Source organism: Perna viridis, chromosome 9, assembly GCF_037379345.1.
Source record: "Perna viridis isolate PV_CMFRI_1.1 ecotype Kerala chromosome 9, ASM3737934v1, whole genome shotgun sequence".
In the NCBI taxonomy this organism is placed as follows: domain Eukaryota; kingdom Metazoa; phylum Mollusca; class Bivalvia; order Mytilida; family Mytilidae; genus Perna; species Perna viridis.
This window is the reverse complement of record NC_142453.1, coordinates 29,600,542-29,672,630: the sequence shown is the minus strand read 5'-3', so window position 1 is coordinate 29,672,630 and position 72,089 is coordinate 29,600,542. Positions and strand designations below refer to the sequence as shown.

Sequence of the window (72,089 nt, the reverse complement as noted above, 5' to 3'; positions counted from 1 at the left end):
AAAATAGTCTCAATGTTATATGGTGTGAAGGCAAATTTATAAAATTATACTTGAAAATATATGTCAAAGCGAACACGAAAATTCAGGCAAACAAACAAACAAAACACAACAGGCAAAAAATGCATATAAAAATAAAACCAAAAGAAAAGCACAAATAAAATAAATTGAAATAAAAACTATTACATCACGATTGTCAAAATGTGTTTAAATTGTTAATGCAAGTTTAGTGTAGATATGGCTAGTACATACGAAAATTCGTGGTGCGCAACGTCTGCATTCTTTAGATTATTACCTTTTCCAAAAACTCGCCGACGTTTGCCTGAATAAAAAAAATGTAGTTACTTCTTCCACATTCTCTATTTATCAGCAATAGCATCCCTTTGTCAGGACGATGGTCGAATGTTAACTTAATTTTCAGTTTGAGTTCATCAAATGAAGTGTCATCAGTATTGACAACCAAAATGTTCGTCCCTTTTTCGAATGCTTCACTTAGAATATTTGGTAAGTAACTATCTCCCTAGAAATAAAAGAAATATAAAATCGAAGTTACATTTATATATTGGTGAAAACGTCCTTTACCTAAGTGTTCAAAGGCAAACATTGACATAATGGTCAACCTATTAGTAAATCAATGATGAAATGAATCTTTGTTTGACGGATGCATAACAGAAGTGCATGCACATAATTTTTGAAGGTTTTTTTAACGGAAGGAGTGAACTTTCTTTTTTAACTTCTTAGTCAAATAATGTATTTTAATATATAAGTATTCTACGGCTGTCTTGTTAAGTATATTAATGCCAATCCTTAGAAAAACAATAAAAGGAAATCATTTTTTGTTAATATAAATAACACCACTTACAGATAAGGATGTACCAAGCAACAAAATACCATCACTTGGCTTCACGCTGTCATTAATCTTCTGTCTTACACCATTAATCATCCAAATAAAGTAGAAATTCGGCTCCAGTTCATGGTTGCATTTTTTACAAGTAGGAAGAAGAAAACAAAGATTCCAAGATATGCAATATGTGATGCAGAATTACATAATATACATTTAAAACATTATCACAGATTCGATATCATCACATTATAAAGTGGAAAAATACACTTTCTGAATCATGCAATGCTCAAAATCACACGGAACACGATATACAGTACAAGATAGATGTACAATGGGATACCGTACACAATGCACGGAAGATCATGGTATAATAAATAGACATGGAACACGGAAGGTACACGGTACACGGAATAGGGAAAATTGAATTAGTTTAAACTGTAGAATAAGGTTGATTTCTGTAGTTTATGTAACATTTTACTTAGAAATGCTGTGCGCAAACATTACAGAAATCTCTAAATTTATCCTCGTAAAAACCATATACAGCACGCAAAAAAGCGCTATGACATCGAAAAAAAAACTAAAAGATCACCTTCAAGGTGAGAAAAAGGTTTCAAGCTCAGACAGAATCTGAAGGTACTGAGTTTAAAACAACCAAAGTCAACAGAATATGGAAACAGATAATATATAAAACTGGAAATCTGGAAAGTTAAAGAAGAAACACGATTTATAAATAAGAAAATAATAAGCACTATCTGAAAGATAACAAGAAGGCCAGCTTCAGAAATCTTGATAAAAAGATAAAAGAGATGACACGAAAAGATAAGAATGAACTCTTAGAGGATATTGCCAAATAAGCACTGGAAGCAGGGTAAAATTTATAAGGTTACCAAACAAACAATTGTGCTAAATCAGACAATATAATATGTCCAAATCAAAAATAAAAAAGGCAGGAGAATGGACAAAACGTCAGATGGACAGGATATTTTAAAGAAGTATTGAATAGACCACCCGCAAAAGAAGAGGCAAATGTATATGGAGCAGCCATAGATTTAGAAATTGACACATCTATTCCATGCACGCTAGTTAGTGTAACTGCTATTACATGTGAGTCACTAAAAAGGGAAAATCTCAAGACGAAGATAATTCAAATGCTGAACAAAATCTTCAAACCACTATTTACAATGATATGGAAAGAACAAATCATAATCAGTGGTTAACTAATGTAATCATAAAATCAGCAAAGAAGTGTGCACTGAGTGACATGACAATTTGCGCGGTATCACAATCCTTTCAGTACAAAGTATCATGGGGAAAATTTTAATTAATATTACAATTCGATTGACATCCAGCAAAAAGAAATGAGCCAACATGCCTTTGTGAAGGAAGAGTATGCATAGATCGAAAACTGTCACTAAGTAAGATCATAGAGCAATGTACAGAATACCAAAACATGCTTTGTATCCACTGTGTAGATCTTCAGAAAGATTTGACAGTCTTAATAAAAACAATATGGAAAATACTGAGATATTACAGAATATCACCCGAACTAGTGGAAAAAAGTTTATGGAAAATACTGAGATATTACCGAATACCACCTGAACCAGTGGAACCTGTCATAAATTTCCAAAACAAGTTCACTTGCAGTGTAGGCATTTTAACGTCTGGTTTGCTACTGACACTGGTGTAAGACAGGGCGGTGTGTTGTCTGCCGTTTTCTTCAACTTAACAGTTGCCTAGGGAATAAAGGAAACTACAGAAGATTCATCTAGAGAAATATGACCGCTGGAACTTGACGATTTAGACCTGACTACAAGACAAAAACAGGAAGTTTCTGAGTAATGGCTGGCCACTTTTAATTACAATGTATGGAAAATAAACAAAGTCAACGGTAAACGTGAAGTTGTTCTCGCTTTTCCTGAAAATGATTTCCGTCATATGACACATCTACAAGAAGAATGAGTTCAATCAAAACCGCTGTGTTGTGGAGATGCTGAGAAAACTGCGGTGAAGAAAGAAGTTATAGACGGAAACAAGGACGCACAGACAAGGGTAAAACAGTATCCCTCCTCTTCTTCGGAGCGGGATTATCGTAACTAATGAAACCGTGGTTCTATTCCATGGATCATACAAACAAATTTAATATTATCATTGTTCTTTGCCCTTTAAAAATTCTACGAAGAACTGTGTGTATCCTTAAGCCAATGTACTTCTATATATCACTCAAGTTTCACATTGTAATAATCAGTTGCAGAACAAAGGATTAAAAAGAACGAGCGAATGTTAACCGTACTCAATAAACTTTTTCGCGCGCTTAGTCAGTTCAAGTGTCCTAATCACCAGTCGGATCCGCAGACCTTGACCTGATTTCATGTCTATAAAACCACGAGGTAATGTTTTTTTTTACCGCCCGTTCGTTTGTAAACTTTACACTGTATCATCTTATTTTGATACATGCTTGGTATAGTTTTGTGCAGTAAATATGGAAGAGTTATATTTGTCAACGATATAACATGTATATGTTGTAAACGAAGCGAGTGCATGTCTTGTTGTCGTACTATTTAGAGATTTATTACATGTAATAAGCCCTGTTTACTTTCATCACCATTATGTAAACTTTATATTTTGATACCTGTAATAATATGCATGTCTCATATCTATTTTAGTTAGTTATATAAATAAATAAAATAAATATTATTCCGTTTTCAAATATTGAAATCTACTATCATACTACAATTCTCAATTTGAAATACATGTAACATAATCCTGATAGAGCATTAATTGCAAAAGCTCTGGCATATTCCAGATACAACATGATTTAATGAATGCTTCCCAAGGGCATTGTTTCATATTAGTAAATCTATCTGATAGAACTCAATCATGCCTACCTACTTTGCAAAGGACAAATATCGAAACTTTTTTGTTCGAAGTTAGTGTCTAACAAGTAGAAAGTTTGTCAACATTTTGTGCTATACCTGAACGATTTACAGGCCTATCCGGCATAAAAGATGTATCTTATCTGAATACGATAACCAACACTGTAATGTTATCGGAATTGGCTGGCGAGCTCCAGATATGGTTATATGAATTAACAAATTATTGTAAAACATGGCATGAATATACTTTTCCTTTAAATCCGCTACTATTTTTTCTTTCTTTTTTCTTTTACTTATTTTCTTTAAACACACCAGAAACTAATTTTATTTTGGCGCAAATTTTCAATCAGGTCTTAAAAATGTTTGCTTATTTAATTGATGAAATGTTCCGAGATCTATTTACAGGCTAGTTGGACAACATACCCATTCAAAGGATCCCTTAATCTCCACTACTTAAGTATATGCTTATTATTCAAGTAGACGTCCGAAGGAACACACTATTTTTTAGATCTAAACGGATAAATATGCTTATCTTAATTGCTATTTAAGCAGTGTCGACAAAGCTCATATCGATTATAAAACAAGTATCGAATATGGTCAATATTATTCCATGGGGAATTGAATTCCTTTACACTTTGCAACAGCTGCTGCACGTACGGTTGATTTCCCCTTAAAATAATTATGATATTTTTAAATATTAGTATTAACTGTTAACTACCAAAATTACCAAAATAGTTTTTAATTTTTTAAAGTGATTACTCTAGACTTTAATCAGTTTCAGCTAAAACCACAAAATCGCTGGCAAGACTCAATTGATTATTTGTTTTATTTGTCCAGCCATATTTGATCACAATGTATATTTGATATAGATCATTAATAACAACTAAACGGGACAAGTCTTCAAATATCCCTTGTTTAACCGCCCCTTTAACCTTAAAAGTTTGAGTAGCTATTATCAATTTTCACGTATGATTTACAGATCGTCTACGTATCCTCAAGAATATAAGATAATATTGGACCGACTTAATATTCTTCTTAATCTATATAGGAGTTTGTCCAGTCAGACAGTTTCCAACCAAATGTGTGTGTAATATTATTTATTTTAAACCTAAATCTGATCAGTACATTTACAGAAGACAGATAGGAAAGAACCTCATCCTAACTTAATATTTCTTCTTCTTGTCGTTCGCCATTAAACCTCTCAGGGCGAGCAGCAATTTGTTTATTCACGTTTCAAGTGTCATTTTGGCTGTTTGTATGTGGTGTTGTGGTCTGTTCGAGTGCGCTGTATCGCCCAACACCTCCGTCTTCACCATTCTAGGTTTTCTGTCGGGGTTATCTTATCCTTAGCTTCTGAACAAAAGAAGTTACAGATTCCTGGTTTTGGATTTTCCCCGAGGTTGTCTCCTGAAGCATTTCCCTTTCAAAGGGTGTAGCCGCAAGCCAGCGGAGGTTTTAGATCAGAGTTTTCCTTCTCCTAGATGAGCTACCCTCCAAGGTTAAGGAGTCCCATCTACCCAAGGCTACTTTTAAGGCGCCAGCGACTCGCATTGCCCCCTTTTCCAGTCAGTCAAAACGGCCGGACCAGGTTCATCAGTTGGTATATCGTCGTGAAGGTTGGAGTTGGATTTAAGTTGTCAGAGACTGTTCTGTTTGAGACGCACGCCGAAATGAGCATTTCAAATGATAGTGAAAGCCCATTCCCAACACCACCCCTTGGCTTCGACAGTTATGATTATTCATTGAAAAACAGCTGAGACACGATATTGATACAGTCATTTTTAATAGACTTTAAGTCATTTTGGAGGTTATTCTTAGAGGTGTTTGTAAGATTCTTGAAATTCTGCAAATTGCTATGACGTTGCGTATGTTGTTGGTGTCACATTCGACTGAACCGGGGCTGGTTACGAAAACTTATATTGCTTAATATTGCTATTAGAATGTGAAGTTATCAAAAGCAATATAGATATTAAAATGTTTGAAAATGGTTGATGTTTTAGGATTATAATAATAAATATTTGAAATATGCCATTAATTGCGGTTAATCGCGGAGGGAAAGCACTATTCGATCAACAGAACGTCCATTTTCATATGTGGACGGGTAACATTAAGAAATGCTTGCTTCCCCTTTCACCAATATATCTACGCTGTTTCTTGGCGTATTTTGATAAAACGAATTTTTTGGGAAGAGCAGTTTGTGCTGCAGATGATGTCATATTTTTCATGACGTAATGATAAGGTCAAAGAGTATAACAATATCACGAATATCTCCCCTTTGATGTGGACATTGTAAAAATGGAAAGAAATCGATTTGAAGACAAAAAGTTTTTTAATCGAGACTTTTATGAACTCTATTGACCAATTATTACATAACCCTAATGAAAATAAATATAAAATGTTCAATCAATCTTTTTGTTAAAAGCTTTTTTGTCCGTATTTCAATTGTGCCACATATCGTAATTTCTTCAACGTTGGTCATTGGCTACTTTCTTGCTTACCGTTGTAAAATATAACAACGAATAGTATTTTTACCAAAGTATATTCACGCTTAAAGGACTGTATAAAAATTGAGAATATCATGTTTGTTCTAAACAATAATGAGTTTTATTGTTTAATAGTAGAGAAATGCGCAGGTATGTTGTGACGTCACGTTGTCTTTTTCCCGCCGTTTTCTACATGTTGCGTGCTATCCGGTCTTTATCAAAAGCTTTTTTCTTTAGCTTTGAGTGAACTAATAAAAATGAAAATTTGAGTTTTACATGTATATATGCTGCAGATAGTATATTCTAAAAATAATGGTACTTTGTTGAACATTTATCTTAGCGCAGCATTTTGTCTGTGTCTAACCAAAATTTCACAACATCTAAAATTTATTCACGCGAACACCATGCTGAATTCGAACGAATTGTTCAAAAAGGCAAATGGTTTTGAGTCGATTAATTCATATACTTAAAAATGTATTCATCCTCTATGGTTTTATCATTTCATTTTTTTTCATTGGCTTAACAAATGGGTTATATATATGAAGTAAAACCGTGTTTAACAAAAATGTCACAAAGCGCATTTTTGACATTTCCAAAGTAACGTTCTGTTTTGCGACGTAAAAACTCTTTTAACGTCAATTTTGAAAACAATAAAAAATATTAAGAGTTACGATACAAGATTAAATTATTACGACTGTGGACGTAAAAATGAAAGAAATTTTGAAAAGAAAACATTGCGCGCACTCCTGTCTGTTCATATGCAATGATGTCCTGGTGAAATCGGGATCAGCGTGCCTGCATCAAAGTATTTTGAAATGTGTAGACACGCGCTTGCACATTCGCTAGTGAAATATTGTAAAAAAAAAAAGAGTTATGAAATGTTTTTAGGCGTTGCTCAACTTTGAACCCTATAACTTGAAAACGGTCCAAAACACATAAAATCTGCTTTACATTTGTTTAGCCAAATTAAATAAAGAATACATCAAGAAAAGGATATTTAAAAGCGAAAAAAATCAACCAGTCTTCATGGGTTTTAATAAAATACGTCTCTTTACACTTTTTGGCCTCTTTTTCAAAAGCGGCATGCAGGGGCAACAAAGTCCAAATTTAAATAAGAATCTTCTTAGTTTGTAAAATCATATCAACATTTCAGAACAATTCGTCAACCACAACTAAAGTTATCGCACGGAAACGAAGTGTCTCTAGACCACGACAACGAAGACGACTGCTCCATATCATTATACGACAGCACGTGGTTTTTTTTTCGTTGTATAATAAAAAGCGGGAGCTTTCGCTCTCAAATTTTATCAAAGAGCGAGATTTGCCAAGGTTTTGTTTCCTCGAAATGTTTATCAATGTTTTATGTTTAGCAACAGAGCTTATAAAATTCCGAAACGGAGTTAAATTAATGTCAACACATTAAGCCTTGGAAAATTCCTGTACTGGTAGGTTTGAATTACAACATAAACCCACCATACTTTATATGATATATACTTCATTGTAACAACTTCATGTTTTTCTTATTTTTAAAAGAACATTGTCATCAATCGTATATATATTTAATTCAGTCAAGTAAACTAAATACGTATACCTTTTGATACAGTCATTGGTCGAGTATCTCACTTAGCAGTTACTATTATGTCATCTGTTAAGGTTAAACGGTTGAAAAATTAACAGGTAATAGGCAGCTGCACGCGTACATAAAAAAAACCCCACTTAACTTGAATTAAAATACGAAATGCGTGTTATGTCATCTTATTTTTTCAGCTTTACATTGAAGAACTATATTTCCCCGTCTCTCAGTCTAGATGGAAACTGATCGTGAAAAGGTCGAAATCGAATATCGAATAATGCAGCCAAATTTGGAAAGAGTAATCAAGGGAATCAAAATTCTAGCAGAAGTCAAAAGAAATGTAATTAAGGTACAATGACCAGACGCGAAAAACAGACAAACATAACAAAGAACAAAAAGCAACTAAGCTAGTAAAAAAAGTAAATGAGCGACTGGACTCCTCTTAAAACCGGGAGCATTGACCAGGTGAACTGGTAGGGAAGCGCCCTCTGCTTTTCTAGAAACATCCGCCGAGTTGCTTATAAAAACGTTGGAACTTTAAGAGTTAACATAAATTTTGATACCTGTATAAGATGGACGCCAACTTTAAAGAGAGTTTTATCTTTCAATATGGGTACCAGTAGCGAATGATACGTGGATGGGGTAATGCGTCATTTTGATGAGCAATTTTACATAAATTAAAAAAAAAACATGTCACCGAAAGGTATACATATTTAAGCAGGATAATACATACATTTGATTAAAAATGAAACATTTTAAACTTATCTATCAACATTAAATAGAATGCAAGTATTCAACTTTCTTACAAACTGATATAAATCGAAACAAGTTATAAAATGGACATGATAATAGTTTCATCTTTGAAGGCTTTCAATTTTCATTTTTTTTTTTATTTAAAATGAATCTTGAAAGTAAATGGTTTGGTCAATCATAAAACCTAGATTGTTGTTATTTTTGTTAATAAATATATAAACATAAAAATAATATAATTCATGAAGGCCTGTTCAAATACACTGTTTGGTCGAATTGTATATGCTAATTTTAATTCAAATTCTGTAGTCTGATGTCGTGTAAGACATTAAGGTTTTGTGTCAGTTCTTAAAAAATACAAGACCCAAGACAACGAGGTTAACGTTAAGCATACCTTAAAGGTATGACAAGAAAACAAAAACAAAAACAAAAACAAAAACAAAAAAGCAAAACCAAAACAAAACATACAAAAAAAATTAAAATGCTTTTCTATTAACATTTTTAAATAAAGTTTTACATGTTCATTTTGTGTTATTTAAAATAACAATGTAGTATTTGTGTTAAATTCAATACCGCCTTGATTGGCATATGGCAGCATGCCTACCTCCGGTTGGGTTGGTCGTGGATCGATCCCCTTTCTCTTCCGACCAACTAACTTAAAATTGGTCGTCACGCCATCAAGTTTTCGGTAGGATCATTTGTGTTTAAAGAAAAAAGTGTGTTAGGCGTCATACATGTATTTCTATAATGCAATATATTTCTATTATAATTTCTATTATCTTCAAATATTTCATAGTACACAAACACATGACATATTTTTAAATAGAAAACCTATTTTGCGAAAATTTTCCATATCACTGTCGTTACAACAATCTTAATCACATTTATTGTACTTTTCAGTACATCTCAAGATTGTGGAAGAAGACAAAACCTCATCATTTAATTTTGTATTTGTAAAGAGTTCGTGTAGTTTTTATAGATTATGCCTACATAGTTGCTTAAATAGAAGCTTTTTGTAATGATTTTAATTTAATATGACTGAATTCATTGTATTGTACTTTATGCATGATGTATTGAAATGAATTGAAAGTCAAAAACCTTTTTCTTGCTTTAGCCAATAACAGTTTCAATTGCAGACCTATTACCACTCCCCGATTCTCTCTATATATCACTTTACTAGCTTATAGGCTCTGCTATATCGAATGTGCAAAATAACACAGCACGGATATAGATGGGTTTTCGATCGCAATAGTCAGTATTGACAATGCCCAGTAACAACAGCAACAAAAAAGTGTTACATGTAATTGTGTTTATTTGCTACTTTTGTGGATTACTTTACTGTTAAAGGTATATCCAAATCTCGATGTGGTGCAAGCTAACCTGAGCCCGTGGGAGTATATCATATTTATTTCTCATTGGTTTCTGGGTTACCCTAGTCACATGTTTTACCTTTATTATAACCCTCTTACACGGTCAAGAATCACATGCCTATTTCATGAAAGTCAATTCATCAAGCTACGTACAACACTAAAATATTATCATCCGAAATCTTGTAGCCCTAGTTTTCTTGTCAACTCCGAACACAGGGGCGTCCTCCGTTGAAGGCGACGAACGTTGACGAAATATCTTGAGAGCGAAATATAATGGTTAAAATTTTGTCACTGATAATTTGCACTGTATTGACTCTGTTGTCATGATTGAAGGTGCTGTCTACCAACAAATAATACCATTTTACAAAGCGGTTGTATGTCGTATGTTTTGTTATTCAAATAACATCACAAATACAGCTACGTTTACAAGGCCAAAATTCGGTACGTCAATAATCCTTTTCACACTGCGTCTACTTTAATAAAACTGATGTAACACATGTTAAAACTAAAAAGAAGCATGTAAAATAATGATATCAAAACGCAAGTTTTTTTTGTATTTTAGGCGATTGCGAAGTCCAAGGTACATGCAAATCAAACTATGTAATGTATGGAAATGTTATCATGTTTTCAGTAGTAAAAGTAGTGTCATTTATTTGTTAAATAGAGAACATCGGATAACTAACTTACGTATCTAACGTTCCTATACAACGAAATAATCTCAAAAGAGTCTGTATTTTAAATTATGGTTATATCCCTTATCTCAAGTTTTGTGATACACTGTTACAGTAAAGATTCAAATGATTAATACTTTTAGTTTGAAAAAGAAATTAAACAAATGACGCGGGGGGGCTCCTGTGACAAGTAGGGCTTCTAGTTTTGTACTAAACTCTCCCCACCCTCCCCGATTCACGTTCTTTTAAAATCAACCCCAAACCTAACTACTGCAAATCATGCGTGAGGTTTGTGGGAATGTAATTAGACATTAAGTAGTTAGTGTTTCTGAATAACCCCCCCCTTCTGAAAAAGTTCTTCCCCGTAAACAGAGTTCTGAGAAAATTCAAACTCCTTCAAGATTTCATCCCTTCCATTGCATGCACATCACATATCATTCGTGTGTTTTGCATTGCACTCGAAATTTACGCAATCTGCAAACTAACTTATTTGAAGAAACTAACGAAAGGGGAATAAATCAAATGTATTTTGTTTTATATTTACATAAACCCAGTGCCTGTTACATTTTACATATCAATGGACAAGAACAATGCATCAAGATATATGCTTTACAACGTATGCTGCTTCATCGAGGAGGATATTACACAATTGTAAAGGATTCTACAAGGTAGAACGCAATTATAATTCTAAAAAATAGGGACCAAAAATTCCTGTGCATTCAATGTATTGAACATAAGTTCATGAACAATGACAACAGATATAAATTCAGTACTGTACAGTATATAAGAGAGTCTATAGATATTACGTAGGGTAATAAGATTGAAGATTGCAATTTATGCCCCTTTATAAAAATATTTACAAATCAGTTTATAGAACTGCCTGTTTGTTAAAGGTCTTTGCCTATCTACTTTTGACAGTGATGCAACTATAAATTTATTTTTATCTTACACTTTTTTTTTAAATAAAGAAAACGATTTTAGCAATAAAACAATCTTTTTCATTTCTTTGGTGTGCCACATTTTTTTCATTTCTTTGGTGTGCCACATTTTAAGATTTTTTAGTTCAGAAAGGGGACAGCTATTTCTTTATATGACACAAGTGCCTGTGACATGGAGGTCGCGGTATTGCAAATTGTCTAATAGTTTGCTAAACGTTCGAATGTCGATCCCTTTTAATCCGAGAGTAAACCACGCCTTTTTCTGTGGTGTATGGAACCTTTTCCGTTATGTTTGTTTAGTCATCCGTGGTCCGCATCTCTAACGTCTCTGTTTAGAAGATGAAAAGATTTTTTTAATTTTGCATGCAGACAGTTGACAAAGTGACAAAGTTTTCGTACGGCCACGTTTTGGTCTATGCTTGACACGGTTCGATTGTTGACAACATAACCATAGTCTTCCAATAACAGAATGGCGAATATAAAGTGAGCACCAACTAGAAGCTGTGACAATTAGAAAAGAATATCACTTCGGCTTTCGATGATTTTTTCAATGCGCAAGTATTGGCAATATTTGTTATTTGAAGAACTTATGTTTGTTAGCCGAGGGATAATTTACCTTAGAATCCTTGAGTCACATTCAGAATGCAAAAATGGAAAAATTTAAATCATCTAAATATGCAGTACTTATGCATTTCGATATATTTATAGAGATGTGTGGAGGGACATTTCAGCGTTAGAACATTCAACAGATTTATTTCATAATTTTAAATACCAAAATAGTGGCCATATACTTTTTTTTAGTTTATTTAATGTATGCAGTGAACGACAACGCATAATGATGTTTAAACTTGAAGATGTCGACAGATAAAACTAGTCCTTATTGTTGTTTTTTTAAGTATTTTGAAGAAAAAGAATATCGAAATAGAAATATCAGGATAACAATCATCATCTTAAAAGTTACAAGATCTTTCGACTTTTCGTCAGGATTCACATAAAAAAGTATGCAACTAAACGAATAACAAGTGTCGTGGTAGGACTAGAGACCCTCTGTGACGGCTGTAAGTACATAAGTGTCAGTACATAAGTTTAAAGTTTTTAAAGAGGTCGTTTGGTACATCGTTGTATGAAGCCATGTATTGATGTATGGATTGTTATTGAGTTTATAAATCTAGTACATCAACAGTAGATCACAATCATCATTTTAATAGAGAGACCAAAAGAGGATAGCACATATTTATGGTTTTCCGTTATCTTTTCTTTGGAGAGTGTGGTAGCAAAATAGGTTTTATTACCGCTATTATTTTCTATGTCCACCTCTGATAATAAACATTGAATGTAATGCTTAATGACGTGAATATAGTTATATAGTGATATTCATCGCCAATATCTTCTGGCTGGTATAGAATACATTTCCTATTTTCCAAGGGACTGTTCTGCTATATACTAGTTTTGAAAGGCAACGTCTGATTAAGGGTGTCAAAAGTGTCTGGTTAAGACAGGTTCTTATATCAGTAATGATAAAAATCCTGATCGATATTATTACATATTAAAAGGATATTTGTATGATAATTTTTAAAAATAAAATTGGATCAAAGAACACTCAGAACTGTACGCGTGAAGAAGTTACGTTCTTTCAATATGACTGATAGTGATCAGAATGATTATAAACAAAGCAGTCTTTTAAAAAGGAAATAAATATATATATATCTATGCAATTGATGAGCTATAATACACAGCCGACAAGATTGTGCCAAATACAGAAAGAACAATGACCGCTAATACGATGATACCAAAATAGTGTTTTGATATAGTTTCCCATAAAGATTTTGGTGATGTAGGCCTGGATGTCGACGGTGCTGGTGGTCTAAGTTTTCCCTGTTGGAAAGCCAGCATTTCCAATCCACAAATCAAAAATAGTAATATCATTCTCCAAGCAACATCTCTGTTGTTTTGGTCTAACCTGACTTTAAATAAATAACACATGTTATATCAACGTACTGATATATTTGTTTTTCTCATTTATGATTAAAAGCAAATAAAAACTTTGAATTAGTATGTGTTATGTAAAAGAATTTTATTTGGTATGCAACTAGATGCATGATACGAAATTTTGATGATAAGCATAAAGTTTTCCTGAAAACGATAAAAAATTATGAGTTATGAAACTCAATTTACCAAAAATTTTACGTAGAGCATAATTGATTTCGCATCGAATAGTTAAGTTCTTTTTATCGCTAATAATGATAATATAACGAACGTAGAGTTCATGCTGTTGGAAAATGTTAAAGGTAGTTTACTCATATAAGTGATATATGAGTTATGGAAACATTTATGTTCAAACTATTCTACTAAGGTTAAACAAACTATGAATTCGATTTTCAATTTCGACATGTGTTTTGGTTTTGATTAATTGTATACCGAATATCAATTAAAATCTGCTGTCATATATAAATCTTTTTTTACAAATATAGCATACATACTTGTCCGTATATATTTCGTCGAGTCGTCAAATTCTACCAAAGGAATATTTGAAACAGTTGCTACTCTACGGTTTGCTTTATTCAACACCTTCAATACAGAAATGAAAGAAACGTATTTCTAATTATTTGAAAAAAAGTTAATACACATGTTAAATAAATATCACATCATTTTTTTTTCAATTTCTGTCGAGACAGAAAAAAAAATGCCACGAAGTGTGGGTGAATAAAATGAAAATTATACCTTAAAGCTATATTTCGTTAAAAGTTTATTGTATGCTGGTTTATTTGTTTAAGCATTTGGGGTTTCACATTGCTTTAAGGTACAGTAAAAACAAACACATTTCAAATTGACTTTCATATTCTATATTTTTGTATACTGATGAAGGAGTTGTTTGCGACGCCGCAAGTAATTCTCACCAAACGAATATTCTGTCTTCTCCTGTGAAACAAGCTTTTGCCCACAGTGTAAGAAACAAAATTGAACAGGTTGCTGAATTATGATCTCAAAAAGAGCTATGACACAATAATATACTATGAGAAATTTTATTGAGCATACCTTCGAGACTTGTTTCTGTATTAAAAACGGCGAGACCTATGCTTTAACCTGTATAGTTTTGGCAAATGTGCAATGCAACTAACAAAACGTATAATTTACTCTATACATACGATATATTCCTGATGGAGCCCAAAGCGTTCGAAATATTTTCCGGGAACTTTTAAATTGAAATTCCCATTATTATCAGTAATTGTATATCTTCTTTTCAGGATACTAGAATAAATATAAACTTCATTGATTTCAATCAGTATTGCTCTTAATGTGTCGTTAAGGAGTTTCCCTGAATGGTAGTTCATGGGTCATACGCAACAGAGGTACCCCTCTTTTGCGGCATTTTCGAACAATATTTCATTAAACTTTTCTAATCATCTATAGAATATTACCTGATCGCCAAATTGTATTTGTGCAAGGTATGAACACATTCAATTTAAATTTCATCGTAAATTCTATGTTAATTTCGCACTTTAAACACCAGTGTGAACCTTTTATCTTACCTTAATTTCATTTTTTTTTCATACCGAACAGACCAATGATTATATTTATTGATGTCTCGTGACAGTAGAAGTTAAAAACCTACACCAACCCCGAAAACCTGTAATTGTATTCAGGAATTACCCATTGTAACTTTACCACTTGACAGAAGCAAATAATCGGTGTGGAATTATTTTTCCCTCTTCAAATGATGCGATTCCAGTTACACATTTTAACTCATAAAAAATATTGAATAACAACTTGCTATAGCATTCAATCCTTACACATTATATTGAATTGATAAAGGGGAAAGTACAAATTCCATGTTTGAATATCATTGGAACATTTAAACTACAGCAAGCCCCAGATAACATTGACACGTAAATAGGTGAAAATCCCAAGTTATGTCAGACTTCTTATATTATTTTACAACTATACAATCTATGCAATTTAACTTTGACTTAAAGTATGAATTCATGTACCTTACAAAAATGAATTTTGTGGGTACTGTAATCATTTATTTTCTTTGTGGTCAAAAATCGTGCTTTGGTTTAGACACATTTATTCTTGATTCATGATTCATAGATTATTGCATACTTTTTATGTACGCTCTTTGACTTGTATTAGTCTTTAATGTAAACTGCTCCCACCAAGTTCTGGAAAGGGAGGTCCAAATTTTATTTTTAGGAAGCATGTTTTCTGTTACATCGTTTTGATAGCCAATCATTTATTAATTTAGTATGAAAAGGTTCTGTTCGACAAGTTAGCTGCATTATTTACGTCTCCTGTTTCTGTCACAATTAATATAAAGATTTCTTACACAAACAAAGCTCATTCACTAATATTTTGAAATCTTGAAACAGTTCATCACGGGATTATAGGATTAGTGACAAATATTTACACCTTTAATTTGTTATTGATCTGTATTAAACTGCATATAAATTCAAAATTATTCTTATTTGTGTAGAACGATTTCCATGCGGCTTTGTTATTTGTTTATTGGTCTAACCATAAAATACACGACGTTAAATCCCCAACGAAAAATTGTGGTTTAGCAGCTACTTTAACAAAATACATTACGTTCAAATGTCAAGACGATATTTTAGATATCAAGTAAGACATACATTGTACCTATCTCAAAACAGAATTAAGTACATACATTTTAATATCAAAATGTAAGAGGTTTAAGAAATATGTTTTTTTTTACTTATGCTTACCTAAAAGCCACAAAAGACAATTATAACAAATGTTGGCGTATATAGCACGATTAAACAAGCATGTATTGAAAAAAGTCGATCCTCAATCACAGGAAAAAAAGAATATCTGAATCTTCAATTTTTGTATCATTTTGTCTTCCTGCATGCGAACATGAGTATAACGTTTTTAGTTAGTTAGTAACGTTAACATAACTAGATTATTATCTATATTTTTAAATAGTAGTCATAAATTATAATTCAAAACATTGTACAAAGTGGATTCGTGTTTTTTGTGTTGGTCTTTAGTCTGACTTGTTTAATAATGAGTCTATTTTGGGGTTTTGGTATTTTTTATGGATTCCACGGACCACTGGCGTTATTTTATTTTACAGCCAGTACCAATACAAAAGATTTACTGGTATCAATAACATTCAATTGAGACTATGAAACCCGTAATTTATGAAACGGACCAAAAAAGATAAACAAGAAAAAAAAACATAAAATCAAAATGTCATTATTATATCGCGGCTCTGCATTGTGAAAGGATTGGCGATGACAACTTTTACTTTGTTGCGTTAAATGAAAATACGTTGAAGCATGATCACGCTAACGTATTTTAACCCCGCCGCACTCTTTTGCGTGTTCCAAGTCAGGAATGTCTGGGCTCTGTGTTTATTATTTCGTTTTCACATGCAGTTAATTTTGTGTTGTTGTAGTATTTAGGAGCAACTATTCCGTTGTTTAAGTGTACAATTTTCTTTTTAGGCCAGATGAAACCTGTCCAGTGGTGTGAATTTTACATTGTTCATTGAAGACCCGTGGGTGGCCTTTAGGTGATATTTTATATTCATTCCGGTGGGGTTGTCTCTTTGACAAATTTACCATTTCCAGTTTCGTTAAAATTAGATAAAAATATATATATTCATCAAATACATGAAGAAACACATTGGTGTTACCTAAAAGTCAAGATTTAGGGCTACTTCAGTTTTGCAAAATATATTGATAACTGCAAATACAATAATAAAGAAGAACTGAGACTTTGAATAATTTCTCAATAGAATCAGTGATATTTTGGTTTTATTTGCTTAATTGTCCCAAATTTTTGTATTACAACAAATCCATTCGTAAATTATATTAATTGTACAAAAGTACAGTTATTTGACTATTGAACTATTATCCAACGAATAGCTGATATAGATAATGACATTATACCTTTTCGACAACAAGGCGAACTCTATTCCGTAGTGGTTGTAACCTCGAATACTCAAAGAGAGCAATCCTGTGTGAATCTTTAAAGAAGCAATATTTTTTCCGCTACTGCTAGCTTCCTTGATTTCAATAACATTAGGTTCATCTAAAATTTCATTTATAGTATAATTTATTATTCTTACATACACTACGATCATTTTAACTATACAGATGAATGGTGACACTGAGGTGAAAAATTTACATGAAATTAAATTTTTTTTTTTTTTTTTTTTTTTTTTTTTTTTTTTTTTTTTTTTTTTTTTTTTTATATATAAGACATTAAGAGTACTGCGTATGCATAAAGCTGTAAATGAATATTTAACCACGATAATATTATGACTGATTTATTTTTTTATATAATAACTTATTGGTTGTGTTAAACTGTTGGCTTGTTCTCAATTTAACAGTATACTTTTTACGAACCGCTTGATATTCTGAAGACTATTTCTTCTCTTTCTGTATCGTATCCGAAATATATTGTACCTAGAAAGTATTATGTTGTATATTATCGTTCATGAAAGTTATTGAAAGCTAGAGAGTAAAATTCAGAAGTTTATATAGTTATACTTGAAGGAGCCATTTGATCTTGTTATGAGTTTTGCACTCAAACATTTAAGAGGCACCTATCCTAATTTGTCGTTCAATTTCCTTAATCTAGAATAAAAATAAACCTTTGATGTTCCGAACACGGTTGTAAATATTCAAGGGTTTTAATTCATCTAGAGTAGAAATGAACTGTAAAAAACTATATTTAACAAATACAATACATTTATATACATGGAAAATATCAAATTTATGTGACGAGCTTTAGGAACAGCCAGATTGCGAGGGTTTCCGAGCTTATCTGTCTGTTTTGAAATGATAACAAATAAATATATCGATATTTTTGACAATGCTCATGTATTGGTTTTATCCTGCAACCACATCTTTAAACAAAACATGCAAACATTGTCCAAAGTAATCTCATTTTTTTAGCAATCTTTTGAGCGCAGCGGTCGACGAGGGCACCTGTTTTTGACTTTGACTTTGCTCATAAATGAAAGGTAACCATGAGACGATATCATTCAGTGCAGGAATACCGTTTTGCATTATTTGCCACCCTTTCCTTGTGTTATAGAAAGCTTAATTACATGATAAAGATCTATGCTCGATCTTACAACATTAGGATGTCCTCTCTGTCCTCTCTCTTATTTATACATGGACACATATTTCATATCTAAACGATAAATCAACAACTTACTTACCTACAACTGAAATGCCTGAAATAAATAATTAATTGTTGATACTTGAAGTTCATGCACAATTCCATGTATTACATGATCTACTGCAGTCTCACTAGATGTACACTTGTGTGCAGATGTACTATAAGGTATACACAATTACATTTAAATCATTTGATAATTTTCTGCTTGAACTCAATTGTATATTAATACTTGTTTGTCAACTAAAGGGACTTTTGTCGTCTTTAATTGTAACCATATGGCATATACATACAGCACAGTTGTATCACATCGTTTAACACCTTGACAAGGTGAAAAAAAATCGTGTGTTTTAATTTAGAACATGAAGCTAAACACAGTCTGTGATAGTTATTTTCTTTTACAAAATCATTGCATTTTGGTTGATCATCTAGAGCGGTGGCTTTATAAAAATAAAACAAACGTTACCCAACGGATGACGTTGTTAATGAAGTATGCTATTAAAAAATTTAAAAAATTAAAAAAAACACGAGTTTCAGACCGAAACAATTAATCACATGCTACTACATGTGAAGAACAAACAAGTCCGTAAAATGCAATTAGACGTAAATAAAAAAAAGAACTAGGTAGGTTTAAAAAAAACCAGAAACATGGACACCATTCTATCACCATTTATAGTGTACTAGAATGCTCACAATTTTGTATTTGCATATAGAACAAAGTACTAAGATTGTGCTACAACAATTGTAGTAAAATCATAAGTACATGAATTGGGATGATATTTTGCGATGTTCACGAGTTATAAAAGCTTTTTCTCTTATTCTCTTGCACTGACATTCGACATTTTCATTAGAAAATTTTACCAATTCTCTGTCTAAACGGCACCATTTATCTTTGGGAAGAACAAGACAAGGATAGAAGTAGGGACTTGCACTAAATAACAAGTAGTCATTGTATCCCATTCCACCACCTGGGGCACACATCCCAGTTGCTCTGAGGGCAAAGCGCCCTAACCCCCGGCTAAGGTTCTGAGAAAGTTCTGCTAAAAGTCGCCTTTTACGACAAGCTTAGCGCTGATGCAGGCCTATTCTTTTAACACCCGGACCTGCACGGGGATGCCCCAGTTGGTGGAATAGGTTACCTACCTCTCGCAAAACCCAAACGATCAATCAATCAGTCAGTAATCAAATAAGTTATAGAAATACTAGACAGAGTGAAAAAAATATGTTAATAAGTGCCAAAAGCCTGAACAGAATAGTTTAAATCATTCATGGTATGGAGGTAGTTTATTATAGAACAGTATGCAAACAAATATTAGAAATTGTACAACTGAGAGTTTTCAAAAAGCATATCTATAAAATTATTTTAGATATGTTACTGCTAATATGTAATACATTATTATGTGTAGAAAATGTTTTCTTTTTTTTTGTCATTAACTATGTTACTTTTAATAACATTTTATTCGTTATGTTGTATATTATGTACATATATATGGGACCATATTGTTAACTAGTCCACGGACTAAATGTGATATTTGGTTGAAATAAAACATATTTTTATTATTATTATTATTAAAATCAATGCATCTTCGAGTTTGTAATGATGTCAAAATTAAATAAAATGAGATGATGTACTGCCATATTAAAGTTTTACAAATTTCAACAGTTTTTTTTTCTTTTTTTTTTTTCTGAGTATTATAGTTTTCCTCTCCTCTTTCATCTATCCCGGACTAGACCTTTTTATGAGCAACTCGATGGGTGTTTCTAGAAAAGCAGAGCACGTTCACCCTACTGGTGCACCTGGGGAATGCTCCCAGTTTTTAGTGGAGTCCGAGTTGCTTATTTGCTTTTGTTGCTTTGTATGTATGATTTTAGTTACTTTATGTTCTTTGTTGTGTATGTCTGTTTTCCCTGTCTGGTCTTTGTCCCTGGATCGTATTCTTTTGATTGGCGCTATAAACTTGGTTACCTTGATTACTCTTCTAATACTGGGATATTTGTTTTACTAATAACTATTCATTTAAACACAATGCGTGATATCTAAGAAGATAGAGTTTGCCTTGAAATGCTTGCCTTTGCTTACCTTGTCTCGTACAAATGAGAGTAATGGTATCGACATGTTTTAATCTCTTGATGGCTTCCGGGTAAAAATTGGAATTTGGCATTTCTCAAGAACGGTTTTCTTATTGTTCATCACATCGGTTTACAACAGATCGCTTACAACACCTTTCTGTACAACGAGAACCTATCAAAATAATGTGTACAGGCATTGATTAAAGTCGGGTGAATAAATGATGTCGCGCCATTTCATTGGATATCAAGCAATATTTCCAAGTTGCTTATGCGTCATAAGCCTGTATTCTTATTGCTTAGTTGGTATAATGTAAATGTTCCCTTTCCTTGCATGCCTTCTCGTATTTACAGCGTTTTTAGTCAGTATATATATATAAAAAACAACAAAATATGATCTTTTATGATTGTAATGATTGTATAATTGAGTTCATGAGACCGTGAAATTCCTACAAAAGTCTCCGAAAGATCTGCAAGCTGCCTCTGTTTTAAAGACTGTAGTATTATGTTGCAACAACTAAAGGTGTATCAATAAAGTAATCAGAATTTAAGTCCAAACGCTATTATTTTAAAGACCAAATTATAAATGTAATAACTACCCCGTGGCAATTAAATGGTACCAAATACTCTATTCAATGACACTGAGGTTTAAAACCACAATTATTTACCTGTAAAAAGGCATTGTTCGTAAATATTCATGCTGAAGGAAATTATAGTTTATTTGCATTCCTTTGTTATGAGATAACATAAAAATATTTTAGTTCAATTAAAATAAACTCTCAAATAGAATAATACAACTTTAATATGTAAACGGATTTATTTTATTTCTTTGTGTGGTGCTGTAATATTGAATTAATGATAAACATGCAACATTTATATCTATGCGCATTTTTAAATAAGAACAGTGTTTATTATTCGGGGACACTAATGACAAGAAATGGAAAAAAACACGATATAATAATAAAAAGACGAAAAGTAAGACAGCTATTGTACTCATCAAATTATTACTGGTGATCATCATGATTTAAATAAAAATACAAATGGAGCAGTACAATACTTTGCAAACCCAGGAGAGTTAAATTACCGAATGATACATATTTTGCTGTTTTGCTTTTATTGCTTTTGCCTTTATATATATAATGGCCTAGCAATTACGTCAATTGCATATTTACTTTTTAGTTTTTTAATTGACTGGTCTGTACCTTTTGTAGCAAGGTTCATATGTTACTAATAAAATATAGCGTCCGTTGTCGACTTAGAGGAAAGGAAAACTATAAAATGGTAATGAAAATAGATTCTTATATTCTATTTAGATAAAGAGGCCATTGACATTTATGATATGAATTTGAAGATCAAATTCAAAATTTTCAACAAGTAATTGATGAATGACACATATAGTATGGTGATATGTGTTGTCTATTTAGGATGTTTGTCCACTTTTTCCAATTTATCTGCTGCGCTTGCAGCGTGATGCTTGGTAAGAAATGAATGATTTTGCCATATTGTCAAAGTTGGTGTGGTTTCATGTTGTTATTAGACTTATTGCTTAGTTTGAAGAAGTGTCATCGTTCTGTTACCGTATATTTTTTTATTGTCGTGCCTGGACCTTTCAGAACTGATTTGAAAGTGTGTTTACACTTATCGGAGACCATTTGTGTTCTCTGTAAGTATTTACCATATTTATAAATGTTATACGATAATTCATGTGTTGCGTTTCACCATTTCTGTTCTTTTGGGGGTTAGTTTTAAGCTATCATTTTGGGAAATTCAAGCAACTCAATAAGGTGACAATTAATGATATTTTGAATATATTGAACACAATATACAGTATAAGGAACAAGAGACATATTGTACAGTTTTTCTCGTATTTTGCAGAAATACGATAATTAACTCTCAAAAACCCCATCCTAAAAGTTAACATATATAGGTTTTGGTAGCCCAGTATAAGTTTTAGGATTAATTATATGAAATGACACCATGGCTTAAAATATAACACCTCGGCGTAGATTATTGAATGTGTAGGATGATTTCCATCGGTCTGTACAAAATGATTCAATGAAATGTGTTTAACAAATGAAACTGAAACTTTGACAGACTGTTCAACTTTTCCAATGAAATTCAGGGCAGTATTGTGGTAGAGTCTGGTACGGATGAATAATTCCAAGACAAGTAAAACTGACTGCAACGTTTATTACAAGAGTAAAAGCGAGCTCTCTGAACATACGACATGTTCAAATATATATACTATTCAATTATATCCACCACCTGTGTACAAGCATCCTCTTGACCTCTAGGTACAATTGCATTTCTCCTGACTCGCTCACCACCTGTTACGCTCTGGAATATTATTATTTGTGTACAAGTATTTTTTTACCTCTAGGTATAATTGCATTTCTTTTGACTCGCTCACCACCTGTCACGCTCCCCGAATATACAACATGATCATATATATATACCATTCAATTATATAAGACACATCCATCAATCAATGTGAATCTGGACATAAACACTCCATGTGTCCAGTCCACCCGTACATGTTTACCCGTATATGCATATAATTCAATTTATAGTTAACATAGACAATATTAATTCTTAAAGTCATTATACATTCCTCCCTTCCTCAACAATGACAATTTAATCAATAATGTCTAAGTACTGTCCTATCATAGTATAACTCTTCGCTTCATTCACGGCTATTGCCAAATCGTTGTAGTCTTTACCTCTTGAGTCACCTTCATCAAAAATCCGGAATTTTGCATTAATTTAGGGACTCCTGTTTACAATAGTCATTTTGTTGTTATATAGCATTATTTTATCGTTTTTAGTTTAATTGCTTATAAAGTATAGATTTTGTTTTAAAAGAAGTCATGCACGATTCTCCCAAGCAGAAGGCAAATGTTTCATACGCTAATTAACTTCTGTTATGGAGTGGGACAATATCAATTCGAAAAATTGTCGGGCGTCGTGCAAGTAGAACAAAATATATTGGAAATAAGACTATATTAAATGATAAGTCAAAAATTAGAACATGTCAAATATGTGAATAGAACCGGTTACATTGCAAGTAATTAATGTCGTGTTTGTTTGTCAAAAAACGTTTTGTTTAATCTGCCAGATAGGAAGTTCTTTTTTGGTAAGCTAAGTCATAATGACGATCATGATACTTCTGTAGCAATGACATCCACGTTGTACTTTGAGAATCAATGTGACACTGTGAAGTCAGACTCGTATCTTGACCTACACTTAGAAATCGAAGGTGAAGGAAAACTATTGACCAAGCTTTACGACAAACGTGATGACTTTTCATTCAGCATTGTCAACTTTCCTTTCATCTGTGGCAACATCCCTTCAGCACCTGCGTATGGAGTGATTATATCACCACTAATACGTTATACCAGAGCTTGCCGAAACTACGCATACTTTCTGTATCGCGCTAGAACTCCAACAAATAGGCTTATGGAACAGGGTTATGTTGCTACAAGTTTGAGTTCATCACTACAGAAGTTTTATGGTCGTCATCATGAACTCGTGAATTGTTATGGTGTATCCACCTGCACCTTGTAAACTGATTTAATCAAAGGGTCACAGTTTTCCTTTCCTCTTTGTATTCCCTGAAATTGACTTTTTATGAACAACTCGCAGAGGACGCTTACCCTACCGGTGCACCTGATCCATGCTCCCGGTTTCCAGAGTCCGAGTTGTTCATTTGCTTTTATTACTTTGTATGTATGATATTAGTTACTTTATACTTTTTTTGTTGTGTAAGTCTGTTTTGCATGTCTGGTCTTTGTCCCTGGATTACATTCTTTTGATTCCGCTATAGCCTTGGCTGGAGATCAAAGTAATGGCTTCATGGATATTCAAAAGGATCATTAGTACTGATTTAAGGAAAACGTCAAGTTCAACGGTGTATAAAGAATTTGGAATAAGGATATAGCATGGTTTTGGAACTTTGAATTGGGTGCACTGGGGAACTAGATTAACTGGTATTTATCTAAGATATTTGCAACTATAGTTAAAAGGTTTAACAATTAGACAATCACGCGAAACTTAAATAGGTACTTGTAGCACAACAAGAGAAAATTGAACAAAATGAGATTCTGTTGAAAATTGGAATATACCTATGGCGCATTAAGAAGTGTCATATTCTATTAAGACGTTAGAGACTTGATAATATGAGATTGTATGAATGTATAAACGGGGAATTTTACTATCCCATTTAAGAGATTCACTAACATGCTTCAAAAAGCATTGCTTTAATTTTTATGTGTTTTGTTACATTTATGACATTACGTCAAAACGCACATTTAAAAAAAATAAAGTAGAAAGTTAAACTTTAAATAATAAAAGGATAACTACTTGAAAAATGAATAATCAAAATATTTTCACAAGTGTCCGAGGACGACTGTGTGGAACTTTCTCCGCGTACGAGTTAAATCCTAAAGCGTTCTTGGCACGAATGGTAATGTTTTGGTTACTCACGATAACCAATTGATTATCTTTTTTATTATAAAGGTTTTCATCATAATGTATTGATACTTTTAATATGAATTTTAAAATTCTGTGATTGGCGGATTGATATCAAAGTTTGGCGGGAGAAATTGCGAGATAGAAATTACAGAATTTATTTCAAACTGCGAATTAACACAATTTATTACACTGGGAACATTCGATTAAACACTGCTAACAACAATATATGTGAATGGTTTAATTTTTAGTCAGATTATAGCAAATGGTAGTCATATAAAATGGCCTATTCATATCCTACTAATTACATGCCATTTAAGTGTAAAAAAAAAACAGAACAAAAAACGACAGATTCTTGATTACAATTAATCAAAACCTAAATTCTAAAGCTACATGTAATACAATATGTTCGCGTCAATGTGTATTGTTGTGTGTCTTGTTTACGTTATCTTTCATTTTGTTGTTCCCGTCATTGTTACTTTCAGTTTTAAAATAAAATATGTGTGGTGTCCAAAAACATTACCTTCAATGCCTTAAAAAGCGTTTTTCTGGCTACGCATCGGAATGCGATCTCAAGAAAAAAATTGTCAGCAAATATATTATCATGTATTATTTTCATAGTTATCAAAGCGGCTTCATTGTGTCATAAGAAATCTAGCCTAAGGTCATGTTATGTGTACAATGAAATAAATTACAGTTTACGTAATTCGTCAATTGATTCGGTTTCCGTTAATTATCTTTACCTTTATCGTGACATTTTCAATATGCTTTATTTTGGTGTGTTAATTGAAATAAAATATGTAAATGAATACAATTTTATTTCAAGATACATTGAAGATTTTTTTCTTTTACTATTGTTCACTAAAAACAAACACAAGATTACAGTTTTTTTAAGTCCGTCTACAATGACTTGCATTGTTTTCAAATATTTACATTGTCTAAATACACTTGCATTGCCAACCGTCACTTACATTGTCTACCAACACCTTAAATTGTATACCAATACTTACATTGTCTACAAACACTTACATTGTCTACAAAACTAACATTGCCTACAATCACTTACATTGCCTAGGAACACTTTGTCTACCAACACTCACATCGTCTACCAAACCTTACATTGTCTACAAACACTTATATTGTCTACCAACAATTACATTATCTACTAACACTTACATTTTCTACCAACAATTACATTGTCTACAAACACTTAAATTGTCTTATAGCACTTATATTGTCTATCAACAATTACATTGTCTAAAAACACTTACGTTGTCTACTAACACTTACATTTTCTACCAACAATTGCATTGTCTTCAAACACTTACATTGTCAACCAACACTTATATTGTTCACCAACGCTTATATTGTCTACAAACACTTACATCATTACATTTACCAATACTTACACTATTTACATTTACGAATACCTAACTTATCTACAAACACTTACATTGTATACCGATACTTACATTGGGGATCTTTTTTATCCAATAATGCCTTGCTGTGTCTAAGAGGCGCTATAGTAATCAAGTTTTAGATTGAGATGTTTTTTTCTTAAGGAACACCTATTTTATTCTATTTTTGTTTTGGTCAGATTATATTATAAAAATTTTCTTCCAAATAAACTGATGAACGTGTTATTGCTTTTAATTACAGCTAAAGCAAGAGTCTGGTGATATAACAAGAACGTGTATAGCTTTCTGAAATATTCTTTTAATAGTTTGTATTCGAAACGAACCTAATGTTGACATATATGCTTACCATTATGAAGAGAACGTCACCAAAATATTTTAATCTCTCGTCGACATTTCATACTTTTTACACAATGCGATAAACTTTCGTCATTTCTTACAAAAGAAAGAAACATGACTGGAATTTTTGTAGATATAACACCTTAATTTTGAATATAAATCGTGTAATTGCATCGCAAATAGTTTCACAGGCAAAAGATAAACTACATACATATGAAATGCAAATAAAACATAAAGCATATAAAGAAATTTAGGGTAAGATGCGTCAAGTTCAAGATGATAAACTGTTAAATTGTAAGTGAAACTGATTAAATGAATCGGGAACTGTGTGATTGTGGCGAAATGATGCGGGTTTTGACAATCATTCCACGAAAGCTGCTGATACATCAACGTTGTTTTAGGGACTTTCGGTGTTTTTTGCCCGAACATATTTCCAAAAGGACAGTTACTTTAATGTTGTCAACTGTGGTTTGCCTCCCCCGAAAATGTTCAGTGGCTGGAAAATCATTTTCATTGGTGACGCTTTGTTTTTGTTCTACAAAACGACCACCAGACCTCTGATAGGTCTCGCCCATGTAACCCAGCGTTTGCAAACCAAAGCGTAAACGAAGTTTTCTGAGGTACAGGTGAAACTTTTTTTAACAAAAAAAAAAAAAAAAAAAAAACAAAAATAAATAAATATCAAGATTGTGTTTTTCTGCAAGATGCTAAGGTTATGCTTTGTATGCTTTTTTTATACACAACAAAAAAAACAAAACAAAACAAAACAAACAAAAAAAAAAAAAAAAAAAAAAAAAAAAAAAAAAAAAAAACAAAGTAATAAAAGAAAATAAGACACCACTTAAATCTGGGAGAATAATAGACCAGATGCACTGGTAGGGTTATCATCCTCCGCTTTTTTTCAGAAACGTCTGCCGGGGGAACTAAGAAATTATAAAAGGTGAAGAAATCTAACACAAATTAATGATAACGACAATGAATCTTTTGTTGTGAAGACTTACATTTATAGCTGCATAACCATGTTTCGGTAGGCTCTGGCATAACATTTGATTTGCGATATGCAAGGTCGTTTGTCGGATACTTTGGTCATGTGTTTAAAGGGATAATTTCAATAAAATCATGTCTCATATTTTGCATGATACACTTAAACTTAAGACAAAATTGCAATACAGATAAACAATTGTAGTTTACATCAATACATTTGAATAACCAAAATCTGCTATGTGTGTACGCATGCGTTGCCGTGCGTGCGTGTGTTTTGTTTCATTCATATTCGTCTTTATATTTTATTTATCTTAATTATCTCAAGGTCTTCTACTCATTTTCGATTATTTGCATAGGTGTATGTGCATAAAACTTAGTGGGGTTGATACTCTAATGTATGTGTATTTCTCACTTTTAGATGTATATCATTTGACAAACATATTGACAATTATGCAAAAGAGATTATCTTAATTATAACTTAAGGTTGCAATCAAACCTCAGTGGATGCTTCCTACAAACACAATGTTCTAATCATCAATACATGTGTATGCTATTTACTATCTTTGTTAGTTCATTCCACATTTTCAAATAACAAAGTGCCCCGTGCAGGTCTGGGTGTCAAAAGAATAGGCCTGCAGCAGCGCTAAGCTTGTCGTAAAAGGCGACTAAATAGTGCTCAGGAGCCTAGCCGGGGGCTAGGCGCTCTGCCCACAGAGCAACTGGAATGTGTGCCCCAGGTTGTGGAATGGGGTACCTCTTGCGTGTTTCATACTGGGGTTGTCAAGCTATAATACGGAAAACCTGACCGCAAACCATAGTGATGGGAAAGATGCCACGTTCCTTGCATTTTAAAGAACCCAGATGTGGTATTCAATAGGAGTAGGAACCTTTGCGCTCCGCCACAGGAGGCTTAATTGCCCGACTCTACCCACGCCCCCTTTTTTTCTAGTGGCGATCAAGGTTTATCGACCCCGTAATCCTTGTGTCCCATCCCTTGTTTCATTTCATCATTCATGTTCATGTAAATATCCATTTCATGTTCTTCGCCTGAATGTAGCTGAAATATTGCTGCTCGGGCGTTAACCCCAACAATCAATCAATCAATCTTAATTACGTCACACATAATAGAAAACTTAAGTATCAGGAAATGTCCAGATGTATGACAGTTTAAAGCAGCTTTTCGTTTTTTTTTTCTTTTTTTGGTCACGACTCAGGGGAGTTTCTGTAAGGATCTGTCAAGGAATAGGGCAAAATGTGTCCTGACCCTGGACAGCCTCTGTGAGACCCTGTCAGGATTTCTGTTCTAAACAATGAATAGTTTTTTCATTGCATATATGCAAGAATTTAAGAGAGGTTAGAAGTGATCGCAACTGTATGTTCAATTTCCAGGCACGTGGGACTATTCTGATGCCAGTTTAATTTCATGAGGAGAGAAAGGTTCAACTGCTGTAGCTGCTTGACACTCACTCAATAGACTTGCATGTACTCCATCTCCACGAGACTTATGACCTTGCATATCTCTTAACGTCATCGCTAGTCTGCATTTGGCAACCTTGATCCCTTCAACCCCGACAGTAAAGGTAAATCAAGCTGTGGTGTTTCGCTTTATAACCCAGTTGAAAACAATCTCCTTACAAGTTGTTGACGATCACCTCGAAACCTCTACCACTGTCATAATCTTTGTAAATCAGCAGCTTCCATATCAATCTTGGTAGAATTTCATGCTAGTAAATCAAAGCTATGTACTTTCATTTTAGCTCGTTATTGTCTACTCTCTTCAATCACGATGTTATTTTAGGTTTTTTCCAATTGTCTTTAAACAAATATTATCGCACTCGATTTCAATAAATGTTCAACGCATTTCTTAAAGAATTGTGATTTATTCAATAATGTTTTAAGCATGCGGGACGTAAAAATGTCCGGGAAATTTAACGTTGCAATCTTTAGAGTTGTCTGATATCGGGTCATTGCTAATGACATCGAATGATTTTTTAGTTACAGAGGTACTTTAATGTCCGGCTGATATAACATTCCTTTAACTCATACATATGTACATAGTATCAAAATGAGATATGCCCCTGCCATGGGTAACACTTCGTCGTTTCCGACAGAGCGCAATCACGCGAGGAAACAATTTTGCACACAAATGCAACATATTTAAGGATATATGATTAGGCACTTGAGAAATTTCGAATATCGCCATTTCAAATATCTGATTACCCGATCCGTTTTTTTTTTTCATGATACCATGTCAAAATCACATGTAAGAATTAAAGTTAAACACTTCTAATTTACTTTATTTTAAAACTATTTGTTAAGAGCCGAGTTATTTCAGCTATTTCATTTTATGTTTCTATGACAATATTTTAACTTTAATATACTGTTTTTTATATTTAATGTATGTTTGGATTACATGTAAATTGATTTGTACTCAATATTTCTTAACCTGTTATTCATTTCTATTTCAAAGCTGTTAATGTGATAATGAACGTGTTAGATAAGCGCTATATAAATACCCTGTAATAATAAGAAAAATAAAAATAAGAATAAGAATAATATAATTGTCGGTCATGTACAGTTGTTTGCTATGGATGAGTTCGCAAAGTAGCCGACGCCAATCTATCTGGATAATAAAATCACAACAATGTCATGCATATTTCTATTGTAAAAGCTAAAATGTGCTAACATGAAAGCATGTCCCTGTGAACGTAATACAGTCCGTACTCTGTTGGGCAAACTTACGTAAGGGCGTCTAATGTAGTGCAAAGGAAGAGGACTACAAATGTCAAGAACCACTCTTTCAAGTCGGCAGTGTTATAAATTTCATTAACCCTTCTTTGAACCCGAGCTTTAACCACCTTCCACACATTTTCAATAATATTGATATCTGGACTTTGAGGTGGCCACGATAAAGTATTCATATCGTTTTCTTGCTTCCATTGATTTGACCGCAACTAGACGTGGCGAGGTGCATTGTCTTCTTGAAAAGTCCACTGACGATTTGAGAAGTGTCGAACAACAACAGGCCACAAACAATCATCAATAACAGATATATACTTTTCGCTATTTATGTTTCCTTGCTCTGGTGTAAGAGTCCCTACTCCAAGGTAAGTTATACAAAACATCATTGATGCACGGCAGTTAGTCTCCCAGTCACCACAAATACAAACACATTCTGGGAGTAATCTTTCGGTAGATTTATGCCAGACATAAACTTTATTGTTTTTTCACAACGTTTTCTTTGTTTCATCATTAAAAATGAATGAAGACCAATTATTTTGAACTGTCTAGTGAAGTTTTTCTCGGCTAAAGCGTCTCCGTTACTCACGATTTGCAAACTCATTCATGGCAAACGACTCCTAGATTGACTCGTCGTCTGTCATGCTTATTCATACAAGAAATATAGATAATAATATTAAAGAATTGGTCATATTACATATGATGTTAAAACAAAACAATTATGATCCAGTTATACTTCGATACATATGTAGATACGTCATTTGCAAAAAAATATTCGAAATAAAAAATAAACTTATTTTATCAGAAGGAAAACATATTAAACGTAAAAATGTCATAAATACAAGCTCAGCACAGCTTAATTACTAGCATACCTATCATAACATTTTATATATATCGTAACTCATGATACATGAACCCATCATATACACGATTACGCGACCAGAAAAAAGTGTTTTTATGCATATTCCTACAAGTTATAGCCTTTCTGAAAAGCTAGCCGTCTCTTAGCCTTTTCTTATGTTGAGAATGAAATTTTATGCATTATTTTAAAATGAAACTCTTGGTATTTTCGTGGCAAACCTATAAGAATCGTTTGAAAATAGTTGTATTTTCTTGCCATGGCTGAGTAAAAAAAAAAACATTTTTGCTCAAAATTGGAATTAATATCATTATTTTCTTTTATAATAATCCCAGTCACCTCCCCTTTTTTTTCCCTTTCATTATTATGGTAAAGATGTTGTCTATGACTCAAAAAACTTGGTTAATTGATAGTGTGAGAGAGTTGATTACTATTCAAGATGTATTTACTGATCAAATATCATCTTTTACAATATATGTTGTCTGTGTTATATGAACTTTAACCAGTTATATAGGTAGTGAAGATTCCTGTGAGTTACTGCTCAAAAGTATACCCCGCTATTTCCAATGCCGATGAAAATGTTACACGCAACATTGAGTACCAATGTTGAAAAATAAACTCACTCATAGACAGGAAAAAGAAGTGTGATAGACCTTAAATCGATAAGCACGATGTGGCAACCTGTATGAAATTGCATCCGAAACATCATTAGGTTGTGATACATGCTTGCTAAGAAACGTGCAATAAAAAATGTTACTATTGACTGACTGTTGGAAAATAAACCAAGTCGATCAACACGAAATAGAAGTGTAAGTGTATTTTCTTTAAACATACACAATATAGTTCTGTATTATAACTTACATTCTCCTCTTATTAAATTGTAGCATTTTTTCTTCTTTTCTTCTTTTTTTCTATTTTTCCGATGTGTCTAATACAATACTGTCATCCATCATCCACGCCTGGTGCGGCTCCCCATCATTATTTTAGCCAAACCTGCGTTTTGGTCATTTTGTCTTACACGACTGTACTGGTTGCCGATGTTTAGCTTCTGATAATTCATGAACTATTCAAATATTAAAAGTGTGTACTAAATATGAATGAATAAAATAATTATATCGCAAAATCTCTAATACGTCTCGAGCAATGTGTTCTTCCACCGTGTAGTAATCTAGTAATTACAAGTTCACTATAAATTAACACCGAAAAAATATTCAAATATCAGATAATTGTAATAACGCTTGTAGTTTATCTTATTTGAAATTAAGTCACTAGTTTGAGTGCAGATTTTCATTTCATTTATTAAATATTTTGAGACTTAAAAGTCAACACTCATGGGAAGCAATGGATTCTAGATTTGTGTATGATATCCAACTAATCAATTTATACATGGACATTATAATAAATGTATTTATATGACAGCGTTCTATGTATATTGACTTCACTCTTTTTTGCCTTGTTTTGTTTATTTTGCTCTACTATACCCAAGCCTTAATAATAATATTGCTTACTCTTGCGTGTCATGAACTGAACACATTGATTTATTATTTAATCACATGACAAACATGTACAGTAATACAATATCAGAGTACATGTATGATGTAGAGAACCTCAAACTTTCTTCCATATTATTATGCATATAATCAAAAATAAAGCTTACTATTATCCCACAAAATTATTAATTTTCATAATTATTAAAACGATCTGAAATTTATCTTATAATTGTTAAAGTAATTGTTAGCCGTCAGTAGCAGTGTAAATTATTATTGTACTATTATAGTCTTCATTGATGGCTATAAACCCTTTGGTTTAATTAGATCACACTAGAACTAGATAATATAAGACATATAGCATATCAATTTCTTGAGTTGATTTCCACACACACTCATTATACTAGAGTTGAACTCTACTATGACATATCTACCTGTTATAATTTTTGTATATAGCTTACTTATCTTTCTGATTTACATATTTATTTTGTGTATGAGTATTGAATGCTTTACAACTCGTCACTTTGCTTTGTGCTTTGATTTTGTTGAAAGAGTTTTTGTTTGGTGTACTTGTTATTATGTTTTACAAGACGGTTTGATAGAATTATTGTTTGACCACTCTCACTTAACTAAAGATGAACCAGGAGTAACCTAAGTGTGTATTGGAATTGAAAATATAGAATGAGTGTGGGTCTTTTTCATTGTTTAACAAACTGTAAAACTGAAAAAAACATTAAGTCTGCTTGATGCTTTATGTACTTGCATAATGACCTTTAGTGTAAATGATCTTTCGGCATTTACATGTATTGTGAAAATCTATTTTTCGATAATTCGTCCTTCTCTTATATCCATTTTGTTACATGCAGAGCGAGGCGATAGTTACAAGACCGATACTGTTAAGGGAAAGAGTCTGGTCAAGGAGTCTTCTACTCCTAAAATTTGTCTTACTTTCATGATCATTTTTATTACTGTCTGCATAGCTACCTTGTTAATCATCGCTGGTATAGAAATTAACCATGGTCCTCTTGATGGAAATAATACGTTTAATGATAGTTCATTTTCATCACTTGAAAATTCATCAGTGACTTCTAAGATACGCGATATGTTTTCTTCATCCGTCTCATTTGTTCACTTGAACATACAAAGTATAATCCCTAGCTTGAATTAATTGCAGCTAAATATGAAAACTTTGATATTTTAGCTTTTTCCGAGTCATGGTTAAATGATAGTCATACTGGTGACGCCGTTCATCTACTGAATTATCAAACTTCATTTGGAAATGATCGTGGACATGGTAAAAGTAGGGGAGGCGTCATTATCTATGTAAGGGATAACTTGAGTGCACTAAGAAGGCATGACTTAGAGGAGGATGGTCTGGAGGGTATTTGGTTGCAATTAAAACTTAATGGTAAGAAGGTCCTGTTCTCCACTTTTTATATTCCTCCAAATAACAACATCGATATCTTGGGAAAATTAGAAACATCCTTAGAAAAGGCATGTGAGGACAATAGTATTGATAATATTCTGGTCACGGGTGATTTTAACGACAATCAATTAGATCCTCAGAAACAAAAGATAAAATCTATGCTCACTAAATTCAGTTTATCTCAACTAATCGATGAACCGACGCACTTTACGGAAAGTTCTTCCTCTTTGTTAGACTAAGACTTGATTATTACTAACGATATTCATAGTCTAGTCTACTCCGGGGTTGGCCCACCGCTTATTGACCAAATTCGATACCATTTTCCTGTAGTTGGATTTATAAATTGCCCCAAAATACACTCGAAGTCATTTAAGCGTAAGGTCTGGATGTATGACCAAGGAAATTTTGAAGATTTCAATAATATTCTACGTCGAGTAGACTGGGACACTTTTTTGAGACGGAAGATATTGATTTTATAACCAATAAAATTACAAAGAGTATTATAGAAGCAGCCGACGCTGCCATTCCTAACAGAATTATTACGGTTCGCAAGGGTAGTCCGCGTTGGCTTACTAGCGATATACGGAAGAACATTCGTAAAAAAAAAACAGAATTCATAGAAAGGCGAAAAATATAATCACGATGCTGATTGGGCAAAATTTTGAAGGATTCGTAATATTGTGAATAGTATGGTGCGATCAGCAAAAGACAGCCATAATAATGAATTGATTAGTAAACTTATCAATGGAAACCCTTCTAATACCAATTGGTGGCATACTGTTAACCAAATATCTGGGATTAAAGTGGTGGAATCTAGTTTTCCACCGCTGATAAAGGGGGATAATGTTATATTTGACGATCTCGACAAGGCAAATGAGTTTAATAATCATTTTGCATCTCAAGCCAGGGTCGATGACTCTAATAAGAATCTTCCAGATTTTCCGTGCAACGCCGAGAGTAAGTTTGATAGCATTGTACTCAATGAAAATGAAATTGAGGATGTGCTGTCAGTTTTAAACTCGTCGAAGGCTTCAGGTCCAGACCTTATCAGTCCAAGATTACTGAAAGAGGGTGCCACTGTTTTAAAGTATCCATTATGTGAACTTTTTAATCTATCCCTACGTATTGGCATCTATCCTTCTAGTTGGAAAAGAGCGAATGTTACTCCCGTTTACAAAAGTAAGGCTCCAAACGAGGTAGAAAACTATCGCCCTATATTCCTGCTTAGTGCTGTCTCTAAGTGCATGGAGCGTTGTGTATATAAACATGTCCATAACTATTTGCTTATTAATAGTTTATTGACAAAACACCAGTCTGGATTTTCTCAGGGGGATTCGGCAATTAATCAACTTGTAGATACATCAAATAACTTTGGGAAAGTTTTGGATAGTGGAAAAGAAATTAGGGTAGTATTCTATGATATCAGTAAGGCTTTCGATAGGGTTTGGCACAAGGGTCTTCTCTTTAAACTTATGCATCTGGGAATTTCGGGTAAACTACTGGATTGGTTCAAAAACTATCTTACAGGGAGGGTTCAAAAGGTTGTTTTAAACGGTTTACACTCAGAGTGGCAACCAGTAGAAGCTGGGGTTCCTCGGGGATCTATACTTGGACCCTTGTTATTTCTTATTTTCATTAATAATATAATTACAGAAATTAATTCTGTCATTAAGCTTTTTGCGGATGATACTACCTTATATATGGTGGTTGACAACCCAAATGAATCCGCTACTATTCTGAATGGGGATATTTAGAAAATAAACAAATGGGCATGTACATGGTTGGTTACATTCAACCCACATAAAACAGAATCACTTGTTGTATCTAAAAAACTGAATAAACCTGATTATCCTCCACTCGTTATGGCTAATCAACAGATAAAAAATGTTTCTAGACACAAACACCTCGGTGTCATTTTCTCCAGTGATGGTCTATGGCACAGTTATATAGATTATGTCGTTGCTAAAGCCTATAAGAGATTGAATATTTTGAAAAAATTAAAGTTTTTGCTTAATCGGTTTACACTAGAAAAAAATTATATCTCTTTTATACGCCCCATCCTAGAGTATGCGGATGTAATCTGGGATACAAAAATTTAGGTCTGATAGATAAAGTTGAAAATATCCAATTCGAAGCAGCTAGGATAGTTACATGTGGGACCAAATTGACCTCACACCAAAATCTGTACACCGAAACTCATTTGGAAAAACTGACGGACAGACGACAAAATCACAGACTACTGTTATTTCACGAGATGTTAAATGGGAAAACACCGCAATATCTGACAGATCTAATACCAGACACTGTTGGAGTTCTACACAACCACAACACGCGTCAGACAAACAATATCCAGGAAGTGAGAACAAGAACAAATTTACATTCAGATTATTTTCTTCCGTCTACAGTAAAAGACTGGAATACTTTGCCTTCTGAGTTACGAAATACTGAATCTGCCTCCTTGAAACGTCAGTTGTCAAATCAAAATAGAAAGACCCCATCTTACTATTACTCCGGTTGTAGACTTGGTCATATCCTACATGCACGTCTCAGAATGCATCACAGTTCCCTAAATGAGCATCTTTTCCTAAAACATTTATCTGACTCACCAAGATGTATTTGTGGGCAAATAGAAACAGTTGAACATTTCACCTTACACTGTCAAAGATATGCTAATATAACACAATATTGATACTCATACATTTATACATTTATTTACTTATTTAAAAGAAATTAGTATAATATTTTTTTTTATTTCTCTTCTCTTGGAAATTTAATGATTATTCTAATATATACATTTCTTTTTGTAATTGTTTTACTTCACTTTATTTTTCAACTGAATTCTTTATAAGCTCTTATAGAGTGCTATATTTTATTAAATGTATTTGTCATTTGCGCATGCAACAAATGTCAATTATATTATGCTGGTTCTTATGGAGACAGATTTATAAAAGCATAACTATGCTTGTTTCTGGATCCTATATCTATTATATTTGTATGTATGTTTTCACATTTATGATTATATGAAAATAAAATATGTTTAAACTAATCAATTTATACAATGGCCACTTCACGTCATTCCAACGTTGAAAATAGGTTCACATATAGGTTGCAACGTTGAATAGCCTATTTGTAACGTTGAAACAACGAAGTCCAGTGAAATAACCAGAAGCCCCTGCGTAGGAAAATATCTAATCACAGGTGGTCGCTGGGGAAGCCAATATGGCGGCTTTTTTTCAAGTTTTATTAATACTCTCTGACAGAAGTTACACTGTGGCAAGAGGCAGATAACTAACACATTCACAATTCAACAGTGACAGACAAGGTAGACATTCTTACAAATAAATAGTAAATTTTCATACAAATAAACAAACATTGTATGAACTATGAAATGACCAACATAATCACGATCGACAACTCCAAATCTATTCATGATCAGGAGGCACGTGCTATCACAAAAAATAATAATAACATCTGAGTTCAGATACTTTATATACAATCGGATTTAACATGTTACCAGAGACAGGTTGAACCTTATTATTCTTGTATGTAAGTTATAGTAATTTCATGAGATCTTTCGCAAACAATCCCAATTTCTTTCAGCACTGGTACATGTATATTGCAAAATGACAACAGACCATACATTTTTTCTTTCGATGGTCTATTCATATAATACATGTATGGCGAAATGTACTTATCACGGATATCAGTAACTTTTGCACATTTACACAAAAACAAGTAATGTAATTCGTCCCCAACTACTTTCTCTGTACACAAATGACAAAAACGTTTAACTCGTGGTACCCAAACCCATATACCAGTCTCTACCCAGGTACCGGTATTTTTACGTCATTTAGAACATCTGAGTTTACAGATCAATTTTCTAAAGAAATTAGGAAGCCTTAACAAATATGGTTCAATGAACCGGTTTGTCTTTAAGTTTGAATAAAATTCCCCCCTAGTAGAAACATTCATATCACTGTACATTTTCTGACAAAATTGGTCAATCAATGTCTGCTTTATTACACATTTAACACCTCATTTACTAAAAACTGTTTGTGATTCCCATACACAGCTAAAGCCTAGGTTATCTAATAATGATTTCATACTCGAAAGCCTGGCTATATTTGCATCATTATTAGAAAACAAACACATATGCAAAATTCTACAGAGAACTTGATAATTTACCTTGGTTCGATAAATTTGACCAGAAACATAACATTTGTCATTTTATAAGTATATCCAACGGAAATCTCCCCGTTTCACCGTAAACCATGTAGTTAGGAGTATTTGATCTAGCATCCAAGTTAAGTTTCAAATAACACAAATGCAACTTTTCTATTTCTTTATTGCAATGAAAACCCCATATCTCTGATGAATACAAGACAATGGGTACTACTTTTGTATCAAACAGTTTCAACTGTATAATCAATTGGCACAATCCTTTAGTTTGTGTATTAATGCGTAAATGGCCTTTCGAGCTTGTTTAACTAAATGTTTTTGTGCTAATGCAAATTTGCAACTATAATTTAACAGTATCCCTAGATACGAAAAAGAATCAACAACTTGAATAATATCGCCATCAAATATGAATCTATATTGTTGTTTTATCCAAGTTTACAGACAACATCCACTGCTTACAATATTTACTAAATGCATGTAGAAGCAGCTGTAAACCTTTAGTTTCAGACAGTAGAATTGTGTCGTCAGCATATAATAACAAAAATATTTTAATGTACATACCAAATTCTTTTTTTGAAAATCTCCATTAACTCTTTCTAGGCATTTTATATCATTTTGTACGAAAAATTCTTCCAAATCAGATAGAAATATTGAAAACAAAAAAGGCGATAAAGTTTCTCCTTGACGCACACCGATATCTAAAGCAAAGAAACCAGATAACTCACCCACATCCCACACAAGATTTCATATTATCAAACATATTATAAATTATTTCAAGTATTTTCCCATTTACCCCATTTTTGATATATATATATATATATATATATATATATATATATTTTTGCCACAGGCCACTCCGCCAAACCGTATCGAATGCCTTTCGAAAATCAACAAATGTACAAAATAGTTTCTTTCCAGATGAAAAATAAATTTGAATAAGTAAATGTAAACAAATATATTATCTGTTTTGGAGTGATCTTTTTTGAAGCCTGCTTGAGAAGGCGGAATTATATCAAGTAAAACTGTTTTTTTTTTAATTTTGTTAACCTAGAATTAAGAATCGCTGTGAAAAGTTTTCCCATCGCTGACACCATAGTTATGCCTCTATATGAATTTGGTTCTGTTGAATCGCCTTTGTTTTTGTAAATTGGTACTATAATTCCAAGTAACCAAGATTCTGGTATTTTTCCGCAGTCAAGTATTTTATTAAATATATTTTCGTAAAAAAGGTAACAAAATATGTACAGTACTTTTTATATATTAATTTTTTAACAATTTTTGTCGGACCTTGTTCTTCACTAATTCAGGAGATCTGACTTGTTTAAAAGATAAATTATTTCTGTTAGAGCCACAATCACAACCCATTACAACTGAGAATGCCATAAATTTCGAATTTTCTATCCGTCATCAGCACAACTTTATTTCTTCCTTTCTGTAAGAGTAACCGGGAACCAAGATTCTAGCGGATTTCCTTCCCACAAAAAAGGTTGTCCTTATGGCACTTGATTTCTCAAAGTACAGATTTCTTTTTATCTTGTACTTCAATCTCGCAACATAGGTTCCATGATGTTTGTAGTAAGCAAAACATACAGCTTGCAGCTATGGTGGGTGAGGAAGTATCATTTAAAAAAAATAATTGTTTTATTACATGTTTTACTTGTATATAATTCCGTGTATGTGGCCCATTAATCCATTAATGATTTATATACATCATGGATTTTAGCCCCCATACCCCCTTTCATTTGATCAGTGTGCACACGCACTTTACACTACGCTCTGAGTGTAATATTATGTTTCTTGTTGTCTTTAACGTAGATTGCAATATGGGCGGCAAGAGTAGAGGTCAAGCTAAAAGTCAAAACGTTTGGAATATGTACATGTATATGTAGTGAGAAGGATCACAGTCATTTGACCTTCTAGTGGTGAAAAGTAAACAAATAAAGAAAAATCGTAAGTATACATATTTTTCTATATAGAGAGACTCTAGATCTATATATGTATATACATGCAGTTTTTCTTTACTTTTTTATTTGATTCTATATATGTATGTATTTACGATTGTTCATTCTTTTTTTTTTCACTTTTTTAGCAATAAAACGTCGCAGCACTGTGGAAGGATATCCATGACATTTGAAAGTGTATATACTTGTAGGCCGAATACTGCATAAAACCAGCAGAATAGTTACATGTACAATGAATTTATATAATGTAATGTATTTTGTTCAGTACCGTGGTGGACTAAGGTAGGGGGTCAAGGAGTTGGATTTCCATTTTAGTTGGGAATAAAGGAGCGAATGATAGCCTTTTCCACTTTTTTATACACATTTTTGATCGGACCCATCCTTTTTCATATAAAATCCGAATCCGTCCTTGTCGTACATTTCATTCACACGAATTGACAAGGAAAACCTACTTACCGATGTAATACACGTGTCTTCCCGAATACATTTTACTTTTCGCGTAATGCCATTTTTCACTCTTTACCATACATATACATATTTCAAGATACAAACTTGTACATGTAAACGCATCAATAACATATTTTTTTTGTTTTCTTTTAACTTCGAGCATTTGCTGCTTAGTACGATAAAATGGACCAGTGAAGAGTGTGTATCCAAAGAAGATTCCATAGTTCATTAGCTTCTCATGTTTGTACATAAAATGAAGCTGTGATGATTTGTTAAGGCTGATCAATTTTTGTGGTTATATATTTTTTAGCCAACTGCAACCTGCCACTTATAGTGATGCTGTAATAACCGTTTTGTTTTTGTTTTTGTTTATTGAAAACTCATGGGTTGCATATGACTGATATTTTTCATACTGGTTGCGTTATTTCTTTGACAAATTCACCATTTCTACTATTTTTCAATCATGCGTTTTTATATATTTAATCATTCATTTTACACATATGCCTAGAAGTCCAAGCCAAGAAGAATTAACAATTAGTCATAGATTTTATTCTTTTTAATATCATGAACAACTTTATGAAAGGAAATGGTTTGTACCCGAATTTTGTTCCACCATCTTGAGATGACTAAAACAGCCGTATTAAAGATCAACAACTTTACCTAAGTGAACGTTGATGTTTAAATTTTGAGGCACCGTAGAAGTCTCAACTTTTCTGCATTTTTCATATGAGACTAAAATTCTACGTTTGTTCAGCATCAAAAAATGTCCTACTGTAAAATATACAAACACAAACGTGACATTGGTAGAATGGTAGAGGTGATATGCCATAGAAACGCTTAGCAAAGCATAGTAAGGATAATTTTTCGGCGTTGCTCATTTTTCTAAATTAAATTCAATGTGGTACGGCGATATCTATTTCTTTCGGGAGTGTCAAATGAAACACATCCATATCCTTACATATGTATTTAAACATTGATTATATTTGTCAAAGTGCACATAATACGTATGTCATATAATTTCAGTACAAATATGAAACATGTAAATGTCCAATCAGCACAAAAACAATTCTTTTAGAGAAATAAAAACAAAACAAAAATTAAATTGCTATAGTACAAATATTGTTTTTAACTCAACCTTGCAATGTAATCATAAATATTCTAATTGGGCATCAAAAGCTTCTAAAACTTTGTCGGCTTCACTATGTTTGTTAATGATTCTCAATGCCTTTTCCAAGGTTTTCACAAGGTGCTCATTCGGTCTAGATGGTCGCCATAGCCTGTACCATTCATCTCGTATGTTAGAGCTCTTCTTAGTATTGGTGAATTTCTTTTCTCCTACCTTAAGTACTTTGGCCAATTCTAGACACTCTTCTGTCGATAGCTTATTACTCAGCCTGCTGAGAGACTTCCACCAAAGAACTGGTATTGTACCTTAAATTATAATTTTTCAAAGATCAATGAAATCTTATCTTTTTGCTGACCATGAACAAGGTTTATTTCAAGGGATCTATATTTTCAGTTTATCTTATTACATATAGATTGATATCGTCACACATGATGCAGATGTGCTTCATTACAGTGATACCCCGTAAAATAAAAACATATAACTACATTACCTTATAGAGGTATGATATTAGTGCTTCACAGGTATTTAAAACAACTTCAATTGCCAGTAAAGCATGTGAAAAAAAAAACTTACAGTTAATATCATTGGGATCAAGTTTTATTTCTCTTCTTTTTACTGAAAGAGAAATGCATAAAGTAAGCTTAAAATCTTATTTGAACCTGATATACGACTGTCCTACGATGATTTAGGATCGCTTTACACCAATGCGTCACAAAGTGTGTGTATGATTATGAAACAATAAATGCAATATAAAGGAGTTGGAGTGTAACATTATTTTTCTTTTCTTTTCATAAAAAGCTGTGCATTCGTTTAGTGCTAGATCAGGAATATGTTCAATTGTTCAAGCATTTAATAATTTGGAACCATTGTCCATTACAATAAAGTTTATAGAAATATTAGATTTTACCAGTCACAGATTGGTCGAGGGGTAATGTCACGAATTCCGTGAATTCTTTGTTACTCTGTATTTCTTTATCAGAGACGAACACGCCACGTATCTTGTCAAAAAAACCTTGTGAGCGTGTTGCATTGGTTTTGTTACGGCTTTTTTGCTGAGTAAATCTCCCTAGACAAATGTTTCCTTCGATCGTTGAATCAGCTTCATTCTTCAAATGAAAGGTCCGGTAAATATTATCTTTGAGGTTTGACTTTAGTGTGATTCGGCTGTGGACATCGTCGATCAAGTTGTCCATGGCAACGTTCCCAGTCAATTTAATCTATGAAACAAAATAATTGCGTTTCAAGTATAAGATATTTGGAAGTAAAATATATAAATAAACAACTAATTTGAAATTATGGTATTGATTGTCTGTTGATACTTATCTTATAGCGATTGATGTACGTTTACTATGCGGTTATTAAAACATTGTTTAACAATGATTCATTTTCATCTAACACAGAATATTACAAAAAAAAATTATCAGCGTTCTTTTTCAAATGTCATGTAATCTTAGATGACTAGTCCCGATGAAACACATGTTTGATTTATGGCTCCTTTAATAAGAAACACAAGATATTACCAACGTTTGCACTGAAAGATTGCTTAAAAAAAGTTTCACTACAGTTTATCTTTATGTTTGCGTGTTTGACAGTCGGTCATGATGAAATACTCATTTTGCATATCTAGTCGTAAAGTGGTTTTTTTTATATCCAACTTTTTCAATACTACTAAAATTACTTCGAACGTCTTTACCATACCAAATTTACCGTCCATTTTTCTTTTTGTATTTTGTTTTGTTTTTGTTTTTGTTTTGCTTTTGTTTTTCTTTCAATTACGTTTTTTTATGTTTAAAAAAAATTGAGGGGGAGGTTGGAGGAAGGGTCACTCTGAAGACTCTGTAGCATTTATTTATGAACGCCAAAACGAAAAAAACGGGTAGATGGATTAATGTTCGAAAGAAAGTTAAGTAAAAAACAGATTCAATGATAAGAAAGAGGACCAGGATAACCATGTTTGGGGAAAACAAAAAAAAACATTATAGAAGATATATTACACTACACATAAAATCTACAGAATACGTGAGCAATCCGCACTTGACTTAAAGCTGGTTCGAGCAAAAATGCATTATTAATATTGGTATTATGAGCTTTCTCTATTTTTCTAGGAACACCCATCAAATTGCTGATATGATTTATAATCCGTGTAGAAAAACAGGAGAACAACTACAAAATTATGAAATGTTTTTACATGTTTGATAGATATGGCTATGCCATACAATCACCGAGTTTTGATTTCGACCAAAACGTTAGTCCTATGGCAACCTTGATACTTCTAATATACCAAAATGAAAAAAAAAACAAACAAACTGACATATAACGTGAACACATGACACACAGACATAGAGATCTAAAAACACAATATAAAAAATTTTATAAGAGTATTCAGGGGAACCAAGATTCTAGCGGAAATCAAATGAACGCAATCTAGGAACAAGGACAAGTAAGAGAATATAGAAAACAAATCAGTTCTCATGGTGGAAATGGATACACCGTTGCGGTCCATGAGTTCATTATTACGACCATAACAGTAGATTGCATATATACATGTAAAACTGAAGACAAGAAAAACAAGACGTCAAGTAAAAACATTAGCGCTAACAATGTATCCTACAGATTACAGGGAGTGACATCAGGCGCTCTGGGAGGGTAGGCGTATCGATTTTGCCACGCCAGCGGCACCCGTCATCCTGCATCCGGTTATAGTCTATCAACAATAGTGCAGCTGTAACATGTAAAGCACGGTAAATTCATACGGTGTAATATGATTTCATGAGTTTTGATGTAAAATGCGTCAGACAGGGGCTAAAAAGAGACAAATAGCAAACAATGTTCAATGCAAATTTATTCCCCTATTCAAGTTGTCGTGCATTTATGTCACAATGTTATGCCACGAATGGAGCAGAGTGCGTGTAAAAACTTTTTTTTACTTCTGGAAAGTCCTAAATTGTTAAAACATTATTGTAGCAATTTGTTTTATTATTTTCAATTAAACACTGGTTCTTATGCCTCATTTCTTTACATAAAGTAAATGTTCTGCATCATTGAGTATTTGGGCTCTTCTATTTAAACATTGTGTCATGTATCGTCACACATGCCCTATGCCATCCCTAATTGGCATGTTATCAACCTTAAATGCTCTTTAAACAATCCTAATTTCGGGGAATCGATACATCGCATCTACCCTAAAGAACTTGAGATAAAGGATACTACAGACACTGTGAAGTCAGCCTCAAATCTTGACCTACACTTAGAAATCGACGGTAAAGAATAGTGACCAAACTTTACGACACGGAATAGTCAACTTTCTTTTTATCTGTGGTAACATCCCTCAACACCTGCGTATGGAGTGTTCATATCACAACTCATACGTTATGCCAGAGCTTGCCAAAACTACGCAAACTTTTTGTTTCGCGCTAGAATTCCAAATAGCCTTCTGGAACAGAGTTATGTTGCTACAAGATTGAAGTCATCACTATAAAAGTTTTATGGACATAATTATGAACTCGTGGATTGCTATGGTGTTTCCATATGTGCCATGAAAACTGATTTTGTTCAACGTATCATAGTTTTCCTTTCCTCTTTCGTCTACCCCGGACTTGACTTTTTATGAGCAACTCGGGTATTTCTAGAAAAGCAGAGGACGCTTACCCTACCGGTGCACCTGGTCCATGCTCCCAGTTTTTAGTGGAGACCGAGTTGCTCATTTGCTTTTGTTACTTTGTTCCAATAATTTTAGTTACTGTATGTTCTTTGTTATGTATGTCTTCTTTCCATCTCTGGTCTTTGTTCCTGAATTACATTCTTTAGATTACCGCTATAACCTTGGTTCCCTTGATTATTCTTATATTACACTTACAATGTATGTAGATCGTTCTTTTAGTCTTGCCGCTTTGTAGGGAATTTTTTGTACCACAAAACCTTTTCGAATCCAATACTGTCGTCTTTCTTCGCTTCTGTCTGTGGTTGAACATTCGACAACCAATGATAACTTAGTTTTCTGATGTGGCCGCATCATAACGAAACAATGAAACTTTCTTAATCTCTTACTTGCATTTGTTAACGCACTCCTTGCTTTCTTTGTTTTCTTTTTTGACGCTGCAGTATAACTTCAGATATAAAATTAAATGCAATGCGATCTTTAGAACCATACATTTTCAATAAATAAGGTACATGATATGCACTCCATTTTAATGTTAGTATGACAGTAGTTTACAAAATGTGATCTACATTTGAGTTTTCCTTCTTGTTAATGTATTTAATCTGTACATGTATCTAAAAAAAGCTTGTTAGCTGGTTTCTTGTTATGTCTTTTTTTTCCCTACGTTTTTGACTATTTATAACAAAAACAATACGGTTAATGCAAATGTCCTACTAAAAATAGATAAGCTTAGTGAGTAACAGATTCCTTCAATTTGAGAAAGACTTTATATAGAATGATAAACGTATAGATTAAGATATCAACATCGCCGTTTCTAGATATAGGATCAAAGATGCAAAAAGTTACTTACATCGAGAAATGATTCATAACAAAAGTAACATAATTTCCTTCCCTTTCCTTTATATCAGTAACATCCCATTCGTCTTCGTCGTTTGCTTGTTCTCCTTTAGACATTAATATGACGATTTCATCGTCAGCTGGTACAGTTGAATGAAGTGGCATGGTGACAGTTACTGGTTGCTTAGGTTGACTTTTGTCTGCCAAAGAAATTTCTAGGATATTTGAAAATAGGACATCTTGTTCTGAGTCTTCCTCTTGATTCCATATTTGACTCTCAAGCACCTGATAAACATACAATAGGAAGAGATAAATATATATTTTAATTGCTTATCTATCCATGAGTTCACAGCTAACCCGCTATAAAAATATTCATAGTTTTAGGCTTATATTTACAAGTTGGTGCCCCAGAATCCCTGCCATTTTTTTAAATGAATCCTTTGAATACATCGATTGTTTCGTCAATTTCAGTCGAACTGCAACTTAATCAAAAATAATAAAGAATAATTGATTCTGTGTGGCATTTGAAACGATGTATAAAAATATGAGTTACGCAAAATGTGCAAATAGGTATTTTTGCAAATTACAAAACTGTCTGATTTAACTGATGAAAATCTGCAATTATTGGTCTTTTTATTTTTAAAGATTTAATGAATTACAATCCTTCGCTTGAATGGGATGTTATAATTAGACAAACATGTTTAAATGACAAGGCATTTGTAGTTTTATTTTTAATATTTAACAGATAAACTGACAAAAATATTCTATAACTTCATAGATTTTTTTCTTTGATATTTTAGCCATTATATTAGCTTTAGGACATTGTGTGAAGAATCGAAAACAATATTGATACTGATTTTCAATGAAGCGTGTTTTATGATTATTTTAAAAGAATGGACTGAACTTTGACAAACAGTTACAAAAAAACTAAAAAATACCATTTAAATAAAAATATAATGACCTCAAACTAAACATGCAGATATCAAATGTTTCTGTAAAATCGCATTAAACTCACATTTATTGAAATTTTACCATTTTTACCAAAGGTTCCTGCAGGGAAATTTATCTTAGACCCTGGTTCCATTTTTGGTTGGATTTGTTGAGCTGCAGTTCCGACATTATACACTTCACTTGATTCCATGACGGTTACTGCAAACACTGCTGTCGACTTTAAGTTCACCTGAACAAAGGCAGTGGTCATCTATGAAAATAAAATGAACATTCTAACATATTATTTTACCAATATATTACTACATATGTACGTATTCTTTACGTGCGGCCCGTTTCATACTTGTTTAGTGGTCTACAACTTAATAAAGCAAAAAAAAGTCCCTATATATATATATAACGTATAAAATTATTCCTTTAATTATAATTTTAATTTCAATATTAATGTCTAAGCGTAAATTACTGACGCAATTGCGCATTCTTACAGAAATCAATCCAAACCAGTTTAAATGCTTATTTACCAGTTCATCTTGCTAAGACATCAAAACACAAATATCATCTGAATATTTTGACACAGGAGTTTTATTCTATTTGGGAGAGAGAACCAAAGTAAATCATAGCAAACTTTGTAAGAAATATTTAATTCTACTCTTCAATGTGTTTTTTAATGCATTACGTGCTTGTTTTATCTAGAAATGTTATTATTGTCTTTTTTATTTTGCATAACTTCCTACCTCCTTTGATGACTTTGATCTGACGTTATTTGTTAAATCTTCTTCAGTCAATACCTTTCCTTGTAACGCTACTAATTGTAAAGTTTCATTGATCCTTGGTCTATCTTCTATATTAATATCAATTGCAATAGTGTCAGGTTTAGGTCCCCATGACTTTACTACATAAATATCGCTAAATAGAGCTTCGTCTGGTTTAAGGTTCGACTCGACATCCCAAATTTCTGGAGCTTCCTTCGAAATATAAAGGAAATAATTCTCCTTCCATTTGTTTTCTTTGGTTGTTATTCCTAGGCCAGAAAAATATTGAGTATTGTCTTCAGATTTTATGTACTGTAGATAGTAGTCAATGGACCTATAGTAAATGACATATAAATGTATATGATTAAGTCAAGCATCACGTCAAAACAACAACTGGCTAGAAAGGACATTTTGTAATGAATTTTTCCCCCTATTACTTAGTATGCTGAAGTTACTTTCCAGATTGTCTTTCATTAGTAGCATCTAGGTTTTCGTCAGCTCAAAGCACTATATAAAAGTCTTCATTTGATCGTTATTTGACGATCGGTTATTGGTGTTAGTTATCTTAGAAGGACAAGAGCGACAAATTGTATATTATGTAGCTTTAATTTGAAAATAAAACTTAATTGACAGAGACAAGCTTGCAATCGGTGAAATGTTCAATATAGCCTAGTTTTAGCGAGTTCAAGCACGATGATCCTTTTTTAGAGTTGATGCTCTTGAAATGTAAAAAAAAAGACTGTACCAGTTGAGCAAATCAGGTTCGCTAGACCCTTTAGTCTTTATTCCGTTACTCTTTCGAAAATAAAATAAACTCAGAACTGTTTTATGTTTCATTTTATCGTCTTAGTTACACTTCATAATCGTAATAGTTCATCATAGTTCTTGCAAACGGTAATCATAAAAAATATGGAATGCATTTCCTTACATTCACTGCTGAATATATATTTTTATTTTCATCCTCATGCCAAAAAATCATCACATTTTGATCCCATTACCTCCCACTTACTCATACTTAACTGCTGCAAGTCGCTCTTGTTGCTTCAAAATTGGCTCCATTAGTTTTTGATCCTCTGAACTGAATGACGATATGCCCAAGGATGATACGATGAAGTCCTTTTCTATTGGTGTAGCACCAAACTCACAAAGCAATTTAATCATGTCAAGATTTTTATTTTTCAAAGCTATATCAAGTGGAGAGATGTCATCCTGAAAATATTTCAATTTTAATAAATTGTGTTGTAAGGTTAAGAGTCATTGTTTTAAGTTCCTAATCAACCCATTTTCTTAAACGTCCTTAATGCATGCACCTCCTTGGTTTGTGATAACGGATAAAGATATAACATCAATGATGCAAAATGTATCTAAACATGAAGTTTCTAAAATCCTAGCAAGTATATATATGTTTTGTACTATTCAGCAAATACAGATTCAAAAATGGAACCTTCACAATAAACGCAACATTACTTGCACTTTAATGCAATGAGTCTATATATTTATAGTATATGCACATTAAGGTATCATACTTATATGTGAAACAAATAAACAAGTATACAACCAATATACTTTGATGAAACGTGTATATTTGTAAGTCTGTATGGATGTAACCATGTAAGTCATTGTAGATCATATAGATGGGGTATATATCAAAGTAAAGGAATTCATATGCTGATGAACAGATGAATAATATCCGAAGGTATGCTATTTTACACAATCACGGGGAGGCATACTCACTGCATTGAATGTAAGGTCTTGTCATGCCTAAACTTACAGAATCCATTACATTTAGATCCGCGTCAAAGCTAGCTAAAGCTACCAGAATTTCAACTTTACTTTTGTTGACTGCTTTGTGTACGGCCGTTTGTCCCTTCTGTCGACAGAGGAAAACATTATCTAGATTTTTTCAATTTCTTTGATTCAGAATAGTGTTACATAACTTAATCAAATGGAGCCTGTCCTCACAAAGATTAGACATTTTTCTTGCTCATATTGCAATAAGATATAAAAGATGAATGTATATGAATAGACATGAATGAATTTCTCTCTTGAATATTTGTTTTCAAATTTGTTTAGTTGCATTAATATGATACACAAATATGAATTCATATTAATGACATTTAAAACAAATAATTAAGTAATTTTATTAGAAAACTACCTGATTAATGGTGTTCAAAATTTTCCTATTTCCTTCAAGCATGTGGACCACTACATTGATCATCCCGGCTTCACAGGCATGATGAAGGACTGTGTTACCATGCTGTCATGTATAAAATTAATTAATCTTAACTGATATTTTTCACACAAATGTTTGTTCACCATCAATTAGATAATTTCACACATTTATATAAAACTTGAATAAACTTTAAAAAAGTAGATGAATGAGAGGACTAAGATACCGTCTGTAAACAAAAAACCTTCTTACCTAACAAATGACCAAAGGGATTTGCATTTAACAGAACACATTGTGCAAATTGATTTTTTATAAATATTCTAGTAAATATATAAACAATAGCTTAGATGTTTGCCGTAATATTCAAAGTTACTGAAACGTATGCAACTGACTCATTTTGTTTTGTTTGAACGTATTATTCTATAACTAACACATATAAATTCTTGTCGATTGCATGAATCGTTGCTGATATATTATTTTTTTTAAACACTCCTAAGAAAGAACATACTTCGTCGTTATATTCCTCTAGAGCGGTGCTATCGCTCTCATGGTCTTTATCAACCTGTAGTACAGCATCTTTCTCTTTTCCTGCTTTTATAAGGGATATTAGGTCCATATTTCCTGTAACGGGCAATAAGTACACAAAGTTTTTAGAAAATTGGGGAAATATAACATGTAACTCTTTTTTAAAGAATATAATTAGAGGATACGGATGGTGAGTTGTGTTTCGTTAGATGCATTATCTTTATTTGTATCGAATATCGTCTTTCAGCATCTATGTTTAATCTTAAAAAATGATTTTTTTAGATACAAAATATGTATTGAATCTGTTCAAAGATATTTACTGGCACCTACTTACAGTTTGATTTCTGTAGCATTGCCTTCATCAACCTTCCTACGATTTTCAAGAGCACATAATCGTTTTGTTCTCCAAAACAGGAAGTTATCGAAACAATTAAAGCATGGAATTTTAATTAAGCGTTCTATACTCAGTGGCTATATTAAAGCTATTCAAAAATCGATTATATTTGAAATAAGACATACATTATGTACAAGTAAAGCTATGCTGATCATGTAAGCCGAAAAACATTTTTAATTGTATTTTGTTTTAAAAAATATGATTGTAGGCCATTAATAACTGATTTTGTTTTTTTTTTTCTGTTGTTTTTTGTTTGTTTGTTTTTGTTTTTATTTTTATTTGTTTTGTGTTTGCTTTTGTTGTTTTGTTTTGATTGTGTGTGTGTGGTTAATGCCTTATGCATTTTAGTGATATGATTCTCTAGTTCATATTAAATTGATTAAGGTGATATAGAAATCACAACGTATGATCAAATCACCATTACTTGTATAATTTTAGGAAAATACTTATGAGGAAAGTATTTGAAAGCTACCGGGAAGAAATTGTTTGAACAGTAATTCAGCGTTTTTATTTATGCATTTACATTAAACGAAAATGACAGCAACGTCTAGTCACTAATATTATGGTATGAAGTTGAAAATAAACAAATCTCAATAACGTTACTATTCTGTTATCAAACGTCAACAAATTTAATGATAACACATCCCTATACCATATGGTTAAAGCCTCGATCAACAAAAATGTACGTTTAATTTTTAAATTAAATAAAAGTTCCATCTGCGAATTTTCAAGTCTACATTTATCGGCAATCAGTGTGGCAGAAAATTTGCATTTTGATGTTTGAATACAGTTGTCCAGTATACTGTACAATATATATATATATATATATATATATATATATTCTTCTTTCAAAGTTCTCTCTACAACAAGCATACTATCAAAGATTTTAAAACAAATTATCGCTGGTTGTCATCTTCATTTAACATTTGAATAAACAAGCATAAGACGTAATGATAATGAATATATGACTTTAATCGGTGTAGCAAAAATCTGATACCATCTTTAAAATCAGTAACGCATAATAAACAGTGATACAATGCTCACATAGCTTACACGTGAATGTTATTTACCCTTAAAGTTCTGAATGCAATTTGAATGGAATTATTTACCTGAACAACTTTTTATAAGTAATACACAAATAGAAGAAACAAAACAATAGTAAACACATACATAAAACGCATACGATTTGTAATTAACTCACAAAGTACTAATTTAATTAATACCAATGTTTATCATAGCTCATAACAATTTTTGAAAGCTCAAAAGGTCAAAATTGGTTACATTAATGTTTTGATACTATAAAATTGATTATGTTTTTTTATTGTTTTACCAAAAATAAAGGTCAATTAAATAGGAAATAACAAGGACAGATGGGGAAATATTGCCGTACAAATTAAATGATATTGACACGTTATAAAAACGGTGTAGTATATGTGACTCGAGGGAAGCTTTCGGGCGTTTGTCTTAAACAATTAAGAATAATATAAAACGATTTTCCATTTGGTAAATCTTCAATAAGTACTATTAACTAAATGATATCAAGGTGTATCATTGCTAAAATGAGTTAATTTACCTTACACTTGATACCATACGTGTTGAAAAGTAATATTGTAGTGATAAATTTAATTAAAGGGTATCCTCTATCAGTGGTATGTTATTAGATTATAAGGTTATAGGCTATTCAAATCATTCAATTTACTCGAGTAGCCGAACCTTAGAATGTAGAATGTGTCAAACTATACAATCATTTAAATGATTTAAATGACTTAAGTTTATTCTTTTAAAATTTGCCGTTCATTTTTAAAGTATGTTCTTCATTTTCAACAACAATAAATTTATTCCAATTTGTATCACGCATGGAACGAATCCTTGGTTCATTTTATCGAAGCATTTATTTGAACCGGTGTTATTTGGTAGGATTCTTTGTACTTTCTTTAAAAAAATAAGAATGTAAAACAATCATACAAAACAAAATAAAGGAAAGTGATTTTTGATACATTGTTAACTATAGAGCAGTTATATCTTCAATTTATTTCCATGACCATTTCGATCTTTCGCCAGTGTATTTTTTGGATACCTTAACATCACAAGAGTCTGTGCAATGAAAGTTTCTAGTTAAATCAGAAAAGTGTAATACCTAGCTACTGTACATGTAATTTGCAAACCATTTACATCCAGAAATAATCTACAGTCTCATCGCAACAAAAAGCGAATTAAAATCTGGATCCCAGTTTATCAATTTACATAATATTTTTAACCCTTCACACTTCGATTTCATATCCGCCGCAAGATGTGTGACAATGTTAAATTTTCGATGGACAACATATTTGTCCAGCATGATGGAGACTTTTTCATGTGGTTAGTCCATGGAAACTAAGTGTACTCCACTGCTCACTTATCCACTCTTTCACTTCTTTGGTACCAAAACATTTACAACCCTTGGGTACCAGTTTCTGCTAAGGAAGCTTTTTCTATTATGAATACTGATTTTTTTATTGTATCTATTTTAAAAAAAATGCAGCAATAATACTACATGTTGCCTCAAAACCTCGTCTTCTAATACAAAATTGCAAATACAATAGGATATGACTCAATACTAATGTATACGGCAACGGCAATGGTGTATATTTGTCAATTTTCAGTTTAACTGTGGCAAACTTTCTTCAGAGTATGTGTATAGAGTTTTCAAATGAGAATTCATGCATTATGTCCGGCCTGTGGGATGTACACTGATTTTTCCATCGTTCAAATTGTCTAACAAATGAACTTTTTTCGATTAAGGTTACGTTCCTACGAGTCAAATTTGTCACTTTTTAAAGTTTGACTGTCGATTTATTGATTGAAGTACAAAATTCTAGGAGGAGAGATACTTTGCTTTTTTTTATTGTTAGTTTTACTCCGGTTGAGCACAACAATATTATAAACTCTGCGAATGTTTCTTAAAAAAACAGACACTTAACAAAAGGGTGTATTTGTGATAAGTTATCTGTGAAATCTGGGTACGCATTTATTCTTTTTTAATGAGAAAACTTACAGCGAATATGTTAAAAAAAAAAACCAACCCCTCTGGGATGGCAATGTCAGCCTAAGGCCACCCATTGGTCTTCAATGAACTACGCAAAATTTCTCAAACCACAGGGCAGCTTGTCAACTTTTATTACAGGATAACGACAAGCTTGATCTTTGTTCTAATTAATTCCTTTCTTTTACTTATATTTACTACACTACGACAACTGATATTTCAATTTTTGTACGTGTTAAAATGACGTCATAGATTATCTTTCGTATCAATACAATTTTGCCCTTAATTCCAAACAAAAGTTAGTTTGAGCATGAAGTATTTTGCGTGAAGGTTTCTTAATACAACAGGCCTATATTGTTAGAATATCTTTGTGGTTGAAGAATGTGGCCAAAATTTCCTGCAAAAATTATGTAATGAAAATGGGTGCCCAATTCTGCAGAATACACACTTTTGTTCTATTTTGCACGAAAATGCCCATGTTTTGCGCTGATGAATCGTGAGAAATATGAGTACTATATCTTATTTATTTTTTACACTGGTATGATTAAATTTGATATCAGGGTCAATTTGATATAAAACGATTACACTTTTATATTTTTGTCTATTTACGTGTATTAATTTTTACCGATTCTTCTATTAGGAAGACTGAGTAGAAAACTTCAACTGGGTCCTAATTACCAAAACGACATCTTTCAAAATTTTGTATAAATTCGTGAATGTTTCCAAACTTCAAACCAAACAAACCAATATCAAATGTCTACAGTCCGTCAAAGATTATGAATCAAGTACATTGTTTTGCTATCTAGGACGGTAAGCCTCCTTATCGTCAACGGTTTTACACGGAATAACACTCGTACATGAAGTGCAACTAATTTGATGTCTCGGATTAAACCTAAATCCAGACTTGTGAACCTGTGAAATATTTTGAGCCAGTTTTGTTAAAACATGCATACATTTTTTCTGCATTTCAAATACTTCGACCTGAATATGACATCAAAACATTATAAAAAAGGTATTTACGTTTATTTGAACTGTTTATATTTCAATCAAGTATTATTTTGAATATTAGGACAACATTTTGTCTGTCAACAATGTTGTTTGTTTTACCACACCTTGACGTAGCAACGGGGAATTTAGTCCACGTTCCTGTTATTTCCTGTTATTAAAGTATCAAACTGGGTCCACTATATTTCCTCGTTGATGAGATATCCTGGCACGTGGGTTATTTGGACAAGTTCTTCGTCTGTCTATGGTCATGTATTAGGTTCACTGAGAACTGTTTAGTAAAAATAATAATCTTTCGCTAACAACAAAAATCTGAATTAAAGAGCAAGTAGTAATTCATTATTAAATCAAACGTGTTATTAGTTCTTGCATAATATTATATTTTAATGAAATGTATATTGCCCAGATAAAGCGTCATTTATTACATTGTCTGTCCTGTGTTATATAACAAAGCGTGAATTAGGCATTTTCCAAGTAATGTTTATTTTTTACAATGAACCATAAGGGGATATAGTCGTAACGGTCCGCGCGTCAGGTCTTTACACTCTGTCGACACAACTCCTTATTTGAAACCTTTCAACGAGTTTTGTTCCAATTTAGCAGGATTGTGACTCACTATAATTGAAATAATCGAATATTTTATACAGAATGTGATAGCAGAAAAAAAACTTGCAATATCAAACAAAGCATAAGTACATATAGTATGTTGATAAACGTTGAAATGTTGTATTTTTGATAATCGATACATAAGGTTAGGCACCGACCAATTTTATTCGGGGAGGGGGAAGGGGATTTTCAATGCAGTTAAATAATTTTGTTCTGCTCTTTTTAATTTTCTTTTCAGGAATATGGCAGATTTTTTTCTTTTTGGCTAGTCAATTTTACGATAAACAATAAATGAGAAATAATGTATATAAATATCAAGGGAGGGCATATGAAAGTAAAGACTCAGATAGTAAGATAGTTTATTCTTGTTAAGGCAAAATAAAATTAATGAATAGATTTACATCCCTCTCCTAATAAGTGACCAGTTTTTTTATACAATGAGACGAGAATTTCAAAATCAGGTTTTTTTTCACTTCATTTTCTTGTATTTAGGCACTATAATATACAAATCTTTCAATTCTTGGTCACCAAAATAATGTTTCCTCTCTGAAACTGATGTGGCTATGAATTTAAAACATGTCTATACACCAAAAAAGATAACATTAGGCTAGCAAATATCTGGTAAGTAGTAAAAAATGAAAATAAAATCCTCACAATAACCCCATATTTTGGTGAGGGTTGGATGAAATTTACTTGGCCTGAACAAGACATGCCCTTGTTTGTAGACGGGAATTTGATGAGGAGCTGTTTTTTTTCGTTAACAATAACAGAGCCCAAGAAAGTCTGGCTTAACTTTCCCTGCAAAAGCACGAGAAAGTAGCTGAAATTCCTCTCATGTTTTGGCAGTTGATCAGGTCGCCCTTCTTTGGAAGCTTAAAGGTGTAAATTAAACTCCATTCCTCAGGGATTTCCACTGTTTCCCAGACGCAAGGTGCTGTAGGGTCTCATGCAGGTCCGAGTGTCAAAAGAATAAGCCCGTCGAAGCGCTAAGCTAAACAGTGCTCAGAACCCTGCTTTGGGGAGAGAGCGCTCCACCTACAGAACAACTAGGTTATGTGTCCCAGCTGGTGGTAAAGGGTAGCCCTTACATTTTAGTGTTGTTAGGCCGTAATACGGAAAACATGACCACAAACCATAGTGGAACAACGTGTTGGGAAAGATACCACGTTCTTCGATTGTTAAATTACCCTTCTGTGGTATTCTACCAGAGTAGGAACCACAAAGGCTAAATTGCCCAACCCTACCCACCTCTCCCAATTTCCAGTGGCAATCAAAATTTGTTGACCTCATTATCCTTGTGTCTCATCCCATTTTTCTTTTCATCATCATTTCATGTTCATTTTATCATCTGTTTCATGTTCATCGCCTGAATATAGTTGAAATATTGCTGCTAGGGCAACAATCAACCAATCAATCGATCCAGATGTTGTTGGTTTTTTCCGGGTCGATCTTCAAGGCCAGGTGAAAATCTGGTTCGGTCTTTGGCTTTTCCAGTTCTATTGGTAGGGTTTTTATGATTTCGTTCTTCGTGATTGGCCAGTATCAACATCAAAGTCTTCACAAGGAGTCAGATCAAGAGCATCTGCTATATCGTCTCCATTTAAAAGTGTTCTACCTGTGTTTCTTATCACATTGCCATCTCTGTATTTCACTAGTTTGGATGTGTTGGTCTTTCTACCGGACAGTTGGCGTGTGATGTTGTACGTAGTTTTTGTGTCATTTCTGCCCATTGCATTCTTTGTTTATGAAGCGAGATTGTAGATGTAGGTATTTTTATCCTATCTGGTCCTTTTTCTTTACTTCTTTCCAAATGCTCAACAATTCTTTCTGCAATCTTGTCTTGACCTTGTCAAGTTGTATCTTTATAGATCAGCGTTTCTCGGTTGTCTTGATTGTATCTTCAGATAACCATGGCTTGTATTCCTTCTTTTAGAATCCAAGTTCCTCTTGGCATGTGGTATTATATATTGATTTTACTCTTTCCCATTGTTTGTCTACAATGTCTCTTCCTTATGTTATACTTTTGCTTTCTAATCTGAACTTGTCTTGTTGCTCTGGCTATCTTGATCTTAAATTTACCACCACAAGTTGAAGATCGAATGCTTTATCAGCATCACGATAAGCTCTAACGTCTGTCATGCTCTTTCTCCAACTTCTGGCGACTGTAATGTGGTCTATCTGGTTTTTAGTTTCAATTTCTAGAGATACCCAAGTTGTTTTGTATATATCCGTGTAAGGGAGTGGGAATGTCATACCTCCTATGACCAGATCGTTCTGGAAGCAAAATTCTGTATTCTGAGTTCTCCATGTTCGTTGATGTTACCAATTTATTCCTTTCCCTTTATGTGTTCGCTCCCTGTGTTATCTTTTCAAACTTTGGCATTCATATCACCCATTACAATCAAGATATCTCGTGTTGTTCAATCTAGGGTAGCTTGGAGCTGGTTGTAAAACTCTTCTTTGTCTTCCTCATCTACTACGTTGGCAGGATTGTAGGATTGAATGACTGTTACTTTTTGTATCTTTGACATAAATCTTGCGACGATAATTATTTCACTCACGGGATTACATTCGATGAAATGGCCTTCATGTTGAGTGAGATTTCTAGTCATTGTTAATGGCTGCCACCCTCGTTCGGTGTTCCGGAGTCCAGTAGAATTTCCCCTGAAGATAGTATGACCGCTCCAGGTGATGTTCATCTAACTTCGTTCAAAAATATCAAGGTTGTGGCGCTCCATATCAATTGCAAATTTGGCAGCTTTTCCAGTTTCTTATAATGTCTCCACGCCACAGCTTGCAATCATTAAGGCAGTCTTAAGGGACAAAATTTTCATTGGCGGATAAAAAATTCTACTAGTTGTTTCGAAAAATCGAATGTATTTTGTTATACAAATGCACATATCACAAGTATATTTCACGCTTTGGCTTCCGGTCATATAGTGCAAGTATTAATTAGTTTCGTAATTATATGTATTATGTAAAAGTTTCATATTTAAAGAATGGTATATATAATTTTATCTTCAACAGATGATAAGTGTTATGGAGTAATATTTATAGTTCAACTGTTTAGTGGTTGTTCATATAGTTGAGAGTATTCAGGGTTACTAATTATATAAGACCAGTGCTTTCGTTACAAATACGAGATTGTCTGTAATGTTGGATAGTATTTTGTTACAAATGTTAATAACTTTTTATTACTTTTTTATTAACTTTAAGTCTGGGAGCACACGCTCTGCTAGTGGGCAGAACAAGCTGTATATTTTGCAGCCGAGTAACTTTTAAATGAATTAAAACTGTTGAAATTATGCATGAAGGCGCATTGGTCTACTAATATGTCTTAAGTGTCGACAGGTTTCACCCTATTCCATTTGGATTTAGTTGAATTTTCTCTAAGAAATCAATGGAGGACTTAGATTAGTAAGTTTTAGTAGTTCAGGTTCTTATTAGCAATTTTAAATAACATTTAAAGCTGATCAAAAGACCCATTAAAGAAAATTATGCCATCATCTCCGAATTAACTTTTTTGTGCTTGTTTTGGTACTTTCAACCATAAAGTGAATAAGTCATTACGCTTGTATTCCGGGCTAGGGACTGTCCTCATAGCACATCGTATTAAGAACTACATGTAATTCAAATAAAACGAATTATAATACTAGAAGTAAGTTCTCATTACCTAACGGTATAGCATAGTCTTCTTTTTTTCATTTCGAAGTAAACGTTTAATTAAGTAGTCAATTTTTGAACGTGCTGATGAACATGCTTTTTTATGAAAAAGATAACACATTATTTTTTTCACCATTGTGGAACTCCATTTCATCTTTTCTTGCCACAGACAAAATATCTCTTTTTAATTTTTCTTCAAAGTGAATTAATATATATATTTTTTTAAATATCCTACCCCTCAATATAAAAATGGTCGGTGCTTTATCATGAGCGTGTGTTTTCCGCATCTGGAAATAGAGAAACTGACTTCTGTTCCGAATATGATAAAATGTTATGTGTCGAGAAAAGATAGAAACTGCTACGGCTGCTTAAGTTGTTTCAGTATAGGCTGTTTTCAGGTAATTATTAAAATGTTTGCTGTTTCTAATATTTAGTAGACAAATTCAATTCATACAGCATTCTCCAAACATATGAACATACTCCATATTTCCAAAGTGGTTATATTTTCCCATTTGGTAAACCCCGTTTTTTTAATTCAGTTAATATAAACGATTTTAAATATCCAAATCCTCTTCGATAGAGATTTGTCGATTTCGCATAACTGACAGAAGTTCGAACTATTTACTTTGAAGGTGAAAACAATCCTGTTGTCTTTCGAAGTGCACAAAATATGTTTTGAGTGTCATTCTTGTCTCTAGGAATCCAAAAGCAAACTGTCAATTTTTTAAAATACATCACGATCGTTGTGAAGGAGAACACTGATGGACATATATTAGCAACTTGCGTATCAATGGAATCATAGCATAATAAGTTCGGCATACATGTTGATAAAGTAATCTCTATGACTTCTAAAATATCACCAATATTTCATATCTTTCTGATGGATACCGGTACAGACTTGAAACTGTTCGATTTAAATCTTATTTTAATTTATGAGTAAAAATATTTTTTAGTTTACCCCAAAATACTTAAGTTACTAAAGAAGAAGTTATCCCTTAGCTAATGTTTGATATGTTTTCATAGCTACAAAATAAACAAAATGTTGTATTCATATATAAATTGAAATATTCAGATGTAAAGTGTTTATAGAAACTTCCTTCTTCAGGTTACCAATATATTGCCGACTATCAGTTACAAAAAGGGACAACTGGATTTCTGTTCCACTCAAGACTTAGGAAAATAATTATATCTAAAATGTAAGTTATTAACCAAACGTCAATTTATATTTAAAGATTTTTAACATCATTCGTTCAACTATATAGGTGGTTAAAATATCTGATTAAAATGAGTATAAATTTTATAATATAAAACCATATATCTTAATTAATGATATACCATACACCATCATCGGTTTGAGTAATTGGCATATTTAAAAAAAATTGCATTTTCATTTAGGTAACTTGTTTTTGTCTTTAAAAATGAGTAGCACACCTATATAATTAGGGTGTAATAGTGTTTTTTGAAAGAAAAAATGTATTTTACATGTGACCAATGATATAGAACTATTTCAAAGTACCGTTTTGTTTTAGTTCATCGTCGTATTTTGTTACTTGAGACAAATGATCCCAAGCTACATCGGTTTTGCAGTCGACGTAGTATATTTTTGAGATTTGAAGTGTACTGGAGTCGCGTTGATTTGCAATGGTCAAAACTAAAATAAGGGTTTTTTTTATGTTGAGCGAAGACGTGGTAGTGCGTTGGAATCCCGGCCAATATATCGTGTCTATAACAATTTACGAACATTAGCGCGTATAAAAGGGAAGTGTTACTTGAATCGAATCTACTTTCCATCTACGCAATGGGCCGTTGGAAGGATCATTTAAAAAAGATACAACAGACCATAAAAACAAAGTGTATAGTTATTGGTCGATTGTCGAATTTTTCGCCTTTGTTTCCATTTTTAAGAAGAAAATCTTCTAATGGTACGAGTTGTTAAATATCTTTCGTACTTATATTTTTAAAACTTTACTATAATTACAAAACATATGTACACCCCTTTGTACAAACACCTTGATATAACCAATATTTCAGATGTATCAAAGTCGTACTCGATCTTGTGCAAAATTTGGACACCTAAAAGATGCTGCTTTTACTGTACCTCGCAGGTACAACCGATTTGAAATGAATGGAATCACGAGAAATCGTAAATGGCTTGTTGTACACTTACATATTTTGATAAAATTTAGAATTACGTACCATGGTGAAATTAAACGGTGCATGTATCTGATTCATTTGGCATTATTTTTACACAAATTAATTTATAGCTGTAATAGTCAACTATACTTTGTGTCCAAGGTAATCCTTACACACAGGATATGGCATTTTGTATTAAATTTTATGATATTTACGGTATTAACCGCAAACCTACATAAGTGTGATCATATTTAAAAATACCCAAATCCAGGTAGTGACATTCGCATTTCCACGTTGCCATTACAGATGCAGCTGCCAACCATCACTTGGTACAACCGCTGTAAAGCGCGATCTTAACACACTTCTGTGTTATACCATCACACCTCCGAGTACCTGCGTCCGATCGGGGTTCCGTGTCTTACATATTTATTTAAAACGAATGCAAATTATTCGAAAAATGACTCTGCTAATGTTCATGAATGTCAACGATTCTGTAGTACTACGCAGCGAGACCACCGAAATATCACTTGACTTTTTGGTTTTATAATTGAAAAGCATTTGTTCACATCTACCTGTTTTAAACCTTAACAAGTTCTTCAAAAATGAATATGTTGAAAAAGGAAACCAGGAAAAAATGTATTTGTTTCAGTACATAGTTATTTAATTCACATTATGTATACTGTTCTCAGTGCCGTGATAAAGCATACATAATCATTTTAGCAAAATCATTGTTATCGCCAGAGCTAATATTCGGAAAGGCAATAATATTACGAACAGTATATCCAATTGTATTTCTCGAGGAGAAGTTCGAGGTACCTTGTAGGCATACAGCATTTCAGTAAGAATACGCTTCTTTTCCTATTATGACAATCAATTTCAATTCTTCCAAAACAGATTGCTCTATAGTGTTACCCGTTTAAACCTCGATTTGAGGTCATTATTTATTCAGTAATAATAAGCATTAATCTAAATACTCCATCTATTGAATGAAGTTCTAAGTTAATAATTAATTATGTAATTAATTACTTATATATAATAATATTTGCAAATGTATAGTTTTGTTGGTTGGTAACTTATCGAGGTAGTACTCAATTATCGCTCAAAAAAACAGCAAACAAACAAACAAACTAGAACAAAAGTATGACGAAAATAAATGAATAGTATAGAATTAACTAATTTTAAACAAATTACCTCTCTGTTATCACAGATGATTTATCTATCAATCTATCAGTTTCATAATTAACACTTCATAGCATTTTGACAGGTCTAATTTGTACGTTCACACGTATGACACTGGGTATTCCACAATGATAACTCAAAAAATTAAATAACATTTGTTTTAAAGTAAATAACGAATCAATGTTTAAGCTTATTCAACAAATGTAATCAGATGAGCAAATGATTATGTTTTGTTTGTTTGTTTTGTCGTTTGTCTTACATTGTATTCCTTCCTATTATATTGATAATTGGTTAAACATAGTGGGCACCTATTTTAAATCTACCAAAGACGATTTAACCAGAATAATCGCGCCTTCATTTGGTAACAAAATACATCATGAGCAGTCATAACAAAAATATAAAGCCAGCAATCGGCAAATATAATAAGACAAGTACGTCAAAGTTTGAAATCTATTAAATCTATTAATTGTGGTTCCCCGAGTGAACATTTCGGGAAACCTCATGATTAGTATATGACATATTTTACAAGTTTATTAATATATTTTTTCTAGATGAAGTTTATTGGACTTGCAATTATTCTTTTTGGTACATGGATGAAATCTACTTTAGGTATGCTAATGAAACGAGATAATTGTGTCCCGTTAAAAAATATGATCGGTTGAGAAATTCATATTTGCAAATTTAAGGACTGAACCTTAAGATTTATGCGGTGGTTTCATTTTTCGCGGTAAGTATCAAGTTTTCCTGAATATTTTGTTATGATATGATTTAAGTTCAAAGTAACTTGCAAGTTTCACGGCTTACAGTACAGACGACTATCTATGTTTTAGTAAGTGTGTAAATGTAACTTAGTGATGAATGTAGGCATTTACAAGAATATTTACTTAGAAGTATATGCGTACAATAAATTAAGTTTCGCGAGAAAATGGGCTTTTTTATATCTTTATTTTAAATAAAAAAGAAAGAAATCAACGATGAAGTCCATTGTCTAGAAATGCTTAATACCAAGATATGTTTTTTTTTCTTTTTCGACCAGTTGCTGCACAGACCACTTCTAATGTGACTGCGGCTGTGTCAGGAGGGCAAGCAAAAACGACCCCAATTCCAGGGGCGACTCCCAACAACACTGCCGTCTTCGTTACGCCGTTGCACTCTGTTATGTTCCTTTCAGCATCAGCTGCAACAGTTTTTTGCTTTAATGGGTGATTAAAGAAACACCTATTTACAAACTTGTTGTTATCCGTCCACTTTCAGATAGTGTGGAAAAAGCGACTGACTATTTAAATGTAGCAATAAACTGATCTTAGAATTGTTTGAACCAGATCTGTACTCCTGCTTCAATGTCTTCAAACTTTTATCTTTTTTCTGCAAACGTTTGTACGTAATATGTTTTTATTGATTGAAAATGGAAATGTCCGAGATATCTACTAATTTTATATACCCAATATGACAATTAAAGTTTAGTCACGAACTCATCTTCATATTTTAACCATGAGGGTAAATGTATGAGAGTATATCTATTTCTTGTTCATGAGATCAATCACGTGTATAGAGCAATTTTGATCAATGAAGGAGCAATGATATCTTATTGATGTACATTGAGGTCTCGTTTTAATACACTTTCATTATTGAGTAATTAAAACTTGCAATTAAACAGAGTTGTTCATATGTTTTGTGTTTGTTTTGGGTGTCTTAACTTTCTCAATCAGCAATATATGGAAAGTATATGTATATGGAAAGAAAATGATACGACTGGAGATGAATCCCTAAACATAATTGAGAACGTACCTCTTTAATATGAGTTTTCAATGTCAACGCTAGTCCATATCGCATGAAGACATGACCACGGTTTAACAAAAATATTGTTTACCAAAAAAGTTATTAGTCTTATTATGGTTGAGTCACAAACGCTGAAAACCACTTAGGTATATAATCTCTACATCATATATATGTTTTGCAATGATGTAGATCGAAGAAAATATGCAGAAAATGAAACAATCATTTCCTATTATTCAGTGTAAGAACGAGGAAAGAAAAAAACACGAAAATAACACATTAAATATCAAATGAAATATCAAATAAAAAACAATAGATAGTTGAAGACGCATCACTCGATATGAAGACTCTTCGACTTTTTCAGTACGGAATGCGTCAATGAAATATGGGAAAGAGTAATCAAAGGAACCAAATTTATAGCAGTAATCAGAAGACCGTAGTCCAGGGACAAAAACAAGACGTGGAAAACAGACGCACACAACAAAGAACATATAGTAACTAAAATAAAGCATACAGGGTAACAAAAGTAAATGCGCAGCTTGGACTCCACTAAAAACTGGGAGCATGGACCAGGTGCACCGGCAGGGAAAAAGTCCTCTGCTTTTCTAAAACACCCGCCGAGTTGCTCATAAAAAAGTCAAGACCGGGGTAGAGGAAAGGAAAACTATGACACGTTGAACAAATGAGTTTTCATGGTGCTGATGGATATAACGAACCGATCCACGAGTTCATGATGGCGACCATTAAACTTCTGTAGTGATGACTTCATTCTTTTAGCAACATATTCCTGCTCCAGAGGCCTATTTGTTAGAATTCTTGTGCGATACAAAAAGTCTGCGTAGTTTCGGCAAGCGCTGGCATAACGTATGAGTTGTGATATCAACATTCCATACGCAGGTGCTGTAGGGATGTAGCCACAGATGAAAGGAAAGTTGACAATTCTGAATGAAAAAATCATCACCTTTGTCCTACAGTTTGGTAAATAGTTTTCCTTTACCATACAAATAAACGTACTTTTGTCAAAATTCAGCCAATATCTGAGTATTTCAATTTGCAATCGAGGTATTTTAATAAACATTACAAGATTTAGATTATCAAATTTATAACAAACAACAAAAACAACAAAACAAAAACGATAAAATAACTTTTTTACACAATCCACTCCTAAATGTTGATTTTGCACTATAATATATATTTACCACTTTTTTCAAGAAACATATTGACCTAGCTTTAAGACAAACGTGACGACTTTTCCATCCCATATTGTCAACTTTCCTTTCATCGTATGCAATATCCCTTCAGCACCTGCGTACAGGGTTTTTATTTCACAATTCATACGTTGTGTCAGAGTTATGAAATAAAATCAGTTTAAGTGAAATAAATACCTTAGATCCTTTTCCTAATGACTTACATATCTGTACTACACGTGCAAAACGATACATCATTGGCTTTCATGTTACAACATCATTCGTAAAGTTCTTGGTTGATTTCCCATTTACGCTTTACTGAGTGGCCCCGTTCCGATTACCCATTGCTCAAATCCTAACTGTATCCTAATGACTACAGAACGACTGAATATTATACATTTTTCTTTTCATTTTTTATTCTATTTTATTATTATTATTATTATTTTTTTTTTTTTGACATTTCCACTTTTGAGGTAGATTGAAATTAATGTAATTATTATATAAATTACTACTTTTTTAGTAATTCTTTTTTCATGTTCATTAATGTTCTATTTGTTCAGGGAGACAAGAGATAATTATATATTTCGTAGTATCATGATACATTTTATCTGTATTCCGATGTCATTAAAAAAATGCATTCATAACAAATCGCTTTATGATATTTACATTTGATTTTGTTTTGTTCAGTGGAGGTAAGATTATTACCGTCATAATTTATTATTGAAGGACCAAACTGTTCAATCTAGATATAACTTCACATTTGAGAAGCAACTTTAATTGTGTTTTATATGTTTAAGCATTGTAACGCACTAATCAATAAATGATGTTCCCAACCGATTAGTACATGCATGGTATATATGCACATGACATGTTCATACATCATAGTTATTCACTACGTACAAAGGTAAATATGTAAAGAAATAGTTATGAGGATATTCAGTAGCTATTTCATTTTGAATTGTATGTCTAACCATTCAGAAAAAAGGCAATGAAATAAAAATAAATATTCGTAACCACATTTTTCTCCTACCAAGATACAATCTATCCTATTATTGTATCTAATAGATATGCAAGTTTATCAAGTTCCTTACATGTTCGTTTTTGTTTTGTTTTGTTCTGTTTTGTTTTTGTTTTTGTAGTTTGTTGTTTCGTATTTGTCCATCTATAACGTTGTCTATCCAGAGTGGCCTTTTTTTATTGAACCATGTTTTAAAAAAAGTGTAATCAAGGGAACCAAGGTTATAGAGGCAATCAAAAGAATGCATTCCAGGGACAAAGATCAGACATGAAAAACAGACACACACAACAAAGAACATAAAGCAACCAAAATCATACATGCAAAGTAACAAAAGTAAATGAGCACCTCGGACTCCACTAAAAACTAGGAGCATGGACCAGGTGAAGGGTAAGTGTCCTCTGCTTTTCTAGAAACACCCGCCGAGTTGCTCATAAAAAGTCCGGGGTAGACAAACGAGGAAAGGAAAACTATGACCCGTTGCATAAATCAGTTTTCATGGTGCTGATGGATACACCATAACGATCGACGAGTTCATGATGACGACCATAAAACTTCTGTAGTGATGACTTCAATCTTGTAGCAACATAACCATGTTCCAGAAGCCTATTCGTTAGAGTTATTCGTAGCGCGATACAAAAAGTCTGCGTAGTTTTGGCAAGCTCTGGCATAACGTATGAGTTGTGATATGAACACTCCATTCGCAGGAGCCGAAGGGATGTTGCCACAAAATTATTACTTTTCAAGTTTCCCTAAATGGATATATCCCCATCGATATGCGATAGGGACAAGGAAAACTTAAAAAAATACGCATTATAAAAGAGGATTGTATATGGTTCCAATTAAAAAAAAATAATATCCTCATCGTTTAAGTTTTAACAATATTTATTGTAATTTGAAGTTGTTTTGGATTGTGACCTAGGAAACAAATCAAATGACCAAATCTGGAAATTATAAAACAAGGTATTTGATTAGTTCTTCTACAAACTATCTGAAATCTATACGAACTAGCCCATAGTTTCTACTTTTGTACAAAATAATGTGTTTTATTAGCATCTACAACACGTTAAACACCGGAAATATGCCAATAGATGTACTAGTATTAACGGGTTTTTACTCTCAACGATATAGTTTCCAAAGAGTCTTTGTTAAATAAGATGTAGACTTTGCTAGCGATACGCAAAGGGGAACTTCTTGACTGTTTGGGAAGAAACAGTATATAATTTCACATGATTCCTATTATGCCCACTTTGGTAGTGTGAGTTTAGACTAGACTTGGAACTTGGTTTTGTCAATAACTTTTCTTAACAATCAATGTTTAATCTAAAACAAAATAATGCACTTGGCATTCGAGGTATGATTTTTTTTGTGATAAAGTTATATCATTTATAACAGGCTTTAAGAAGTTGACAACATAGGAATCATTCGAGAGTGTTGTATGCTTTATGATGTGTTTTTACAAAGTACGAATGTTGATTATTCAATACATTGAATTCTATAATGTATTTTCCAGTGACAGAACGACACTCAATGTAGCACAATGTCATTTCCTTTTCAAGATAGAGAACACTAATTATTCTAGCACACTCTATATTCTTACAGAATACTTTCTCTCCCATATAAACATTTAAAAACTAATATGTAACAAGTTTATCAAAAATACTGGAATGCAAATTGAAAATGCGGGGAATAAAGGGGATAAATACATTGGCAAAACGAGTTCAAGTTCATATAAACTGACTTGGAATAACAAGAAAACAAGACAAAATAAATTGCACACAGAGCCAGGTCGCACGAACACCAAAGAAAAACAGGGGATTAACTCAAATGTTTCGGTACGTAAAGCAGATATATACTTAATATTAATATTCAGAAAAACAAACTGTCACAATAACTTAAAAGATACAGTTGCCACAGCTACCAGTTGTTATATGAGAATCGAACAGGTTTCTTTTAAGGATAAACTTAACAAAGCCTCCAATGAAACTTTTTTTAATGGACAGTATACAATATAACGAAATTCTTACAATGATAACACGGCCTTGCGGTTTGGAAAATGATTCCATCTTCAAAAAGGAGAAAAATAAGTGTATACCACTATTCATAAACGAATAACGTAGACAATGTCATTTTGCCACGATGAAACCCGATATTATTTGGCGCTTTATTGTCTGAAACAACATTTAAATTTTAGAACAGAAATTCCATTAGATTGGTCTTGCCTCGCAATATTCGATACTTAGTAAAGATATTCCGAAGATCATTGTTTTTATTGTGAGTTAATAAACTTTAATAACGTGACCAGGATTATATTTGAATGCACAACTGTCGCATAGGCACTCAGAAGTCTTCGATTTGCGATTTAAGGAAGTCAGTCATTAATATTGAGATTATAAGATTTCGCTTTTAGGTTGGAGGTTGATTCAAGGTGCAAAAGTTAAATTAACGAAGTAAGAAATACTTTCTTTTCTTTCCTTTTCTTTTCTTTTTTTAATAGTGAGATTCTGTTAGTACCGACACTTGTAATGAAGAATATTGCCAGTAGTGACATCATTCAGGCCATTGTAAGAGAAAGGGTGCACGTCTTATTGCACTGGTCTAAAAAGTCTATTATGACTTATATCTACCATCACTGAGACAAATTTGTAGTTATAAATAAATTGATACTGTAAGGAATGATTCATCCTAGACACACGTTATATTGAATTCCATCTCCACCATGTTGACTGCTAGAGTTGATAGCTAATCAAACTAAAACAACAATAAAACAATAAATCATAGATCATCTAACACATAATATATGTCTTCCTACTTCAATTTTGATAATATAATACTATATGTGAAATATGTCTCCAGCAAGGTTCATCTTATACGATTAATCATTGAGCTAGATAAAATATTGGCAAGAGATCACCAACATTTGCATCAATGATAAACCCATGTGTCCCTGGCAGCATTATAAAAAGGCAGAGTCCTTTAATACTTTATCAAAAGTAAGCTGTGAACTAAGCATATACATATTGTGTGTGAATATCCTGGAAAGTATTATTGTTAATCTGTCGAAGAGTAATGGTAAGCTATATTAATTAATCAAAGTAATATTTCATTGTATTGCAATCTCTATCTATATACTGTGCTCTGAGATCGATCACAAAAGATCACATATAACAAATTTCAAGAAACGTTAAAATGAAATATGCTATAAACATGTGTACGAAAAAGAAAATGCTGTTAAGAAATAATGGTTCTGTTTGCATGTAAACAATCGTGTAAATCTATCAACCTGAAAAAAAAAACATGTGAACACAAAAACTTATGTATGTACTATCGACAACAGTATCATGAATATTTGATTCAAACAAAACTTGCCTTTATTGAAATTTAAAATTTTGAATTTTTTAGATGCAATTGACCACCACTCTATTAATACTGACATATCTCATAGTACTCTACGTCTGTAAGTTTTATTTGATAGCTCATTGTTCTTTAAAACACCAATATTAATGTTTAAAAATGTGTTGAAATGTATTAAAAAAAACCACCTGTGTGAATAATCAATAAATCATCAGATAGTCAAACTGAAAAATAAAGTTTGTAAAAAAAAATGACCAAAATGCACTGTAATTCTTATAAAGTCAAATAACAAACGAAAGATAAAAACAATAATAAAACTCAATCTCATCAATTTTCGTTTTATTTATTCACTCATTAATATTCTTATTTGTTTGATGATGATTATTTTTATTGTAGCGTTGACGTTTGCTTCAAATGAAACGACAACGGCAATTGAATCTTCGGTGCCTTTAACAACAACAGGCAATTCTACATCTTGGGATAGCTGTGCTTTACAAAAACCTTTACATTATGCATTTTACATTATTTCTTTTTCGTTTTTATTTCTTTTATTGAAGTGATTTGGCGCGTTTGATTTTTTTAGCATATGACAACACTTGTAAAGTATAAAGGTGTTTGATGTATACATCGCCGTGACTATGACATTATTTGGTGTTATCAAAAGAGTGAAGTCAAAATATATTTTGGAAGCTTTATTTGGTAAAAAAGACAAACAAAACTATATGCCACTTCTGTAGGAAATAAATTTATTTTATTTTTATTTTTATTTCGAAATACTAACTGACTTGTGTTATTTTTCATTTTGTCTAACAATATCTTAAAGATTGTCTCATTGATATTGAGTGATAATACACTTCGTTTTTGAAATATTTAGTATACATTCTGCACCATAAAAACTGATTTATTCAACGGGTCATAGTTTTCTTTTCCTCGTTTGTCTACTCCGGACTTGACTTTTTATGGGCAACTCGGAGGGTAATTCTAGAAAAGCAGAGGACGCTTACCCTACCGATGCACCTGGTCTATGCCAGTTTTTAGTGGAGTCCGAGTTGCTCATTTGCTTTTGTTACTTTGTATGTATGATTTTAGTTACTTTATGTACTTTGTTGTGTATGTCTGTTTTCCATGTCTGGTCGTTGTCGTCCCTGGATTACATTTTTTTTTATTACCGCTATAACCTTGGTTCCCTTGATTACTCTTTCGGGACGTGGTCTTCCATTTATGCTTGTATATTGCCAAACTGCAATTCATAAGGCGAGCAGAGTACAAAGGTCAATCTCTGTCATAACTTGATCAGAAAAAAAGTCCAGTAATCACTTTTATATTTTTTTTCGTTATTTTATAAGACAGAAAAAAAAATGCCCTGTTTACACATGCAAAACCGATACATTTTCAATGGCTAAATAGATAAATATTTAATGAAAAGTTCTGACATTTCAACACCAATATATTCTAATTTAATTTTAATCTACAATTGAATTAACACAAATGTCAAAATTAAATTTGCTTCAGCTGACTTTTGATTTATGTGTTTATATACGTCATTGAAACTCAAATACAATTGTTTTAAATTTACATCGCAGCATATATTAAATCCTTAATCTATGTGTATATTTGTAGCTGCAGAATGCAATATTGTCCTGACAACATTAGCGAAACACTAGCTGATATTTCCATTCCTATTCAAAACAGCACATAATATTGTTGTATGTCAAGTT

The 72,089-nt window shown here is 32.6% G+C and overlaps 2 protein-coding genes and 2 long non-coding RNA genes across 13 annotated transcripts; 2 read left to right on the top strand and 2 right to left on the bottom strand.

The window, feature by feature from the left end:
• Positions 1-12,682: 12,682 nt before the first annotated feature.
• On the bottom strand, positions 12,683-21,070 carry LOC148607698 (uncharacterized). Of its 2 annotated transcripts, none has more exons than XM_088545384.1 (7): positions 20,722-21,070; positions 18,695-18,709; positions 17,874-17,933; positions 17,415-17,556; positions 14,646-14,748; positions 13,980-14,067; positions 12,683-13,463 (listed from the first exon to the last, which is right to left on the bottom strand). In XM_088545384.1, exons 1-7 carry the CDS (start codon positions 20,765-20,767, stop codon positions 13,207-13,209), a joined length of 711 nt encoding a protein of 236 aa, XP_088401510.1. In that variant the 5' UTR covers positions 20,768-21,070; the 3' UTR covers positions 12,683-13,206. The 2 variants fall into 2 exon arrangements, with proteins under 2 accessions (XP_088401510.1, XP_088401509.1); XM_088545383.1 differs by having other exon boundaries at positions 20,732-21,069.
• Positions 21,071-41,970: 20,900 nt separating this feature from the next.
• On the bottom strand, positions 41,971-63,171 carry LOC148607697 (uncharacterized). Of its 5 annotated transcripts, none has more exons than XM_088544142.1 (13): positions 59,963-60,195; positions 55,566-55,729; positions 51,021-51,133; positions 50,498-50,599; positions 50,114-50,212; positions 49,352-49,551; positions 48,325-48,676; positions 47,658-47,843; positions 46,656-46,927; positions 46,004-46,253; positions 43,055-43,364; positions 42,721-42,762; positions 41,971-42,452 (listed from the first exon to the last, which is right to left on the bottom strand). In XM_088544142.1, the coding sequence occupies exons 3-13, from the start codon at positions 51,126-51,128 to the stop codon at positions 42,169-42,171; spliced, it is 2,205 nt and encodes a 734-aa protein (XP_088400268.1). In that variant the 5' UTR covers positions 51,129-51,133; positions 55,566-55,729; positions 59,963-60,195; the 3' UTR covers positions 41,971-42,168. The 5 variants fall into 5 exon arrangements, with proteins under 5 accessions (XP_088400268.1, XP_088400270.1, XP_088400269.1 ...); XM_088544144.1 differs by lacking the exon at positions 59,963-60,195 and adding an exon at positions 59,738-59,955; XM_088544143.1 differs by lacking the exons at positions 55,566-55,729; positions 59,963-60,195 and adding an exon at positions 63,052-63,171.
• Positions 57,745-64,707, top strand: LOC148607696 (uncharacterized). Of its 5 annotated transcripts, none has more exons than XR_015914975.1 (4): positions 57,745-57,764; positions 60,833-60,923; positions 63,591-63,648; positions 64,076-64,707. It is a non-coding gene; the product is annotated as an uncharacterized LOC148607696 (long non-coding RNA). The 5 variants fall into 5 exon arrangements; XR_015914977.1 differs by lacking the exon at positions 57,745-57,764 and adding an exon at positions 57,808-57,827; XR_015914978.1 differs by lacking the exon at positions 57,745-57,764 and adding an exon at positions 58,733-58,752.
• Positions 64,708-69,864: 5,157 nt separating this feature from the next.
• LOC148607695 (uncharacterized) lies at positions 69,865-71,672 on the top strand. Its single transcript, XR_015915257.1, has 3 exons — positions 69,865-70,089; positions 70,420-70,474; positions 70,768-71,672. It is a non-coding gene; the product is annotated as an uncharacterized LOC148607695 (long non-coding RNA).
• Positions 71,673-72,089: the final 417 nt, after the last annotated feature.

Coding starts and splice junctions, on each gene's coding strand:
- LOC148607698 (XM_088545383.1), bottom strand. CDS start 20,813: ATGCCAAATTCCAATTTTTACCCGGAAGCCATCAAGAGATTAAAACAT. Junction 14,749..17,414: donor TTCGCCTTGTTGTCGAAAAG/GTATAATGTCAT, acceptor TATTTATTCTAG/TATCCTGAAAAGAAGATATA. Junction 13,464..13,979: donor GACGAAATATATACGGACAA/GTATGTATGCTA, acceptor ATTTATTTAAAG/TCAGGTTAGACCAAAACAAC.
- LOC148607697 (XM_088544140.1), bottom strand. CDS start 60,014: ATGCGGAAAACACACGCTCATGATAAAGCACCGACCATTTTTATATTG. Junction 49,552..50,113: donor ATCTAAATGTAATGGATTCT/GTAAGTTTAGGC, acceptor AAATATTTTCAG/GATGACATCTCTCCACTTGA. Junction 48,677..49,351: donor CTTGCAGCAGTTAAGTATGA/GTAAGTGGGAGG, acceptor CATTTACTATAG/GTCCATTGACTACTATCTAC.